Below are 65,835 nucleotides of genomic sequence, written 5' to 3'. Positions count from 1 at the left end.
GCCGTAACGACAGTGCGTTTGGAAAAATTTCGCAATCTTATATTAAGGTGTAGAATCGATTTTTTAGTACATATGCACTAAGCAATCGATACCAAGTTGCGTAAAAATATTAACTATATATATTTATGCTAATTAACCGTTTTGAGGTTATTGGAGATGTCATATAGCCGTAACGACAGTTCATTTGGAAAAATTTCACAATCTTATATTAAGGCGTAGAATCGATTTTTTAGTACATATGCACTAAGCAATCGATAACAAGTTGCGTAAAAATATGAACTATATATATTTATGCTAATTAACCGTTTTGAGGTTATTGGAGTTGTCATATAGCCATAACGACAGTGTATTTGGAAAAATTTCGCAATCTTATATTAAGGTGTAGAATCGATTTTTTAGTACATATGCACTAAGCAATCGATACCAAGTTGCGTAAAAATATTAACTATACATATTTATGCTAATTAACCGTTTTGAGGTTATTGGAGTTGTCATATAGCCATAACGACAGTGTATTTGGAAAAATTTCGCAATCTTATATTAAGGTGTAGAATCGATTTTTTAGTACATATGCACTAAGCACTCGATACCAAGTTGCGTAAAAATATGAACTATATATATTTATGCTAATTAACCGTTTTGAGGTTATTGGAGTTGTCATATAGCCATAACGACAGTGTATTTGGAAAAATTTCACAATCTTATATTAAGGTGTAGAATCGATTTTTTAGTACATATGCACTAAGCAATCGATACCAAGTTGCGTAAAAATATGAACTATACATATTTATGCTAATTAGCCGTTTTGAAGTTATTGGAGTTGTCATATAGCCATAACGACAGTGTATTTGGAAAAATTTCACAATCTTATATTAAGGCGTAGAATCGATTTTTTAGTACATATGCACTAAGCAATCGATACCAAGTTGCGTAAAAATATGAACTATACATATTTATGCTAATTAACCGTTTTGAGGTTATTGGAGTTGTCATATAGCCATAACGACAGTGCGTTTGGAAAAATTTCACAATCTTATATTAAGGTGTAGAATCGATTTTTTAGTACATATGCACTAAGCAATCGATACCAAGTTGCGTAAAAATATGAACTATACATATTTATGCTAATTAACCGTTTTGAGGTTATTGGAGATGTCATATAGCCGTAACGACAGTGTATTTGGAAAAATTTCACAATCTTATATTAAGGTGTAGAATCGATTTTGTAGTACATATGCACTAAGCAATCGATACCAAGTTGCGTAAAAATATGAACTATACATATTTATGCTAATTAACCGTTTTGAGGTTATTGGAGATGTCATATAGCCGTAACGACAGTGTATTTGGAAAAATTTCACAATCTTATATTAAGGTGTAGAATCGATTTTTTAGTACATATGCACTAAGCAATCGATACCAAGTTGCGTAAAAATATGAACTATACATATTTATGCTTATTAGCCGTTTTGAGGTTATTGGAGTTGTCATATAGCCATAACGACAGTGTATTTGGAAAAAATTTCACAATCTTATATTAAGGTGTAGAATCGATTTTTTAGTACATATGCACTAAGCAATCGATACCAAGTTGCGTAAAAATATGAACTATACATATTTATGCTAATTAACCGTTTTGAGGTTATTGGAGTTGTCATATAGCCATAACGACAGTGTATTTGGAAAAATTTCACAATCTTATATTAAGGTGTAGAATCGATTTTTTAGTACATATGCACTAAGCAATCGATACCAAGTTGCGTAAAAATATGAACTATACATATTTATGCTAATTAACCGTTTTGAGGTTATTGGAGTTGTCATATAGCCATAACGACAGTGTATTTGGAAAAATTTCACAATCTTATATTAAGATGTAGAATCGATTTTTTAGTACATATGCACTAAGTAACCGATACCAAGTTGCAGAAAAATATGAACTTTACATATTTATGCTAATTAGCTGTTTTGAGGTTTTTGGAGATGTCATATAGCCGTAACGACAGTGTATTTGGAAAAATTTCACAATCTTATATTAAGGTGTAGAATCGATTTTTTAGTACATATGCACTAAGCAATCGATACCAAGTTGCGTAAAAATATGAACTATACATATTTATGCTAATTAACCGTTTTGAGGTTATTGGAGATGTCATATAGCCGTAACGACAGTGTATTTGGAAAAATTTCACAATCTTATATTAAGGTGTAGAATCGATTTTTTAGTACATATACATTAAGCAATCGATACCAAGTTGCGTAAAAATATGAACTATACATATTTATGCTAATTAGCTGTTTTGAGGTTATTGGAGATGTCATATAGCCGTAACGACAGTGTATTTGGAAAAATTTCACAATCTTATATTAAGGTGTAGAATCGATTTTTTAGTACATATGCACTAAGCAATCGATACCAAGTTGCGTAAAAATATGAACTATACATATTTATGCTAATTAGCTGTTTTGAGGTTATTGGAGTTGTCATATAGCCATAACGACAGTGTATTTGGAAAAAATTTCACAATCTTATATTAAGGTGTAGAATCGATTTTTTAGTACACATGCACTAAGCAATCGATACCAAGTTGCGTAAAAATATGAACTATACATATTTATGCTAATTAACCGTTTTGAGGTTATTGGAGATGTCATATAGCCGTAACGACAGTGTATTTGGAAAAATTTCACAATCTTATATTAAGGTGTAGAATCCATTTTTTAGTACATATGCATTAAGCAATCGATACCAAGTTGCGTAAAAATATGAACTATACATATTTATGCTAATTAGCTGTTTTGAGGTTATTGGAGTTGTCATATAGCCATAACGACAGTGTATTTGGAAAAATTTCACAATCTTATATTAAGGTGTAGAATCGATTTTTTAGTACATATGCACTAAGCAATCGATACCAAGTTGCGTAAAAATATGAACTGTACATATTTATGCTAATTAGCTGTTTTGAGGTTATTGGAGATGTCATATAGCCATAACGACAGTGTATTTGGAAAAATTTCACAATCTTATATTAAGGTGTAGAATCGATTTTTTAGTACATATGCACTAAGCAATCGATACCAAGTTGCGTAAAAATATGAACTATACATATTTATGCTAATTAACCGTTTTGAGGTTATTGGAGTTGTCATATAGCCATAACGACAGTGTATTTGGAAAAATTTCACAATCTTATATTAAGGTGTAGAATCCATTTTTTAGTACATATGCACTAAGCAATCGATACCAAGTTGCGTAAAAATATGAACTATACATATTTATGCTAATTAGCCTTTTTGAGGTTATTGGAGTTGTCATATAGCCATAACGACAGTGTATTTGGAAAAATTTCACAATCTTATATTAAGGTGTAGAATCGATTTTTTAGTACATATGCACTAAGCACTCGATACCAAGTTGCGTAAAAATATGAACTATACATATTTATGCTAATTAGCTGTTTTGAGGTTATTGGAGATGTCATATAGCCATAACGACAGTAAATTTGGAAAAATTTCACAATCTTATATTAAGGTGTAGAATCGATTTTTTAGTACATATGCACTAAGCAATCGATACCAAGTTGCGTAAAAATATGAACTGTACATATTTATGCTAATTAGCCTTTTTGAGGTTATTGGAGTTGTCATATAGCCATAACGACAGTGTATTTGGAAAAAAGTTGCGTAAAAATATGAACTATACATATTTATGCTAATTAACCGTTTTGAGGTTACTGGAGTTGTCATACAGCCATAACGACAGTGTATTTGGAAAAATTTCGCAATCTTATATTAAGGTGTAGAATCGATTTTTTAGTACATATGCACTAAGCAATCGATACCAAGTTGCGTAAAAATATGAACTATACATATTTATGCTAATTAGGATTTTTGAAGTTATTGGAGTTGTCATATAGCCATAACGACAGTGTATTTGGAAAAAATTCACAATCTTATATTAAGGCGTAGAATCGATTTTTTAGTACATATGCACTAAGCAATCGATACCAAGTTGCGTAAAAATATGAACTATACATATTTATGCTAATTAACCGTTTTGAGGTTACTGGAGTTGTCATATAGCCATAACGACAGTGCGTTTGGAAAAATTTCACAATCTTATATTAAGGTGTAGAATCGATTTTTTAGTACATATGCACTAAGCAATCGATACCAAGTTGCGTAAAAATATGAACTATACATATTTATGCTAATTAACCGTTTTGAGGTTATTGGAGATGTCATATAGCCGTAACGACAGTGTATTTGGAAAAATTTCACAATCTTATATTAAGTTGTAGAATCGATTTTTTAGTACATATGCACTAAGCAATCGATACCAAGTTGCGTAAAAATATGAACTATACATATTTATGCTAATTAACCGTTTTGAGGTTATTGGAGATGTCATATAGCCGTAACGACAGTGTATTTGGAAAAATTTCACAATCTTATATTAAGGTGTAGAATCGATTTTTTAGTACATATGCACTTAGCAATCGATGTCAAGTTGCGTAAAAATATTAACTATACATATTTATGCTAATTAGCCTTTTTGAAGTTATTGAAGTTGTCATATAGCCATAACGACAGTGTATTTGGAAAAAATTCACAATCTTATATTAAGGCGTAGAATCGATTTTTTAGTACATATGCACCTAGCAATCGATACCAAGTTGCGTAAAAATATGAACTATACATATTTATGCTAATTAACCGTTTTGAGGTTACTGGAGTTGTCATATAGCCATAACGACAGTGCGTTTGGAAAAATTTCACAATCTTATATTAAGTTGTAGAATTGATTTTTTAGTACATATGCACTAAGCAATCTATACCAAGTTGCGTAAAAATATGAACTATACATATTTATGCTAATTAACCGTTTTGAGGTTATTGGAGTTGTCATATAGCCATAACGACAGTGTATTTGGAAAAATTTCACAATCTTCTTCTTCTTCACAATCGATTTTTTAGTACATATGCACTAAGTAACCGATACCAAGTTGCAGAAAAATATGAACTTTACAAATTTATACTAATTAGCCGTTTTGAGGTTATTGGAGTTGTCATATAGCCACAACAACAGTGCATTTGGAAAAATTTCACAATCTTATATTTAGGTGTAGAATCGATTTTTTAGTACATATGCACTTAGCAATCGATACCAAGTTGCGTAAAAATATGAACTATACATATTTATGCTAATTAACCGTTTTGAGGTTATTGGAGATGTCATATAGCCGTAACGACAGTTCATTTGGATAAATTTCACAATCTTATATTAAGGCGTAGAATCGATTTTTTAGTACATATACATTAAGCAATCGATACCAAGTTGCGTGAAAATATGCAATATACATATTTATGCTAATTAGCTGTTTTGAGGTTTTTGGAGATGTCATATAGCCGTAACGATAGTGTATTTGGAAAAATTTCACAATCTTATATTAAGGTGTAGAATCGATTTTTTAGTACATATGCTCTTAGCAATCGATACCAAATTGCGTAAAAATAATAACTATACATATTTATGCTAATTAGCTGTTTTGAGTTATTGGAGTTGTCATATAGCCATAACGACAGTGTATTTGGAAAAAATTCACAATCTTATATTAAGGCGTAGAATCGATTTTTTAGTACATATGCACTTAGCAATCGATACCAAGATGCGTAAAAATATTAACTATACATATTTATGCTAATTAACCGTTTTGAGGTTATTGGAGATGTCATATAGCCGTAACGACAGTGTATTTGGAAAAATTTCACAATCTTATATTAAGGTGTAGAATCCATTTTTTAGTACATATACATTAAGCACTCGATACCAAGTTGCGTAAAAATATGAACTGTACATATTTATGCTAATTAGCTGTTTTGAGGTTATTGGAGATGTCATATAGCCATAACGACAGTGTATTTGGAAAAATTTCACAATCTTATATTAAGGTGTAGAATCGATTTTTTAGTACATATGCACTAAGTAACCGATACCAAGTTGCGTAAAAATATGAACTATACATATTTATGCTAATTAACCGTTTTGAGGTTATTGGAGTTGTCATATAGCCATAACGACAGTGTATTTGGAAAAATTTCACAATCTTATATTAAGGTGTAGAATCGATTTTTTAGTACATATGCACTAAGCAATCTATACCAAGTTGCGTAAAAATATGAACTATACATATTTATGCTAATTAGCCGTTTTGAGGTTATTGGAGTTGTCATATAGCCATAACGACAGTGCATTTGGAAAAATTTCACAATCTTATATTAAGGTGTAGAATCGATTTTTTAGTACATATGCACTTAGCAATCGATACCAAGTTGCGTTAAAATATGAACTATACATATTTATGATAATTAGCAGTTTTAAGGTTATTGGAGTTATCATATAGCCATAACGACAGTGCGTTTGGAAAAATTTCACAATCTTATATTAAGGTGTAGAACCGATTTTTTAGTACATATGCACTAAGCAATCTATACTAAGTTGCGCAAAAATATGAACTATACATATTTATGCTAATTAGCCGTTTTGAGGTTATTGGAGTTGTCATATAGCCATAACGACAGTGTATTTGGAAAAATTTCACAATCTTATATTAAGGTGTGGAATCAATTTTTTAGTACATATGCACTAAGCACTCGATACCAAGTTGCGTAAAAATATGAACTGTACATATTTATGCTAATTAGCTGTTTTGAGGTTATTGGAGATGTCATATAGCCGTAACGACAGTGTATTTGGAAAAATTTCACAATCTTATATTAAGGTGTAGAATCGATTTTTTAGTACAGATGCACTAAGCACTCGATACCAAGTTGCGTAAAAATATGAACTTTACATATTTATACTAATTAGCTGTTTTGAGGTTATTGGAGTTGTCATATAGCCATAACGACAGTGCGTTTGGAAAAATTTCACAATCTTATATTAAGGTGTAGAATCGATTTTTTAGTACATATGCACTAAGTAATCGATCCCAAGTTGCGTAAAAATATGAACTATACATATTTATGCTAATTAACCGTTTTGAGGTTATTGGAGTTGTCATATAGCCATAACGACAGTGTATTTGGAAAAATTTCACAATCTTATATTAAGGTGTAGAATCCATTTTGTAGTACAGATGCACTAAGCAATCTATACCAAGCTGTGTAAAAATATGAACTGTACATATTTATGCTAATTAGCCTTTTTGAGGTTATTGGAGTTGTCATATAGCCATAACGACAGTGTATTTGGAAAAATTTCACAATCTTATATTAAGGTGTGGAATCGATTTTTTAGTACATATGCACTAAGCACTCGATACCAAGTTGCGTAAAAATATGAACTGTACATATTTATGCTAATTAGCTGTTTTGAGGTTTTTGGAGATGTCATATAGCCGTAACGACAGTGTATTTGGAAAAATTTCACAATCTTATATTAAGGTGTAGAATCGATTTTTTAGTACAGATGCACTAAGCAATCTATACCAAGCTGCGTAAAAATATGAACTATACATATTTATGCTAATTAGCCGTTTTAAGATTATTGGAGTTGTCATATAGCCATAACGACAGTGTATTTGGAAAAATTTCACAATCTTATATTAAGGTGTAGAATCCATTTTTTAGCACACATACATTAAGCACTCGATACCAAGTTGCGTAAAAATATGAACTATATATATTTATGCTAATTAACCGTTTTGAGGTTATTGGAGTTGTCATATAGCCGTAACGACAGTGTATTTGGAAAAATTTCATATACATATTTATGCTAATTAACCGTTTTGAGGTTATTGGAGTTGTCATATAGCCGTAACGACAGTGTATTTGGAAAAATTTCACAATCTTATATTAAGGTGTAGAATCGATTTTTTAGTACAGATGCACTAAGCAATCTATACCAAGCTGCGTAAAAATATGAACTATACATATTTATGCTAATTAGCTGTTTTGAGGTTATTGGAGATGTCATATAGCCATAACGACAGTGTATTTGGAAAAATTTCACAATCTTATATTTAGATGTAGAATCGATTTTTTAGTACAGATGCATTAAGCAATCGATACCAAGTTGCGTAAAAATATGAACTATATATATTTATGCTAATTAGCCGTTTTAAGGTTTTTGGAGTTGTCATATAGCCATAACGACAGTGTATTTGGCAAAATTTCACAATCTTATATTAAGGTGTAGAATCCATTTTTTAGTACAGATGCACTAAGCAATCTATACCAAGCTGCGTAAAAATATGAACTATACATATTTATGCTAATTAGCTGTTTTGAGGTTATTGGAGATGTCATATAGCCATAACGACAGAGTATTTGGAAAAATTTCACAATCTTATGTTTAGATGTAGAATCGATTTTTTAGTACAGATGCATTAAGCAATCGATACCAAGTTGCGTAAAAATATGAACTATATATATTTATGCTAATTAGCCGTTTTAAGGTTATTGGAGATGTCATATAGCCATAACGACAGTGCATTAGGAAAAATTTCACAATATTACATTAAGGCGTAGAATCGATTTTTTAGTACATATGCACTAAGTAATCGATACCAAGCTGCGTAAAAATATGAACTATACATATTTATGCTAATTAACCGTTTTGAGGTTATTGGAGTTGTCATATAGCCATAACGACAGTGCGTTTGGAAAAATTTCGCAATCTTATATTAAGGTGTAGAATCGATTTTGTATTACATATGCACTAAGTAATCGATACCAAGCTGCGTAAAAATATGAACTATACAAATTTATACTAATTAGCTGTTTTGAGGTTATTGGAGATGTCATATAGCCGTAACGATAGTGTATTTGGAAAAATTTCACAATCTTATATTAACCCTTCTGCACAAATTGGGTCAAAATGACCCAAATTTAAGAAACAAACGCGTATTACCATGCCTTAGGATGGCTAATTGCTTATAAAACCATTTTGATATCCTCAGTCTGAGTCTTATGGTGAGTTGTACGTACACATTTTTTTTCCAGGACGAGCCAGTTTTTTTACATAATTTTTTAAAAACTTTTCGTACGCGTATACAATTTGTGGGTCATTTTGACCACCAAGAAAATTTTTGCTCAAATGTGACTAAACAAAAAAAGCGTGCTAGTGCTCATTTGTGAATTTTGCGGTGCCTAGTGATAACGGTATTGAACTTTATTTTCTGATTTTTTTTTATGCTATGTATGTACGTATGTATATAGTTGGTGAATTTTGTTTTGCTCTGGGATAACTGTATTCTACTACATACAGCAAACATACGTACAAGCTTATGAAAATGTTGTTAGTTGTGTGATTTATTTGAACTGTGAAGACGCTCGTGTAGACAATTTTTTTGCTCAGTGATATGCGAATGTAAAAATCTGTGCCATTAAAATGCAGCGAAGAAACCAGGTAATAATTTAACTTTTTTATAATATGGCGATTCTCTTATTATATGTAGGTATGTATTCATATTTGTATAGATTCTATCACGGCAAAGAATTGAAGAAATTTTCAATGATGATGACGAGTCACTTGATGAAGCGTCTGATGAAGATCAAGATTTTCGATGTGATGAATCTGAAATAAATGAGTCTGATATATCTACAGATTCTTTTGATAGCGTTGAAAGTCTTAGCAGAGAAACACAAGGAAATAAGGAATGTTTTCCTGCAAAAGATGGTACGATTGTTTGGTATAAAGATCCTCAACAAATGCAATGCAGCAGAATGCGACAAGAATGCATTCTTTCAAATAAACCAGGCCCTTCACAACACGCACGTTCCTTGGTTGCTAGCATAAAAGGTGCTTTCGATTTATTCATTTCACTAGAACTGAAACAAATTATTGTTGAAATGACCAACCTCAAGGGCGTGCAGTTATATGAAAGTAAGTGGGAGATCATTGATATAATGGAACTGGAAGCATACTTTGGGCTGCAGATCATGGCTGGTGTTTCCAAGTCTAACGGGGAAAGCTTGAGATGCTTATGGGATGAAACAAATGGAAGACCCATATTCCGCGCTGTTATGCATATTGAAAGATTTATGCAAATTTCACGATGCCTCCGTTTTGATAGCCATGAAGATAGGGAAACCAGACGGTTACGTGATAAGCTAGCTCCAATAAGAAATATTTGGGACAAATGGAGCAAAAATCTTAAACTGATGTATAATCCAAATGAAAATGTGACCGTCGATGAGCAGCTGGTACCTTTTCGTGGAAGATGCTGTTTTAGACAGTACATACCTTCCAAACCTGCCAAATATGGCATAAAAATATGGGCTCTTTGCGATTCCAAGTCCAACTACGCATGGAATATGGATGTCTATCTAGGAAGGGGCAGAAATACTCAGCCAGAAAAGAATCAAGGTAAAAGCTATCAACATGAGAAAAATAGCAGTGAAACAAATAATACAAAAATATTTTCTTTAGGTGAAAATGTAGTTATAAATCTCACACGCAATTTGGGGAGAGGTTATACCGTCACGTGTGACAACTTTTTTACAACCTACAATTTGGCTGTCGAATTGCTACGACGTAAAATAACGGTAGTAGGAACAGTTAGAAAGAACAAGAAGTTTCTTCCCCTCCAAGCTATTGACGTCAGGAAAAAACCAGAGTATTATTCGGAATTCTTTTTCACACAAAATGTGACTGTTGTGACCTATATGCCAAAGAAATACAAATTCGTTGTTGCAGTGAGTACTCTTCATCATTCGGCAGAGACTAGGGCTGATCAGAAAAAGAAACCAGAAATAATACATCACTATAATGCGACTAAAGCAGGTGTTGATGCGCTGGACCAATTAGTAGCAACGTACACATGTAAACGCCAAACGAAACGATGGCCAGTTGCACTCTTTTCCAATATGGTCGATGTTTCGGGATATAACGCATATGTTATATGGACCGAACTTAATCCCGAATGGAACAGAAATAAAAACTTTAAGCGGGGATTATTTTTAGTAGACTTGGCCACATCTTTGGTAACTCCGCACATTGCACGCCGAAAGCGAATGCCCTATGGTCCTTCTGCAAAAAGAGTTGTGGAAAACATCCAGGAAGCAGTCGCAGCAGACACTCCCAGTTTATCCACGGTCGTGCAGCCTCAAGATTCTCCATTATGCTTCTTGGGTAAGAGGCAAAGGTGTTTTTATTGTCCACATACTAAAAACTCCAACAAGCATTCAGTTCGTTGCGATAAATGCTTGAAATTTATATGCAAACAACATAGTGTAAAGGCAGTTATATGTATAAATTGTCAGAATTGATGTATTTTTTACTGAGTCCTATTGAAAACAATTTTGAATTTGTTAATTTTATGTTTGAATAATAAAAAAAATGAGTTTGCCATTATAATTTTAACATACTGACGTGTTTTTGCTATTGGGTCATATTGACCCACAAATTGTTTATGAGGGGTACAATCTCAATTTGTGCAGAAGGGTTAAGGTGTAGAATCCATTTTTTTGTACATATTCATTAAGCAAGGAGGATGGAGTCATGTGTAGAAGTTCACGCAAGTGAGGAAAGTTCTCTGATCGCCATTCACTTGGGAGTGGCCAGAAACGATTCTTTTGCATATGTCTCAAGCAGCTCACGACTTCCGGTCTTTGACCAAGTATCCTCTGGGTAGCCTAAGAACATCCGTTTGAAGGCGAGCTAACGTGAGAAGGCGAAACATTCCCTGCATAGGGTTGTGCGCTGGGGTTGGGACCCGCCACGTAAAAAAACACCCCCAATGAAAAGGAACAACAAGCCTCGGATGAGTGACCCCCCTTTTGATGACGACCATGGCAAACGAAATAAGGACTACGAATTGAGGGCATGCACCTGGAATGTCCGGTCCCTTAATTGGGAATGTGCCGCTACCCAGCTGGTTGATGTCCTCGTGAAAATAAAGGCTGACATCACCGCCGTCCAAGAAATGCGATGGACGGGACAAGGACAGAGACAAGTAGGTCCTTGTGACATTTACTACAGTGGCCATATAAAGGAGCGCAAGTTTGGTGTGGGATTCGTGGTGGGAGAGAGACTCCGTCGCCGAGTACTATCATTCACTGCGGTGAATGAACGTCTAGCCACAATCCGCATCAAACCGAGGTTCTTCAACATATCGCTGATTTGCGCCCACGCCCCGACGGAAGAGAAGGAAGATGTGACCAAAGATGCCTTTTATGAGTGCTTGGAGCGCACTTATGAGAGATGCCCCCGCCACGATGTCAAAATCGTGCTTGGCGACTTTAACGCCAGGGTGGGCAAAGAAGGTATCTTTGGCACTACGGTCGGTAAATTCAGCCTCCACGACGAAACATCCCCAAATGGGTTGAGGCTGATCGACTTCGCCGGGGCCCGAAATATGGTTATCTGTAGTACTAGATTCCAGCATAAGAAGATATATCAAGCTACCTGGCTGTCTCCGGATCGAAAAACCACCAACCAGATCGATCATGTTGTGATAGACGGAAGACACGTCTCCAGTGTTTTAGATGTGCGTGCGCTCCGAGGTCCTAACATCGACTCGGACCACTATATTGTTGCAGCCAAAATTCGCACCCGCCTCTGTGCAGCATAAAACGCACGCCAACAAACACAAGGAAGGTTCGACGTCGAGAAGCTGCAATCACAACAAACAGCCGAACGTTTTTCTACTCGGCTTGCACTCCTGCTCTCTGAGACCACTAATCAACAATTCGGTATAAGGGAACTGTGGGACGGCATTTCAAACTCCTTACGTACAGCTGCAACCGAAACCATTGGTTTTCGGAAAGTGCAAAAGAACAGCTGGTACGACGAGGAGTGCCGTGTCGCAGTGGAGAGAAAACAGGCTGCCTACCTCGCAACGTTACGATCGACCACAACACGTGCGGGATGGGATAGATACCGAGAGTTGAAGAGGGAAGCGAGACGCATTTGCAGACAGAAGAAGAAAGAGGCCGAAATGCGTGAGTACGAACAGCTCGATAAGCTGGCCGACAGGGGTAATGCACGAAAATTCTACGAAAAGATGCGGCGGCTTACAGAAGGTTTCAAGACCGGAGCATACTCTTGTAGAACCCCCAAAGGTGATCTAGTTACTGATGCCCAGAGCATACTTAAATTATGGAGGGAACACTTCTCCAGCCTGCTGAATGGCAGTGAAAGAACAACACCGGGAGAAGGCGAACCCGATTCCCCAATCGATGACGATGGGCAGACGTTCCATTACCCGACCATGAAGAAGTTCGAATAGCAATCACCCGCCTGAAGAACAACAAAGCGGCAGGGGCCGATGGATTGCCGGCCGAGCTATTCAAACACGGCAGCGAAGAACTGATAAGGAGCATGCATCAGCTTCTTTGTAAAATATGGTCGGACGAAAGCATGCCCAACGACTGGAATTTAAGTGTGCTATGCCCAATCCATAAAAAAGGAGACCCCACAATCTGCGCCAACTACCGTGGGATTAGCCTCCTCAACATCGCATATAAGGTTCTATCGAGCGTATTGTGTGAAAGATTAAAGCCCACCGTCAACAAGCTGATTGGACCTTATCAGTGTGGCTTCAGACCTGGTAAATCAACAACCGACCAGATATTCACCATGCGCCAAATCTTGGAAAAGACCCGTGAAAGGAGAATCGACACACACCACCTCTTCGTCGATTTCAAAGCTGCTTTCGACAGCACGAAAAGGAGCTGCCTTTATGCCGCAATGTCTGAATTTGGTATCCCCGCAAAACTGATACGGCTGTGTAAACTGACGTTGAGCGGCACCAAAAGCTCCGTCAGGATCGGGAAGAACCTCTCCGAGCCGTTCGATACCAAACGAGGTTTCAGACAAGGCGACTCCCTATCGTGCGACTTTTTCAATCTGCTGCTGGAGAAAATAGTTCGAGCTGCAGAACTTAATCGAGCAGGTACAACCTTCTATAAGAGTGTACAGCTGCTGGCGTATGCCGATGATATTGATATCATCGGCCTCAACACCCGCGCCGTTAGTTCTGCTTTCTTCAGGCTGGACAAGGAAGCAAAACGAATGGGTCTGGCAGTGGACGAGGGCAAGACGAAATATCTCCTGTCATCAAACAAACAGTCGTCGCACTCGCAACTTGGCTCCCACGTCACTGTTGACAGTCATAACTTTGAAGTTGTAGATAATTTCGTCTATCTTGGAACCAGCGTAAACACCACCAACAATGTCAGCCTAGAAATCCAACGCAGGATAACTCTTGCCAACAGGTGCTACTTTGGACTGAGTAGGCAATTGAGAAGCAAACTCCTCTCTCGACGAACAAAAACCAAACTCTATAAGTCTCACATAATTCCCGTCCTGCTATATGGTGCAGAGGCTTAAACGATGTCAACAGCGGATGAGTCGACGTTGCGAGATTTCGAGAGAAAAATTCGGCGAAAGATTTATGGTCCTTTGCGCGTTGGCCACGGCGAATATCGCATTCGATGGAACGATAACCTGTACGAGATATACGACGACATTGACATAGTTCAGCGAATTAAAAGACAGCGGCTACGCTGGCTAGGTCATGTTGTCCGAATGAAGGAAAACACTCCAGCTCTGAAAGTATTCGACGCAGTACCCGCCGGGGGAAGCAGAGGAAGAGGAAGACCTCCACTCCGTTGGAAGGACCAAGTGGAGAAGGACCTGGCTTCGCTTGGAATATCCAATTGGCGCCACGTAGCGAAAAGAAGAAACGACTGGCGCGCGGTTGTTAACTCGGCTATAATCGCGAAAGCGGTGTCTACGCAAACTAAGAAGAAGAAGATACAATAAGCAATCGATACCAAGTTGCGTAAAAATATGAACTATACATATTTATGATAATTAACCGTTTCGAGGTTATTGGAGTTGTCACATAGCCGTAACGATAGTGTATTTGGAAAAATTTCACAATCTTTTATTAAGTTGTAGAATCGATTTTTTAGTACATATGCACCAAGCAATCTATACCAAAATGCGTAAAAATATGAACTATATATATTTATGCTAATTATCCGTTTTGAGGTTATTGGAGTTGTCATATAGCCATAACGACAGTGTATTTGGAAAAAATTCACAATCTTATAATAAGGCGTAGAATCGATTTTTTAGTACATATGCACTTAGCAATCGATACCAAGTTGCGTAAAAATATGAACTATACATATTTATGCTAATTAACCGTTTTGAGGTTATTGGAGTTGTCATATATCCATAACGACAGTACATTTGGAAAAATTTCACAAAATTTTCGCGAAAGCGGTGTCTACGCAAACTAAGAAAAAGAAGATACAATAAGCAATCGATACCAAGTTGCGTAAAAATATGAACTATACATATTTATGATAATTAACCGTTTCGAGGTTATTGGAGTTGTCACATAGCCGTAACGATAGTGTAATTGGAAAAACTTCACAATCTTATATTAAGCTGTAGAATCGATTTTTTAGTACATATGCACTAAGTAACCGATACCAAGTTGCATAAAAATATGAACTATACATATTTATGCTAATTAACCGCTTTGAGGTTATTGGAGATGTCATATAGCCGTAACGACAGTGTATTTGGAAAAATTTCACAATCTTATATTTTCATTTCATTTATTTTTCATTTCATTTATTTAACGCCAATCGGCACTATACATCTAATAACAATTATAATTATAAATAAGACAACAGGCTTAAACATATAAAATTAGAAATTAAACACGTAACCTAGTTCGTATGCTAGTATTTTAATAAAGCGTTTTTAACGATCCTTTTGAGGTTCTGTAGAGATCCGCTGAAGAAGTCGATGTCACCGTGCATATTAAGGTGTAGAATCGATTTTTTAGTACAGATGCACTAAGCAATCTATACCAAGTTGCGTCAAAATATGAACTATACATATTTATGCTAATTAGGTGTTTTGAGGTTATTGGAGATGTCATATAGCCGTAACGATAGTGTATTTGGAAAAATTTCACAATCTTATATTAAGGTGTAGAATCGATTTTTTAGTACATATACATTAAGCACTCGATACCAAGTTGCGTAAAAATATGAACTTTACATATTTATACTAATTAGCTGTATTGAGGTTATTGGAGTTGTCATATAGCCATAACGACAGTGCGTTTGGAAAAATTTCACAATCTTATATATATTTGGAAAAATTTCACAATCTTATATTAAGGAGTAGAATCGATTTTTTAGTACATATGCACTAAGCAATCGATACCAAGTTGCGTAAAAATATGAACTATACATATTTATGCTAATTAGCTGTTTTGAGGTTATTGGAGTTGTCATATAGCCATAACGACAGTGTATTTGGAAAAATTTCACAATCTTATATTAAGGTGTAGAATCGATTTTTTAGTACATATGCACTAAGTAACCGATACCAAGTTGCAGAAAAATATGAACTTTAAAATTTTATGCTAATTAACCGTTTTGAGGTTATTGGAGTTGTCATATAGCCATAACGACAGTGTATTTGGAAAAATTTCACAATCTTATATTAAGGAGTAGAATCGATTTTTTAGAACATATGCACTATGCAATCGATAAAAAGTTGCGTAAAAATATGAACTTTACATATTTATACTAATTAGCTGTATTGAGGTTATTGGAGTTGTCATATAGCCATAACGACAGTGTATTTGGAAAAATTTCACAATCTTATATTAAGGTGTAGAATCCATTTTTTAGTACATATCCATTAAGCACTCGATACCAAGTTGCATAAAAATACGAACTTTACATATTTATGCTAATTTGCTGTTTTGAGGTTATTGGAGTTGTCATATAGCCATAGCGACAGTGTATTTGGAAAAATTCCACAATCTTATATTAAGGCGTAGAATCGATTTTTTAGTACAGATGCACTAAGCAATCTATACCAAGATGCGTAAAAATATGAACTATACATATATATGCAAATTAGCCGTTTTAAGGTTATTGGAGTTGTCATATAGCCATAACGACAGTGTATTTGGAAAAATTTCACAATCTTATATTAAGGTGTAGAATCCATTTTTTAGTACACATGCACTACGCAATCGATACCAAGTTGCGTCAAAATATGAACTATACATATTTATGCTAATTAGCTGTTTTGAGGTTATTGGAGATGTCATATAGCCGTAACGACAGTGTATTTGGAAAAATTTCACAATCTTATATTAAGGTGTAGAATCGATTTTTTAGTACATATGCACTTAGCAATCGATACCAAGTTGCGTAAAAATATGAACTATACATATTTATGCTAATTAACCGTTTTGAGGTTATTGGAGATGTCATATAGCCGTAACGACAGTGTATTTGGAAAAATTTCACAATCTTATATTAAGAAGTAGAAACTGTTTTTTAGTACATATACATTAAGAAATCGATACCAAGTTGCGTAAAAATATGAACTATACATATTTATGCTAATTAACCGTTTTGAGGTCATTGGAGTTGTCATATAGCCATAACGACAGTGTATTTGGAAAAATTTCACAATCTTATATTAAGGTGTAGAATCCATTTTTTAGTACATATACATTAAGTAACCGATACCAAGTTGCAGAAAAATATGAACTTTACAAATTTATACTAATTAGCTGTTTTGAGGTTATTGGAGTTGTCATATAGCCATAACGACAGTAAATTTGGAAAAATTTCACAATCTTATATTAAGGTGTAGAATCCATTTTTTAGCACACATACATTAAGCACTCGATACCAAGTTGCGTAAAAATATGAACTATACATATTTATGCTAATTAGCTGTTTTGAGGTTATTGGAGATGTCATATAGCCGTAACGACAGTGTATTTGGAAAAATTTCACAATCTTATATTAAGGTGTAGAATCGATTTTGTAGTACATATGCACTAAGTAGCCGATACCAAGTTGCGTAAAAATATGAACTATACATATTTATGCTAATTAACCGTTTTGAGGTTATTGGAGATGTCATATAGCCGTAACGACAGTGTATTTGGAAAAATTTCACAATCTTATATTAAGGTGTAGAATCGATTTTTTAGTACACATGCACTAAGCAATCGATACCAAGTTGCGTAAAAATATGAACTATACATATTTATGCTAATTAACCGTTTTGAGGTTATTGGAGTTGTCATATAGCCATAACGACAGTGTATTTGGAAAAATTTCACAATCTTATATTAAGGTGTAGAATCCATTTTTTAGTACACATACATTAAGCACTCGATACCAAGTTGCGTAAAAATATGAACTATACATATTTATGCTAATTAGCTGTTTTGAGGTTATTGGAGATGTCATATAGCCGTAACGACAGTGTATTTGGAAAAATTTCACAATCTTATATTAAGGTGTAGAATCGATTTTTTAGTACATATGCACTAAGCAATCGATACCAAGTTGCGTAAAAATATGAACTATACATATTTATGCTAATTAACCGTTTTGAGGTTATTGGAGATGTCATATAGCCGTAACGACAGTGTATTTGGAAAAATTTCACAATTTTATATTAAGGTGTAGAATCTGTTTTTTAGTACATATACATTAAGCAATCGATACCAAGTTGCGTAAAAATATGAACTATACATATTTATGCTAATTAACCGTTTTGAGGTTATTGGAGTTGTCATATAGCCATAACGACAGTGTATTTGGAAAAATTTCACAATCTTATATTAAGGTGTAGAATCGATTTTTTAGTACACATGCACTAAGCAATCGATACCAAGTTGCGTAAAAATATGAACTATACATATTTATGCTAATTAACCGTTTTGAGGTTATTGGAGATGTCATATAGCCGTAACGACAGTGTATTTGGAAAAATTTCACAATCTTATATTAAGGTGTAGAATCGATTTTTTAGTACATATGCACTAAGCAATCGATACCAAGTTGCGTAAAAATATGAACTATACATATTTATGCTAATTAGCTGTTTTGAGGTTATTGGAGTTGTCATATAGCCATAACGACAGTGTATTTGGAAAAATTTCACAATCTTATATTAAGGTGTAGAATCGATTTTGTAGTACATATGCACTAAGCAATCGATACCAAGTTGCGTAAAAATATGAACTATACATATTTATGCTAATTAACCGTTTTGAGGTTATTGGAGATGTCATATAGCCGTAACGACAGTGTATTTGGAAAAATTTCACAATCTTATATTAAGGTGTAGAATCGATTTTTTAGTACATATGCACTAAGCAATCGATACCAAGTTGCGTAAAAATATGAACTATACATATTTATGCTAATTAGCCGTTTTGAGGTTATTGGAGTTGTCATATAGCCGTAACGACAGTGTATTTGGAAAAATTTCACAATCTTATATTAAGGTGTAGAATCGATTTTTTAGTACATATGCACTAAGTAATCGATACCAAGTTGCGTAAAAATATGAACTATACATATTTATGCTAATTAACCGTTTTGAGGTTATTGGAGATGTCATATAGCCGTAACGACAGTGTATTTGGAAAAATTTCACAATCTTATATTAAGGTGTAGAATCGATTTTTTAGTACATATGCACTAAGCAATCGATACCAAGTTGCGTAAAAATATGAACTATACATATTTATGCTAATTAGCTGTTTTGAGGTTATTGGAGATGTCATATAGCCGTAACGACAGTGTATTTGGAAAAATTTCACAATCTTATATTAAGGTGTAGAATCGATTTTTTAGTACATATGCACTAAGCAATCGATACCAAGTTGCGTAAAAATATGAACTATACATATTTATGCTAATTAGCCGTTTTGAGGTTATTGGAGATGTCATATAGCCGTAACGACAGTGTATTTGGAAAAATTTCACAATCTTATATTAAGGTGTAGAATCGATTTTTTAGTACATATGCACTAAGCAATCGATACCAAGTTGCGTAAAAATATGAACTATACATATTTATGCTAATTAGCCGTTTTGAGGTTATTGGAGTTGTCATATAGCCATAACGACAGTGTATTTGGAAAAATTTCACAATCTTATATTAAGGTGTAGAATCGATTTTTTAGTACATATGCACTAAGCAATCTATACCAAGTTGCGTAAAAATATGAACTATACATATTTATGCTAATTAGCTGTTTTGAGGTTATTGGAGTTGTCATATAGCCGTAACGACAGTGTATTTGGAAAAATTTCACAATCTTATATTAAGGTGTAGAATCGATTTTTTAGTACATATGCACTAAGCAATCGATACCAAGTTGCGTAAAAATATGAACTATACATATTTATGCTAATTAGCTGTTTTGAGGTTATTGGAGATGTCATATAGCCGTAACGACAGTGTATTTGGAAAAATTTCACAATCTTATATTAAGGTGTAGAATCGATTTTTTAGTACATATACATTAAGCACTCGATACCAAGTTGCGTAAAAATATGAACTATACATATTTATGCTAATTAGCTGTTTCGAGGTTATTGGAGATGTCATATAGCCGTAACGACAGTGTATTTGGAAAAATTTCACAATCTTATATTAAGGTGTAGAATCCATTTTTTAGTACATATGCACTAAGTAGCCGATACCAAGTTGCGTAAAAATATGAACTATACATATTTATGCTAATTAGCTGTTTTGAGGTTATTGGAGATGTCATATAGCCGTAACGACAGTTCATTTGGATAAATTTCACAATCTTATATTAAGGTGTAGAATCGATTTTTTAGTACATATACATTAAGCACTCGATACCAAGTTGCGTAAAAATATGAACTATACATATTTATGCTAATTAGCTGTTTCGAGGTTATTGGAGATGTCATATAGCCGTAACGACAGTGTATTTGGAAAAATTTCACAATCTTATATTAAGGTGTAGAATCGATTTTTTAGTACATATGCACTAAGTAGCCGATACCAAGTTGCGTAAAAATATAAACTATACATATATATGCTAATTAACCGTTTTGAGGTTATTGGAAATGTCATATAGCCATAACGACAGAGTATTTGGAAAAATTTCACAATCTTATATTAAGGTGTAGAATCGATTTTTTAAAACATATACATTAAGCAATCGATACCAAGTTGCGTAAAATTATGAACTATACATATTTATGCTAATTAACCGTTTTGAGGTTATTGGAGTTGTCATATAGCCATAACGACAGTGTATTTGGAAAAATTCCACAATCTTATATTAAGGTGTAGAATCCATTTTTTAGTACATATGCACTAAGTAACCGATACCAAGCTACGTAAAAATATGAACTATACATATTTATGCTAATTAGCTGTTTTGAGGTTATTGGAGTTGTCATATAGCCGTAACGACAGTGTATTTGGAAAAATTTCACAATCTTATATTAAGGTGTAGAATCGATTTTTTAGTACAGATGTATTAAGCAATCGATACCAAGTTGCGTAAAAATATGAACTATACATATTTATGCTAATTAGCTGTTTTGAGGTTATTGGAGTTGTCATATAGCCGTAACGATAGTGTATTTGGAAAAATTTCACAATCTTATAATAAGGTGTAGAATCGATTTTTTAGTACACATGCACTAAGCAATCTATACCAAGCTGCGTAAAAATATGAACTAGACATGTTTATGTTAATTAGCCTTTTTGAAGTTATTGGAGTTGTCATATAGCCATAACGACAGTGTATTTGGAAAAATTTCACAATCTTATATTAAGGTGTAGAATCGATTTTTTAGTACAGATGCACTAGGCAATCTATACCAAGTTGCGTAAAAATATGAACTATACATATTTATGCTAATTAACCGTTTTGAGGTTATTGGAGATGTCATATAGCCGTAACGACAGTGTATTTGGAAAAATTTCACAATCTTATATTAAGGTGTAGAATCGATTTTTTAGAACATATGCACTAAGTAACCGATACCAAGTTGCGTAAAAATATGAACTTTACAAATTTATACTAATTAGCTGTTTTGAGGTTATTGGAGTTGTCATATAGCCATAACGACAGTGTATTTGGAAAAATTTCACAATCTTATATTAAGGTGTAGAATCGATTTTGTAGTACATATGCACTAAGTAATCTATACCAAGTTGCGTAAAAATATGCAATATACATATTTATGCTAATTAGCTGTTTTGAGGTTATTGGAGATGTCATATAGCCGTAACGACAGTGTATTTGGAAAAATTTCACAATCTTATATTTAGGTGTAGAATCGATTTTTTAGTACATATGCACTTAGCAATCGATACCAAGTTGCGTAAAAATATGAACTATACATATTTTTGTTAGAGGTTTTTTGTAATTGAGGATCACCAAAAATAGCACAATGAAGAAAATTATTAGTTAGATACGTCTTTACAGTTTGGCTTTTATTTCACGATTGACTTATGCTTACATAGAATTCAAAATGGAAGGAGGACAATTATACAAAGTTGTAATATTTGTAGTACGATCTATTCGGGTTGTAATATATAGTAATCGAGTACTTTTTCATCACTCTTCCTCAACACGAGTAGATCGCTTAAATTATTGTTGTTCAAAACCTAAGAGTTTTACAAATTTTTCATGCTTAATTTTACATAGATTCTTAGTAAGTACATCAGCTATCATATCATTGGTACATATATATTTAACTTCAATTTGTTTCTTATTTATAGCTTCTCTTACGAAATGATACTTAATGTCTATGTGCTTGCTTCTTGAATGATAAACTGGATTCTTTGCTAACTGCTGTGCGCTTAAGTTGTCACCGTAAACTCTGATCGGGTCATCTGAGTTACGTACACCAATCTCTGCTATTAGGCGTCGTAGATATACCGCTTCTTTCGCAGCTGATGATAGTGCTATATATTCAGCCTCTGTGCTACTGAGGGCTACGCTGCTTTGTCGCTTACTTTCCCATGAAACTGCACTACCGCCCAAGAAAAATACATACCCAGTGTATGATTTACGGTCGAGACTGTTGCTGCCCCAATCGGCATCTGCAAACCCTTCTATTTGTTTGCCCGTACGACGATATACCAATTTATAATCTTCAGTCATTGATAGGTATCGTAAAATATGCTTAATACCTGATTCATGCTCTTTGTGAGGATTATGATTTCTTTGAGCCAATTTAGCGACTGAATGTAAAATATCCGGTCTCGTACAAATGGCTAAATACATTAATGCACCGATTGCTGACTGGTACTGTTTGACGTCAGCTTTACCACACGATTCGCTGGTGCATCCAATTTGAAAACCTATGTCTAATGGCGTTTTCGCTGGTCGACAGCTGGTCATATTATATTTTTCTAAGATCTCTTTAACATACAACGATTGACCAACTTCTATGCTGCCTGTTTCGCCGTCTCTACTGATTTCCATCCCCAAAAAATATGAGATTGAGCCTTTGTCGACACACTCGAAGCTATTTGCGATCTCTGCTTTGATTGTAAGAAGATCTTTCTTTGCTTGGCAACTTACGATCAAATCATCAACATATACAGCAATGAGACATAAATTACCTTTACTACCCATTCTGTACAAACAATGTTCGTTACTGCACGCCACGAAACCGATTCGCTTCAAAACTTCGTCCAACTTTTGGTTCCACTCTCTTCCAGATTGTTTCAACCCATATATAGCTTTATTGAGCTTCAGAACACGTTCTGGAAACCTTTTGTCGATGAAATTTTCTGGTTGCTGCATATACACTACATCGCTTAGCTCACTGTTAAGGTACGCGCTGCATACATCCATCTGATGTGTATACATTTTTAGTTCTGCTGCTAAGGCCAATACTATACGAATTGTAGCGTAACGCACCACTGGGGAAAATGTGTCAGTATAATTCACCCCAAATTTTTGACTACATCCTTTTGCAACTAAACGCGCCTTAAAACGATTTATTTCACCATTCTTGTCATGTTTTATGGTGAACACCCATTTGGAACCGATTGCTTTCTCGTTGCTTGGTAAGTCAACCAACTTCCATGTTTTATTTCGCACTAAAGCATCATATTCAAGTTTCATCGCTGTTGACCACTCGCTCGAATATTTACTGTCTTTAGCTTCGGCAACACTTTGAGAAATTTCGATTTCACATACATTTTGCATCATGTTTACTGTATTATACATTTTTCGTGGACGTCCTGGTTTTCCACTACGTACTAGCTTAGGCCTGCCTCGCCCTATTTGCGCAGGACACTCTTCCTGGATCGGAGATTCGCATAAACTTTCTTAATAATCGCTACCGGATTCACTAGATGCTTTCGCTTCTTCAAACTTGTCATCACTGTCGTCTGCTTCATCTGCTCTCAGGCCACCAGATGTTCCTTCTTCGATGATAGCTTTCACGTCCCCAAACGTGTCCGAAAAATCTACTGCTTCGTTTCTTTTCATTGGTAAAAACGTTACGTCTCGTTTCTCTACGACCATACGCTGATCAAGGTCGTATAAGCGGTACGCTTTCGATATAAGCGAATACCCTACCATGATATATTTTTTACCCTTTGGTTTAAACTTTGTATTATTCATTTTGTTTAATGCGATGGCTTCTGAGCCAAATGTTTTTAAAAAACTCACAATTGGTTTACGTCCTGACCATGCCTCGTAAGGCGTCACATTATTTAATGCTTTTGTGGGTGACCTATTGCGTAAGAACACTGCAGTAGCAACTGCCTCTGCCCATAAAAATTCATTAACTTCACTTTGCAATAACATGCTTCGTGCCATTTCCACTATTGTTCGATTTGCTCTTTCAGCAACTCCATTTTGCTGTGGAGTGTATGGCACTGTCAATTGTCTTTTTATACCCCACTCACTCAAAAAACTATCAAAATCTTTGTTTACAAATTCACGTCCATTGTCACTACGAATCATTTTAATCCGTTTCTCCGTTTGCCTTTCTACTAAGTTTTTAAACATTTTAAATTTATCCAAAACTTCTTCTTTAGATTTTAAAAAATACACAAACATTCTCCTTGTTTTATCGTCTATAAAATTTAAGAAATAACGAGCGCCTCCGAGAGACTTTGTTCGAAAAGGACCACACACATCTGTGTGCACTAGTCCTAAAATGTCTTTAGCACGATTCTCTGTATTTTTTGGAAATGACTTTACTTTTATTTTGCATCTCGCGCACACTTCACATACAATGTCTTTACTAAAAGTCACTTTTTCCATACCTCGAACCATGTCTTTATTCACTAATTCCAGCAGACTACCATAATTTAAATGTCCGTATCGTTCATGCCATGATACCGCTTTATCATTCGAAAAAGAAAAACACTTGTTATTTTCGCATTGAAACACGAAAAGTTTGTTTATTTTCTTTGCTTCTAATATTATTTCACTGTCCTTCATAACCTTTGCACAGTTTTTATCAAAAACTACTTTTAGTCCATTTTCTACGGCTCTCGCGACCGACATGAAATTACTGCACATATTTGGCACAAATAAAACATTCCGAAGAATAATGTCACTCTTATGTGAACTTATTCGCACATTTCCTACACCTTCAGCTGTAATGTATTTATTACCAGCCAAAGAGATTTTCTCTTTATGCTGTTCTAATGAAATAAACAAATTTCTATTGCTACACACATGCGATGTTGCACCGCTGTCAATAAGCCAGGTTGTGTTGTCGAACGCCTCTGCGTCCGCTGATGCTAACAACGTAAACGAATGTTCGTTTCTCTTTCTATGATCGAAATTGTCTCTCTTTACGTTACAGTTCGCGGCGATATGACCGCGCTGCCCGCACTTAAAACACTTGATGCTTTGCATCTTTTTGTTACGGTTATTAGAAGATTTTTCCCCTTTTTCAGCGTTCTTCGACCACACTGCAAACGCTTGCGATTCTAATTGGGATTCAACTGTACCGATTTTGCACTGCTTTTTTCTTTCTGATTCTTCTAGAAGCTTTACTTTCAAAATGGCTAACGGTGGTAACGCGTCTCTTGTTTCTATAGCAACAACAAAATGCTCGTACTGCTTCGGCAGACTTGAAAGAAGAATAATTGTCACTAACTCATCTTTAATTTCAATACCGACTTCTAATAATTTTTCAACAACCGATGTAAAATCATTTAAATATTTCGTCATACCTTCATTCTCACTTAATTTCATATTCAACAGTTTCTTGTACAACGACACTTTATGCACAGGCCCACTTGGCTGATGCAATTTTTCTAGCACTTTCCACGCTTCTGTCGACGACTTGCATTGCTTGATATGGCTAAGCTGCGACGCTTTCACTCTTAGGGTTATTGTAGCCAATGCTTTTTCATCGAGTGCTTCCCACTCACCCGCATTTTCTTCATTTTTTATCAAACGTTCACTCACTATATGCCACAGTCCACCATGTATTAGGACACTTTTCATTTGGACTTTCCACGAATCAAAATTTGTTTCATCCAATTTTTCGATATGATACAATGAATTCATTTTAAAGTCTTTTGACGCGACACACACGCTTTAGCACTTTAATAGAAAAAACTCGTTTAAACGCGACACACACGCTTTCGTAATTTTAACGTAAAAGCTCCTTTGAATGCGACACACGCACTTGCACAACGAAAACCATTGGAAAAACTATACTCTGTGAAAACTTCACTCTGGGAAAACTGTACTCGTACTCTGGGCAAAACAATACTCTGGGCCCATAACCTATGTTAGAGGTTTTTTGTAATTGAGGATCACCAAAAATAGCACAATGAAGAAAATGATTAGTTAGATACGTCTTTACAGTTTGGCTTTTATTTCACGAGTGACTTATGCTTACATAGAATTCAAAATGGAAGGATGACAATTATACAGAGTTGTATTATTTGGTAGTACGATCTATTCGGGTTGTAATATATAGTAATCGAGTACTTTTTCATCAGCGTAGAATCGATTTTTTAGTACATATGCACTGAGTAACCGATACCAAGTTGCGTAAAAATATTAACTATACATATTTATGCTAATTAACCGTTTTGAGGTTATTGGAAATGTCATATAGCCATAACGACAGTGTATTTGGAAAAATTTCACAATCTTATATTAAGGTGTAGAATCCATTTTTTAGTACATATACATTAAGCAATCGATACCAAGTTGCGTAAAAATATGAACTATACATATTTATGCTAATTAACCGTTTTGAGGTTATTGGAAATGTCATATAGCCATAACGACAGTGTATTTGGAAAAATTTCACAATCTTATATTAAGGTGTAGAATCCATTTTTTAGTACATATACATTAAGCAATCGATACCAAGTTGCGTAAAAATATGAACTATACATATTTATGATAATTAACCGTTTCAAGGTTATTGGAGATGTCATATAGCCGTAACGATAGTGTATTTGGAAAAACTTCACAATCTTATATTAAGGTGTAGAATCGATTTTTTGGTACATATGCACTAATTAACCGATATTAAGTTGCGTAAAAACATGAATTATACATATTTATGCTAATTAACCGTTTTGAGGTTATTGGAGTTGTCATATAGCCATAACGACAGTGTATTTGGAAAAATTTCACAATCTTATATTAAGGTGTAGAATCCATTTTTTAGTACATATACATTAAGCAATCGATACCAAGTTGCGTAAAAATATGAACTATACATATTTATGCTAATTAACCCTTTTGAGGTTATTGGAGTTGTCATATAGCCATAACGACAGTGTATTTGGAAAAATTTCACAATCTTATATTAAGGTGTAGAATCGATTTTGTAGTACATATGCACTAAGAAATCGATACCAAGTTGCGTAAAAATATGAACTATACATATTTATGCTAATTAACACTTTTGAGGTTATTGGAGTTGTCATATAGCATTAACAACAGTGCGTTTGGAAAAATTTCACAATCTTATATTAAGGTGTAGAATCGATTTTTTAGTACATATACATTAAGCACTCGATACCAATTTGCGTAAAAATATGAACTATACATATTTATGATAATTAGCTGTTTCGAGGTTATTGGAGATGTCATATAGCCGTAACGACAGTGTATTTGGAAAAATTTCACAATATTACATTAAGGCGTAGAATCGATTTTTTAGTACATATACATTAAGCAATCGATACCAAGTTGCGTAAAAATATTAACTATACATATTTATGCTAATTGACCGTTTTGAGGTTATTGGAGTTGTCATATAGCCATAACGACAGTGCGTTTGGAAAAATTTCACAATCTTATATTAAGGTGTAGAATCGATTTTTTAGTACATATACATTAAGCACACGATACCAAGTTGCGTAAAAATATGAACTATACATATTTATGCTAATTAGCTGTTTTGAGGTTATTGGAGATGTCATATAGCCATAACGACAGTGTATTTGGAAAAATTTCACAATCTTATATTAAGGTGTAGAATCCATTTTTTAGTACATATACATTAAGCAATCGATACCAAGTTGCGTAAAAATATGAACTATACATATTTATGCTAATTAACCGTTTTGAGGTTATTGGAGATGTCATATAGCCGTAACGACAGTGTATTTGGAAAAATTTCACAATCTTATATTAAGGTGTAGAATCGATTTTTTAGTACATATGCACTAATTAATCGATACCAAGTTGCGTAAAAATATGAACTATACATATTTATGCTAATTAACCGTTTTGAGGTTATTGGAGTTGTCATATAGCCATAACGACAGTGTATTTGGAAAAATTTCACAATCTTATATTAAGGTGTAGAATCGATTTTTTAGTACAGATGCACTAAGCAATCGATACCAAGTTGCGTAAAAATATGAACTATACATATTTATGCTTATTAGCCGTTTTGAGGTTATTGGAGTTGTCATATAGCCATAACGACAGTGTATTTGGAAAAATTTCACAATCTTATATTAAGGTGTAGAATCGATTTTTTAGTACAAATACAATAATCAGTCGATACCAAGTTTCGTAAACATATGAACTATACATATTTATGCTAATTAACCGTTTTGAGGTTATTGGAGTTGTCATATAGCCATAACGACAGTGTATTTGGAAAAATTTCACAATCTTATATTAAGGTGTAGAATCGATTTTTTAGTACATATGCACTAAGCAATCGATACCAAGTTGCGTAAAAATATGAACTATACATATTTATGCTAATTAACCGTTTTGAGGTTATTGGAGTTGTCATATAGCCATAACGACAGTGTATTTGGAAAAATTTCACAATCTTATATTAAGTTGTAGAATCGATTTTTTAGTACAGATGCACTAAGCAATCGATACCAAGTTGCGTAAAAATATGAACTATACATATTTATGCTAATTAACCGTTTTGAGGTTATTGGAGTTGTCATATAGCCATAACGACAGTGTATTTGGAAAAATTTCACAATCTTATATTAAGGTGTAGAATCGATTTTTTAGTACACATGCACTAAGCAATCGATACCAAGTTGCGTAAAAATATGAACTATGCATATTTATGCTTATTAGCCGTTTTGAGGTTATTGGAGTTGTCATATAGCCATAACGACAGTGTATTTGGAAAAATTTCACAATCTTATATTAAGGTGTAGAATCGATATTTTAGTACATATGCACTAAGCAATCGATACCAAGTTGCGTAAAAATATGAACTATACATATTTATGCTAATTAGCTGTTTTGAGGTTATTGGAGTTGTCATATAGCCATAACGACAGTGTATTTGGAAAAAATTCACAATCTTATATTAAGGTGTAGAATCGATTTTTTAGTACATATGCACTAAGCAATCGATACCAAGTTGCGTAAAAATATGAACTATACATATTTATGCTAATTAACCGTTTTGAGGTTATTGGAGATGTCATATAGCCATAACGACAGTGTATTTGGAAAAATTTCACAATCTTATATTAAGGTGTAGAATCGATTTTTTAGTACATATGCACTAAGCAATCTATACCAAGTTGCGTAAAAATATGAACTATACATATTTATGCTAATTAACCGTTTTGAGGTTATTGGAGATGTCATATAGCCATAACGACAGTGTATTTGGAAAAATTTCACAATCTTATATTAAGGTGTAGAATCGATTTTTTAGTACATATGCACTAAGTAGCCGATACCAAGTTGCGTAAAAATATGAACTATACATATTTATGCTAATTAGCTGTTTTGAGGTTATTGGAGATGTCATATAGCCGTAACGACAGTGTATTTGGAAAAATTTCACAATCTTATATTAAGGTGTAGAATCGATTTTTTAGTACACATACATTAAGCAATCGATACCAAGTTGCGTAAAAATATGAACTATACATATTTATGCTAATTAGCCTTTTTGAGGTTATTGGAGATGTCATATAGCCATAACGACAGTGTATTTGGAAAAATTTCACAATCTTATATTAAGGTGTAGAATCGATTTTTTAGTACATATACATTAAGCAATCGATACCAAGTTGCGTAAAAATATGAACTATACATATTTATGCTAATTAACCGTTTTGAGGTTATTGGAGTTGTCATATAGCCATAACGACAGTGTATTTGGAAAAATTTCACAATCTTATATTAAGGTGTAGAATCCATTTTTTAGTACATATACATTAAGCAGTCGATACCAAGTTGCGTAAAAATATGAACTATACATATTTATGCTAATTAACCGTTTTGAGGTTATTGGAGTTGTCATATAGCCATAACGACAGTGTATTTGGAAAAATTTCACAATCTTATATTAAGGTGTAGAATCGATTTTTTAGTACATATACATTAAGCAATCGATACCAAGTTGCGTAAAAATATGAACTATACATATTTATGCTAATTAACCGTTTTGAGGTTATTGGAAATGTCATATAGCCATAACGACAGTGTATTTGGAAAAATTTCACAATCTTATATTAAGGTGTAGAATCCATTTTTTAGTACATATACATTAAGCAATCGATACCAAGTTGCGTAAAAATATGAACTATACATATTTATGCTAATTAACCGTTTTGAGGTTATTGGAGATGTCATATAGCCGTAACGACAGTGTATTTGGAAAAATTTCACAATCTTATATTAAGGTGTAGAATCGATTTTTTAGTACATATGCACTAAGTAACCGATACCAAGTTGCGTAAAAATATGAACTATACATATTTATGCTAATTAACCGTTTTGAGGTTATTGGAGTTGTCATACAGCCATAACGACAGTGTATTTGGAAAAATTTCACAATCTTATATTAAGGTGTAGAATCCATTTTTTAGTACATATACATTAAGCAATCGATACCAAGTTGCGTAAAAATATGAACTATACATATTTATGCTAATTAACCGTTTTGAGGTTATTGGAGATGTCATATAGCCGTAACGACAGTGTATTTGGAAAAATTTCACAATCTTATATTAAGGTGTAGAATCGATTTTTTAGTACATATGCACTAATTAACCGATACCAAGTTGCGTAAAAATATGAACTATACATATTTATGCTAATTAACCGTTTTGAGGTTATTGGAGTTGTCATATAGCCATAACGACAGTGTATTTGGAAAAATTTCACAATCTTATATTAAGGTGTAGAATCGATTTTTTAGTACATATGCACTAAGAAATCGATACCAAGTTGCGTAAAAATATGAACTTTACATATTTATGCTAATTAACCGTTTTGAGGTTATTGGAGTTGTCATATAGCCATAACGACAGTGTATTTGGAAAAATTTCACAATCTTATATTAAGGTGTAGAATCCATTTTTTAGTACATATGCACTAAGAAATCGATACCAAGTTGCGTAAAAATATGAACAATACATATTTATGCTTATTAGCCGTTTTGAGGTTATTGGAGTTGTCATATAGCCATAACGACAGTGTATTTGGAAAAATTTCACAATCTTATATTAAGGTGTAGAATCGATTTTTTAGTACAGATGCACTAAGCAATCTATACCAAGCTGCGTAAAAATATGAACTATACATATTTATGCTAATAAGCCGTTTTGAGGTTATTGGAGTTGTCATATAGCCATAACGACAGTTTATTTGGAAAAAATTCACAATCTTATATTAAGGTGTAGAATCGATTTTTTAGTACATATGCACTAAGCAATCTATACCAAGTTGCGTAAAAATATGAACTATACATATTTATGCTAATTAACCGTTTTGAGGTTATTGGAGATGTCATATAGCCATAACGACAGTGTATTTGGAAAAATTTCACAATCTTATATTAAGGTGAAGAATCGATTTTTTAGTACATATGCACTAAGCAATCTATACCAAGTTGCGTAAAAATATGAACTATACATATTTATGCTAATTAACCGTTTTGAGGTTATTGGAGATGTCATATAGCCATAACGACAGTGTATTTGGAAAAATTTCACAATCTTATATTAAGGTGAAGAATCGATTTTGTAGTACATATGCACTAAGCAATCTATACCAAGTTGCGTAAAAATATGAACTATACATATTTATGCTAATTAACCGTTTTGAGGTTATTGGAGATGTCATATAGCCATAGCGATAGTGTATTTGGAAAAATTTCACAATCTTATATTAAGGTGTAGAATCGATTTTTTAGTACATATGCACTAAGTAACCGATACCAAGTTGCGTAAAAATATGAACTATACATATTTATGCTAATTAACCGTTTTGAGGTTATTGGAGATGTCATATAGCCATAACGATAGTGTATTTGGAAAAATTTCACAATCTTATATTAAGGTGTAGAATCGATTTTTTAGTACATATGCACTAAGTAGCCGATTTCAAGTTGCGTGAAAATATGCAATATACATATTTATGCTAATTAGCTGTTTTGAGGTTATTGGAGATGTCATATAGCCGTAACGACAGTGTATTGGGAAAAATTTCACAATCTTATATTAAGGTGCAGAATCGATTTTTTAGAACATATGTACTAAGTAACCGATACCAAGTTGCGTAAAAATATGAACTTTACATATTTATGCTAATTAACCGTTTTGAGGTTATTGGAGTTGCCATACAGCCGTAACGACAGTGTATTTGGAAAAATTTCACAATCTTATATTAAGGTGTAGAGTCGATTTTTTAGTACATATACATTAAGCAATCGATACCAAGTTGCAGAAAAATATGAACTATACATATGACAACTCCAATAACCTCAAAACGGTTAATTAGCATAAATATGTATAGTTCATATTTTTACGTAACTTGGTATAGATTGCTTAGTGCATATGTACTACAAAATCGATTCTACACCTTAATAAATTATTTATATTGTGAATTTTTTCCAAATACACTGTCGTTATGGCTATATGACAATTCCAATAACCTCAAAACTGTTAATTAGCATAAATATGTATAGTTCATATTTTTACGCATCTTGGTATAGATTGCTTAGTGCATCTGTACCAAAAAATTGATACTACACCTTATTATAAGATTGTGAAATTTTTCCAAATTTACTGTCGTTATGGCTATATGACAACTCCAATAACCTCAAAACGGCTAATAAGCATAAATATGTATTGTTCATATTTTTACGCAACTTGGTATCGGCTACTTAGTGCATATGTTCTAAAAAATGGATTATACACCTTAATATAAGATTGTGAAATTTTTCCAAATACACTATCGTTACGGCTATATGACATCTCCAATAACCTCGAAACGGTTAATTATCATAAATATGTATAGTTCATATTTTTACGCAACTTGGTATCGATTGCTAAGTGCATATGTACTAAAAAATCGATTCTACACCTTAATATAAGATTGTGAAATTTTTCCAAATACACTGTCGTTATGGCTATATGACAACTCCAATAACCTCAAAACGGTTAATTAGCATAAATATGTATAGTTCATATTTTTACGCAACTTGGTATCGATTGCTTAATGTATATGTACTAAAAAATCGATTCTACGCCTTAATGTAATATTGTGAAATTTTTCCAAACGCACTGTCGTTATGGCTATATGACATTTCCAATAACCTCAAAAGGGTTAATTAGCATAAATATGTATAGTTCATATTTTTACGCAACTTGGTATCGGTTACTTAGTGCATCTGTACTAAAAAATCGATTCTACACCTTAATATAAGATTGTGAAATTTTTCCAAATACACTGTCGTTACGGCTATATGACATCTCCAATAACCTCGAAACAGCTAATTAGCATAAATATGTACAGTTCATATTTTTACGCAACTTGGTATCGATTTCTTAGTGCATATGTACTAAAAAATGGATTCTACACTTTAATATAAGATTGTGTAATTTTTCCAAATACACTGTCGTTATGGCTATATGACAACTCCAATAACCTCAAAACAGCTAATTAGCATAAATATGTATAGTTCATATTTTTACGCAACTTGGTATCGATTGCTTAGTGCATCTGTACTAAAAAATGGATTCTACACCTTAATATAAGATTGTGAAATTTTTCCAAATACACTGTCGTTACGGCTATATGACATCTCCAATAACCTCGAAACAGCTAATTAGCATAAATATGTATAGTTCATATTTTTACGCAACTTGGTATCGGTTACTTAGTGCATATGTACTAAAAAATCGATTCTACACCTTAATATAAGATTGTGAAATTTTTCCAAATACACTGTCGTTACGGCTATATGACATCTCCAATAACCTCAAAACAGCTAATTAGCATAAATATGTATAGTTCATATTTTACGCAGCTTGGTATCGATTACTTAGTGCATATGTACTAAAAAATCGATTCTACACCTTAATATAAGATTGCGAAATTTTTCCAAATACACTGTCGTTACGGCTGTATGGCAACTCCAATAACCTCAAAACGGTTAATTAGCATAAATATGTATAGTTCATATTTTTACGCAACTTGGTATCGGTTACTTAGTGCATATGTACTAAAAAATCGATTCTACACCTTAATAACGGGTGATTTTTTTGAGGTTAGGATTTTCATGCATTAGTATTTGACAGATCACGTGGGATTTCAGACATGGTGTCAAAGAGAAAGATGCTCAGTATGCTTTGACATTTCATCATGAATAGACTTACTAACGAGCAACGCTTGCAAATCATTGAATTTTATTACCAAAATCAGTGTTCGGTTCGAAATGTGTTTATCGACAAATTTTGTTCAGCGATGAGGCTCATTTCTGGTTGAATGGCTACGTAAATAAGCAAAATTGCCGCATTTGGGGTGAAGAGCAACCAGAAGCCGTTCAAGAACTGCCCATGCATCCCGAAAAATGCACTGTTTGGTGTGGTTTGTACGCTGGTGGAATCATTGGACCGTATTTTTTCAAAGATGCTGTTGGACGCAACGTTACGGTGAATGGCGATCGCTATCGTTCGATGCTAACAAACTTTTTGTTGCCAAAAATGGAAGAACTGAACTTGGTTGACATGTGGTTTCAACAAGATGGCGCTACATGCCACACAGCTCGCGATTCTATGGCCATTTTGAGGGAAAACTTCGGACAACAATTCATCTCAAGAAATGGACCCGTAAGTTGGCCACCAAGATCATGCGATTTAACGCCTTTAGACTATTTTTTGTGGGGCTACGTCAAGTCTAAAGTCTACAGAAATAAGCCAGCAACTATTCCAGCTTTGGAAGACAACATTTCCGAAGAAATTCGGGCTATTCCGGCCGAAATGCTCGAAAAAGTTGCCCAAAATTGGACTTTCCGAATGGACCACCTAAGACGCAGCCGCGGTCAACATTTAAATAAAATTATCTTCAAAAAGTAAATGTCATGAACCAATCTAACGTTTCAAATAAAGAACCGATGAGATTTTGCAAATTTTATGCGTTTTTTTTTTTAAAAAAGTTATCAAGCTCTTAAAAAATCACCCTTTATAAGATTGTGAAATTTTTCCAAATACACTGTCGTTACGGCTATATGACATCTCCAATAACCTCAAAACAGCTAATTAGCATAAATATGTATAGTTCATATTTTACGCAGCTTGGTATCGATTGCTTAGTGCATCTGTACTAACAAAAGGATTCTACACCTTAATATAAGATTGTGAAATTTTTCCAAATACACTGTCGTTACGGCTATATGACATCTCCAATAACCTCGAAACAGCTAATTAGCATAAATATGTATAGTTCATATTTTTACGCAACTTGGTATCGGCTACTTAGTGCATATGTACTACAAAATCGATTCCACACCTTAATATAAGATTGTGAAATTTTTCCAAATACACTGTCGTTATGGCTATATGACAACTCCAATAACCTCAAAACGGTTAATTAGCATAAATATGTATAATTCATATTTTTAGGTAACTTGGTATCGGTTACTTAGTGCATCTGTACTAAAAAATCGATTCTACACCTTATTATAAGATTGTGAAATTTTTCCAAATACACTATCGTTACGGCTATATGACAACTCCAATAACCTCAAAACAGCTAATTAGCATAAATATGTATAGTTCATATTTTTACGCAACTTGGTATCGATTGCTTAATGTATATGTACTAAAAAATGGATTCTACACCTTAATATAAGATTGTGAAATTTTTCCAAATACACTGTCGTTACGGCTGTATGGCAACTAAAATAACCTCAAAACGGTTAATTAGCATAAATATGTAAAGTTCATATTTTTACGCAACTTGGTATCGGTTACTTAGTGCATATGTACTAAAAAATCGATTCTACACCTTAATATAAGATTGTGAAATTTTTCCAAATACACTGTCGTTACGGCTATATGACATCTCCAAAAACCTCAAAACGGTTAATTAGCATAAATATGTATAGTTCATATTCTACGCAGCTTGGTATCGATTTCTTAGTGCATATGTACTAAAAAAAGGGATTCTACACCTTAATATAAGATTGTGAAATTTTTCCAAATACACTGTCGTTATGGCTATATGACAACTCCAATAACCTCAAAACGGCTAATAAGCATAAATATGTAAAGTTCATATTTTTACGCAACTTGGTATCGATTTCTTAGTGCATATGTACTAAAAAATCGATTCTACACCTTAATATAATATTGTGAAATTTTTCCAAATACACTGTCGTTATGGCTATATGACAACTCCAATAACCTCAAAACGGCTAATAAGCATAAATATGTAAAGTTCATATTTTTACGCAACTTGGTATCGATTTCTTAGTGCATATGTACTAAAAAATCGATTCTACACCTTAATATAAGATTGTGAAATTTTTCCAAATACACTGTCGTTATGGCTATATGACAACTCCAATAACCTCAAAACGGTTAATTAGCATAAATATGTATAGTTCATATTTTTACGCAACTTAGTATCGGTTACTTAGTGCATCTGTACTAAAAAATCGATTCTACACCTTAATATAAGATTGTGAAATTTTTCCAAATACACTGTCGTTATGGCTATATGACAACTCCAATAACCTCAAAACGGCTAATAAGCATAAATATGTAAAGTTCATATTTTTACGCAACTTGGTATCGATTTCTTAGTGCATATGTACTAAAAAATCGATTCTACACCTTAATATAAAATTGTGAAATTTTTCCAAATACACTGTCGTTATGGCTATATGACATCTCCAATAACCTCAAAACGGCTAATAAGCATAAATATGTATAGTTCATATTTTTACGCAACTTGGTATCGATTGCTTAGTGCATGTATACTAAAAAATCGATTCTACACCTTAATATAAGATTGTGAATTTTTTCCAAATACACTGTCGTTATGGCTATATGACAACTCCAATAACCTCAAAACGGTTAATTAGCATAAATATGTATAGTTCATATTTTTACGCAACTTGGTATCGATTGCTAAGTGCATATGTACTAAAAAATCGATTCTACACCTTAATATAAGATTGTGAAATTTTTCCAAATACACTGTCGTTATGGCTATATGACAACTCCAATAACCTCAAAACGGCTAATTAGCATAAATATGTATAGTTCATATTTTTACGCAACTTGGTATCGAGTGCTTAGTGCATATGTACTAAAAAATCGATTCTACACCTTAATATAAGATTGTGAAATTTTTCCAAATACACTGTCGTTACGGCTATATGACATCTCCAATAACCTCAAAACGGTTAATTAGCATAAATATGTATAGTTCATATTTTTACGCAACTTGGTATCGATTGCTTAATGTATATGTACTAAAAAATCGATTCTACACCTTAATATAAGATTGTGAAATTTTTCCAAATACACTGTCGTTATGGCTATATGACATCTCCAATAACCTCAAAACAGCTAATTAGCATAAATATGTATAGTTCATATTTTTACGCAACTTGGTATCGATTGCTTAATGTATATGTACTAAAAAATCGATTCTACACCTTAATATAAGATTGTGAAATTTTTCCAAATACACTGTCGTTACGGCTATATGACATCTCCAATAACCTCAAAACAGCTAATTAGCATAAATATGTATAGTTCATATTTTTACGCAACTTGGTATCGATTTTTTAGTACATATGCACTTAGCAATCGATACCAAGTTGCGTAAAAATATGAACTATAAATATTTATGCTAATTAGCTGTTTTGAGGTTATTGGAGATGTCATATAGCCGTAACGACAGTTCATTTGGATAAATTTCACAATCTTATATTAAGGCGTAGAATCGATATTTTAGTACACATGCACTAAGCAATCGATACCAAGTTGCGTGAAAATATGCAATATACATATTTATGCTAATTAGCTGTTTTGAGGTTATTGGAGATGTCATATAGCCGTAACGACAGTGTATTTGGAAAAATTTCACAATCTTATATTTAGGTGTAGAATCGATTTTTTAGTACATATGCACTAAGTAACCGATACCAAGTTGCGTAAAAATATGAACTATACATATTTATGCTAATTAACCGTTTTGAGGTTATTGGAGATGTCATATAGCCATAACGACAGTGTATTTGGAAAAATTTCACAATCTTATAACGGGTGATTTTTTTGAGGTTAGGATTTTCATGCATTAGTATTTGACAGATCACGTGGGATTTCAGACATGGTGTCAAAGAGAAAGATGCTCAGTATGCTTTGACATTTCATCATGAATAGACTTACTAACGAGCAACGCTTGCAAATCATTGAATTTTATTACCAAAATCAGTGTTCGGTTCGAAATGTGTTTATCGACAAATTTTGTTCAGCGATGAGGCTCATTTCTGGTTGAATGGCTACGTAAATAAGCAAAATTGCCGCATTTGGGGTGAAGAGCAACCAGAAGCCGTTCAAGAACTGCCCATGCATCCCGAAAAATGCACTGTTTGGTGTGGTTTGTACGCTGGTGGAATCATTGGACCGTATTTTTTCAAAGATGCTGTTGAACGCAACGTTACGGTGAATGGCGATCGCTATCGTTCGATGCTAACAAACTTTTTGTTGCCAAAAATGGAAGAACTGAACTTGGTTGACATGTGGTTTCAACAAGATGGCGCTACATGCCACACAGCTCGCGATTCTATGGCCATTTTGAGGGAAAACTTCGGACAACAATTCATCTCAAGAAATGGACCCGTAAGTTGGCCACCAAGATCATGCGATTTAACGCCTTTAGACTATTTTTTGTGGGGCTACGTCAAGTCTAAAGTCTACAGAAATAAGCCAGCAACTATTCCAGCTTTGGAAGACAACATTTCCGAAGAAATTCGGGCTATTCCGGCCGAAATGCTCGAAAAAGTTGCCCAAAATTGGACTTTCCGAATGGACCACCTAAGACGCAGCCGCGGTCAACATTTAAATGAAATTATCTTCAAAAAGTAAATGTCATGAACCAATCTAACGTTTCAAATAAAGAACCGATGAGATTTTGCAAATTTTATGCGTTTTTTTTTTAAAAAAAGTTATCAAGCTCTTAAAAAATCACCCTTTATTAAGGTGTAGAATCGATTTTGTAGTACATATGCACTAAGTAGCCGATACCAAGTTGCGTAAAAATATGAACTATACATATTTATGCTAATTAGCTGTTTTGAGGTTATTGGAGATGTCATATAGCCGTAACGACAGTGTATTTGGAAAAATTTCACAATCTTATATTAAGGTGTAGAATCGATTTTTTAGTACATATGCACTAAGCAATCGATACCAAGTTGCGTAAAAATATGAACTATACATATTTATGCTAATTAACCGTTTTGAGGTTATTGGAGTTGTCATATAGCCATAACGACAGTGTATTTGGAAAAATTTCACAATCTTATATTAAGGTGTAGAATCGATTTTTTAGTACATATGCACTAAGTAATCGATACCAAGTTGCGTAAAAATATGAACTATACATATTTATGCTAATTAACCGTTTTGAGGTTATTGGAGATGTCATATAGCCATAACGACAGTGTATTTGGAAAAATTTCACAATCTTATATTAAGGTGTAGAATCGATTTTTTAGTACATATGCACTACGCAATAGATACCAAGTTGCGTAAAAATATGAACTATACATATTTATGCTAATTAACCGTTTTGAGGTTATTGGAGATGTCATATAGCCGTAACGACAGTGTATTTGGAAAAATTTCACAATCTTATATTAAGGTGTAGAATCCATTTTTTAGTACATATGCACTAAGCAATCGATACCAAGTTGCGTAAAAATATGAACTATACATATTTATGCTAATTAACCGTTTTGAGGTTATTGGAGTTGTCATATAGCCATAACGACAGTGTATTTGGAAAAATTTCACAATCTTATATTAAGGTGTAGAATCGATTTTTTAGTACATATGCACTAAGCAATCGATACCAAGTTGCGTAAAAATATGAACTATACATATTTATGCTAATTAACCGTTTTGAGGTTATTGGAGATGTCATATAGCCGTAACGACAGTGTATTTGGAAAAATTTCACAATCTTATATTAAGGTGTAGAATCGATTTTTTAGTACATATGCACTAAGTAATCGATACCAAGTTGCGTAAAAATATGAACTATACATATTTATGCTAATTAACCGTTTTGAGGTTATTGGAGTTGTCATATAGCCATAACGACAGTGTATTTGGAAAAATTTCACAATCTTATATTAAGGTGTAGAATCGATTTTTTAGTACATATGCACTAAGCAATCTATACCAAGTTGCGTAAAAATATGAACTATACATATTTATGCTAATTAACCGTTTTGAGGTTATTGGAGATGTCATATAGCCATAACGACAGTGTATTTGGAAAAATTTCACAATCTTATATTAGTACACATGCACTAAGCAATCGATACCAAGTTGCGTAAAAATATGAACTATACATATATATGCTAATTAACCGTTTTGAGGTTATTGGAGTTGTCATATAGCCATAACGACAGTGTATTTGGAAAAATTTCACAATCTTATATTAAGGTGTAGAACCGATTTTTTAGTACAGATGCACTAAGCAATCGATACCAAGTTGCGTAAAAATATGAACTATACATATTTATGCTAATTAACCGTTTTGAGGTTATTGGAGATGTCATATAGCCGTAACGACAGTGTATTTGGAAAAATTTCACAATCTTATATTAAGGTGTAGAATCGATTTTTTAGTACATATGCACTAAGCAATCGATACCAAGTTGCGTAAAAATATGAACTATACATATTTATGCTAATTAACCGTTTTGAGGTTTTTGGAGTTTTCATATAGCCATAACGACAGTGTATTTGGAAAAATTTCACAATCTTATATTAAGGTGTAGAATCGATTTTTTAGTACATATGCACTAAGCAATCTATACCAAGTTGCGTAAAAATATGAACTATACATATTTATGCTAATTAGCTGTTTTGAGGTTATTGGAGATGTCATATAGCCATAACGACAGTGTATTTGGAAAAATTTCACAATCTTATATTAAGGTGTAGAATCGATTTTTTGGTAGATATACATTAAGCACTCGATACCAAGTTGCGTAAAAATATGAACTATACATATTTATGCTAATTAACCGTTTTGAGGTTATTGGAGATGTCATATAGCCATAACGACAGTGTATTTGGAAAAATTTCACAATCTTATATTAAGGTGTAGAATCGATTTTTTAGTACATATGCACTAAGTAACCGATGCCAAGTTGCGTAAAAATATGAACTATACATATTTATGCTAATTAACCGCTTTGAGGTTATTGGAGTTGTCATATAGCCATAACGACAGTGTATTTGGAAAAATTTCACAATCTTATATTAAGGTGTAGAATCGATTTTTTAGTACATATGCACTAAGCAATCGATGCCAAGTTGCGTAAAAATATGAACTATACATATTTATGCTAATTAACCGTTTTGAGGTTATTGGAGTTGTCATATAGCCATAACGACAGTGTATTTGGAAAAATTTCACAATCTTATATTAAGGTGTAGAATCGATTTTTTAGTACATATGCACTAAGCAATCGATACCAAGTTGCGTAAAAATATGAACTATACATATTTATGCTAATTAACCGTTTTGAGGTTATTGGAGTTGTCATATAGCCATAACGACAGTGTATTTGGAAAAATTTCACAATCTTATATTAAGGTGTACAATCCATTTTTTAGTTCATATGCACTAAGCAATCGATACCAAGTTACGTAAAAATATGAACTATACATATTTATGCTAACTAACCGTTTTGAGGTTATTGGAGATGTCATATAGCCATAACGACAGTGTATTTGGAAAAATTTCACAATCTTATATTAAGGTGTAGAATCGATTTTTTAGTACATATGCACTAAGAAATCGATACCAAGTTGCGTAAAAATATGAACTATACATATTTATGCTAATTAACCGTTTTGAGGTTATTGGAGTTGTCATATAGCCATAACGACAGTGTATTTGGAAAAATTTCACAATCTTATATTAAGGTGTAGAATCGATGTTTTAGTACATATGCACTAAGTAACCGATACCAAGTTGCGTAAAAATATGAACTATACATATTTATGCTAATTAGCTGTTTTGAGGTTATTGGAGTTGTCATATAGCCATAACGACAGTGCATTTGGAAAAATTTCACAATCTTATATTAAGGTGTAGAATCGATTTTTTAGTACATATGCACTAAACAATCGATACCAAGTTGCGTAAAAATATGAACTATACATATTTATGCTAATTAACCGTTTTGAGGTTATTGGAGTTGTCATATAGCCATAACGACAGTGTATTTGGAAAAATTTCGCAATCTTATATTAAGGTGTAGAACCGATTTTTTAGAACATGTGCACTAAGCAATCTACACCAAGTTGCGTAAAAATATGAACTATACATATTTATGCTAATTAGCCGTTTTGAGGTTATTGGAGTTGTCATATAGCCATAACGGCAGTGTATTTGGAAAAATTTCACAGGTGTAGAATCGTTTTTTTAGTACATATGCACTAAGTAATCGATACCAAGCTGCGTAAAAATACGAACTATACATATTTATGCTAATTAACCGTTTTGAGGTTATTGGAGTTGTCATATAGCCATAACGACAGTGTATTTGGAAAAATTTCACAATCTTATATGTTTTTTAAGAGCTTGATAACTTTTTTAAAAAAAAAAACGCATAAAATTTGCAAAATCTCATCGGTTCTTTATTTGAAACGTTAGACATGACATTTACTTTTTGAAGATAATTTCGTCTTAGTCCATTCGGAAAGTCCAAAGCAGCAATTTCTTCGGAAATCAAAGCTGGAAGGCTTATTTCTGTAGACTTTAGACTTGACGTCCACAAAAAATAGTCTAAAGGCGTTAAGCATGAGCCAACTCCATTTCTTGAGATGAATTGTTGCCGAAGTCAAAATAGCCATAACGCGAGCTGGCTGAAACCAATGTCAACCAAGTTCTTCCATTTGCAACAAAAAGTTTGTTAGCATCGAACGATAGCGACCATTCACCGTAACGTCAACAGCATCTTTGAAAAAATGCTGTAGAATCGATTTTTTAGTACATATGCACTTAGCAATCGGAACCAAGTTGCGTAAAAATATGAACTATACATATTTATGCTAATTAACCGTTTTGAGGTTATTGGAGTTGCCATACAGCCATAACGACAGTGTATTTGGAAAAATTTCACAATCTTATATTAAGGTGTAGAATCGATTTTTTAGTACATATGCACTAAGCAATCGATACCAAGTTGCGTAAAAATATGAACTATACATATTTATGCTAATTAACCGTTTTGAGGTTATTGGAGTTGTCATATAGCCATAACGACAGTGTATTTGGAAAAATTTCACAATCTTATATTAAGGTGTAGAATCGATTTTTTAGTACATATGCACTAAGCAATCGATACCAAGTTGCGTAAAAATATGAACTATACATATTTATGCTAATTAACCGTTTTGAGGTTATTGGAGTTGTCATATAGCCATAACGACAGTGTATTTGGAAAAATTTCACAATCTTATATTAAGGTGTAGAATCGATTTTTTAGTACATATGCACTAAACAATCGATACCAAGTTGCGTAAAAATATGAACTATACATATTTATGCTAATTAACCGTTTTGAGGTTATTGGAGATGTCATATAGCCGTAACGACAGTGTATTTGGAAAAATTTCACAATCTTATATTAAGGTGTAGAATCGATTTTTTAGTCCATATGCACTAAGTAATCGATATCAAGTTGCGTAAAAATATGAACTATACATATTTATGCTAATTAACCGTTTTGAGGTTATTGGAGTTGTCATATAGCCATAACGACAGTGTATTTGGAAAAATTTCACAATCTTATATTAAGGTGTAGAATCGATTTTTTAGTACATATGCACTAAGCAATCGATACCAAGTTACGTAAAAATATGAACTATACATATTTATGCTAATTAGCTGTTTTGAGGTTATTGGAGTTGTCATATAGCCATAACGACAGTGTATTTGGAAAAATTTCACAATCTTATATTAAGGTGTAGAATCGATATTTTAGTACACATGCACTAAGCAATCGATACCAAGTTGCGTAAAAATATGAACTATACATATTTATGCTAATTAACCGTTTTGAGGTTATTGGAGTTGTCATATAGCCATAAAGACAGTGTATTTGGAAAAATTTCACAATCTTATATTAAGGTGTAGAATCGATTTTTTAGTACATATGCACTAAGCAATCGATACCAAGTTGCGTAAAAATATGAACTATACATATTTATGCTAATTAGCTGTTTTGAGGTTATTGGAGATGTCATATAGCCATAACGACAGTGTATTTGGAAAAATTTCACAATCTTATATTAAGGTGTAGAATCGATTTTTTAGTACATATGCACTAAGTAACCGATACCAAGTTGCGTAAAAATATGAACTATACATATTTATGCTAATTAGCTGTTTTGAGGTTATTGGAGTTGTCATATAGCCATAACGACAGTGTATTTGGAAAAATTTCACAATCTTATATTAAGGTGTAGAATCGATTTTTTAGTACATATGCACTAAGAAATCGATACCAAGTTGCGTAAAAATATGAACTATACATATTTATGCTAATTAACCCTTTTGAGGTTATTGGAGTTGTCATATAGCCATAACGACAGTGTATTTGGAAAAATTTCACAATCTTATATTAAGGTGTAGAATCGATTTTTTAGTACATATGCACTAAGCAATCGATACCAAGTTGCGTAAAAATATGAACTATACATATTTATGCTAATTAACCGTTTTGAGGTTATCGGAGTTGTCATATAGCCATAACGACAGTGTATTTGGAAAAATTTCACAATCTTATATTAAGGTGTAGAATCGATTCTTTAGTACATATGCACTAAGCACTCGATACAAAGTTGCGTAAAAATATGAACTATACATATTTATGCTAATTAACCGTTTTGAGGTTATTGGAGTTGTCATATAGCCATAACGACAGTGTATTTGGAAAAATTTCACAATCTTATATTAAGGTGTAGAATCGATTTGTTAGTACATATGCACTATGCAATCGATACCAAGTTGCGTAAAAATATGAACTATACATATTTATGCTTATTAGCCGTTTTGAGGTTATTGGAGATGTCATATAGCCATAACGACAGTGTATTTGGAAAAATTTCACAATCTTATATTAAGGTGTAGAATCGATTTTTTAGTACCTATTCACTAAGCAATAGATACCAAGTTTCGTAAAAATATGAACTATACATATTTATGCTAATTAGCTGTTTTGAGGTTATTGGAGTTGTCATATAGCCATAACGACAGTGTATTTGGAAAAATTTCACAATCTTATATTAAGGTGTAGAATCGATTTTTTAGTACATATGCACTAAGCACTCGATACCAAGTTGCGTAAAAATATGAACTGTACATATTTATGCTAATTAACCGTTTTGAGGTTATTGGAGTTGTCATATAGCCATAACGACAGTGTATTTGGAAAAACTTCACAATATTATATTAAGGCGTAGAATCGATTTTTTAGTACATATGCACTAAGCAATCGATACCAAGTTGCGTAAAAATGTGAACTATACATATTTATGCTAATTAACCGTTTTGAGGTTATTGGAGTTGTCATATAGCCATAACGACAGTGTATTTGGAAAAATTTCACAATCTTATATTAAGGTGTAGAATCCATTTTTTAGTACATATGCACTAAGCAATCGATACCAAGTTTCGCAAAAATATGAACTATACATATTTATGCTTATTAACCGTTTTGAGGTTATTGGAGTTGTCATATAGCCATAACGACAGTGTATTTGGAAAAATTTCACAATCTTATATTAAGGTGTAGAATCGATTTATTAGTACATATGCACTTAGCAATCGATACCAAGTTGCGTAAAAATATGAACTATACATATTTATGCTAATTAACCGTTTTGAGGTTATTGGAGTTGTCATATAGCCATAACGACAGTGTATTTGGAAAAATTTCACAATCTTATATTAAGGTGTAGAATCGATTTTTTAGTACACATGCACTAAGCAATCGATACCAAGTTGCGTAAAAATATGAACTATACATATTTATGCTAATTAGCTGTTTTGAGGTTATTGGAGATGTCATATAGCCGTAACGACAGTGTATTTGGAAAAATTTCACAATCTTATATTAAGGTGTAGAATCGATTTTTTAGTACACATGCACTAAGCAATCGATACCAAGTTGCGTGAAAATATGAAATATACATATTTATGCTAATTAACCGTTTTGAGGTTATTGGAGTTGTCATATAGCCATAACGACAGTGTATTTGGAAAAATTTCACAATCTTATATTAAGGTGTAGAATCGATTTTTTAGTACATATGCACTAAGCAATCGATACCAAGTTGCGTAAAAATATGAACTATACATATTTATGCTAATTAACCGTTTTGAGGTTATTGGAGTTGTCATATAGCCATAACGACAGTGTATTTGGAAAAATTTCACAATCTTATATTAAGGTGTAGAATCGATTTTTTAGTACATATGCACTAAGCAATCTATACCAAGTTGCGTAAAAATATGAACTATACATATTTATGCTAATTAACCGTTTTGAGGTTATTGGAGATGTCATATAGCCATAACGACAGTGTATTTGGAAAAATTTCACAATCTTATATTTAGATGTAGAATCGATTTTTTAGTACATATGCACCAAGCAATCTATACCAAGTTGCGTAAAAATATGAACTATACATATTTATGCTAATTAACCGTTTTGAGGTTATTGGAGATGTCATATAGCCGTAACGACAATGTATTTGGAAAATTTTCACAATCTTATATTAAAAGTTGCGTAAAAATATGAACTATACATATTTATGCTAATTAACCGTTTTGAAGTTATTGGAGTTGCCACATAACCATAATGACAGTGAATTTGGAAAAATTTCACAATCTTATATTAAGGTGTAGAATCGATTTTTTAGTACATATGCACTAAGCAATCGATACCAAGTTGCGTAAAAATATGAACTATACATATTTATGCTAATTAACCGTTTTGAGGTTATTGGAGATGTCATATAGCCATAACGACAGTGTATTTGGAAAAATTTCACAATCTTATATTAAGGTGTAGAATCGATTTTTTAGTACATATGCACTAAGCAAACGATACCAAGTTGCGTAAAAATATGAACTATACATATTTATGCTAATTAACCGTTTTGAGGTTATTGGAGTTGTCATATAGCCATAACGACAGTGTATTTGGAAAAATTTCACAATCTTATATTAAGGTGTAGAATCGATTTTTTACGTACATATGCACTAAGTAGCCGATACCAAGTTGCGTAAAAATAAGAACTATATATATTTATGCTAATTAACCGTTTTGAGGTTATTGGAGTTGTCACATAGCCATAACGACAGTGTATTTGGACAAATTTTACAATCTTATATTAAGGTGTAGAATCGATTTTTAAGTACATATGCACTAAGCAATCTATACCAAGTTGCGTAAAAATATGAACTATACATATTTATGCTAATTAACCGTTTTGAGGTTATTGGAGTTGTCATATAGCCATAACGACAGTGTATTTGGAAAAATTTCACAATCTTATATTAAGGTGTAGAATCGATTTTTTAGTACAGATGCACTACGCAATCGATACCAAGTTGCGTAAAAATATGAACTATACATATTTATGCTAATTAACCGTTTTGAGGTTATTGGAGTTGTCATATAGCCATAACGACAGTGTATTTGGAAAAATTTCACAATCTTATATTAAGGTGTAGAATCGATATTTTAGTACACATGCACTAAGCAATCGATACCAAGTTGCGTGAAAATATGAACTATACATATTTATGCTCATTAACCGTTTTGAGGTTATTGGAGTTGTCATATAGCCATAACGACAGTGTATTTGGAAAAATTTCACAATCTTATATTAAGGTGTAGAATCTGTTTTGTAGTACATATGCACTAAGCAATCGATACCAAGTTGCGTAAAAATATGAACTATACATATTTATGTTAATTAGCTGTTTTGAGGTTATTGGAGTTGTCATATAGCCATAACGACAGTGTATTTGGAAAAATTTCACAATCTTATATTAAGGTGTAGAATCGATTTTTTAGTACATATTCACTAAGCAATCTATACCAAGTTGCGTAAAAATATGAACTATACATATTTATGCTAATTAACCGTTTTGAGGTTATTGGAGTTGTCATATAGCCATAACGACAGTGTATTTGGAAAAATTTCACAATCTTATATTAAGGTGTAGAATCGATTTTTTAGTACAGATGCACTAAGCAATCGATACCAAGTTGCGTAAAAATATGAACTATATATATTTATGCTAATTAACCGTTTTGAGGTTATTGGAGTTGTCATATAGCCATAACGACAGTGTATTTGGAAAAATTTCACAATCTTATATTAAGGTGTAGAATCGATTTTTTAGTACATATGCACTAAGCAATCGATACCAAGTTGCGTAAATATATGAACTATACATATTTAGGCTAATTAACCGTTTTGAGGTTATTGGAGATGTCATATAGCCATAACGACAGTGTATTTGGAAAAATTTCACAATCTTATATTAAGGTGTAGAATCGATTTTTTAGTACATATGCACTAAGCAGTCGATACCAAGTTGCGTAAAAATATGAACTATACATATTTATGCTAATTAACCGTTTTGAGGTTATTGGAGATGTCATATAGCCATAACGACAGTGTATTTGGAAAAATTTCACAATCTTATATTAAGGTGTAGAATCGATTTTTTAGTACATATGCACTAAGCAATCGATACCAAGTTGCGTAAAAATATGAACTATACATATTTATGCTAATTAACCGTTTTGAGGTTATTGGAGTTGTCATATAGCCATAACGACAGTGTATTTGGAAAAATTTTACAATCTTATATTAAGGTGTAGAATCGATTTTTTAGTACATATGCAATAAGCAATCTATACCAAGTTGTGTAAAAATATGAACTATACATATTTATGCTAATTAACCGTTTTGAGGTTATTGGAGTTGTCATATAGCCATAACGACAGTGTATTTGGAAAAATTTCACAATCTTATATTAAGGTGTAGAATCGATTTTTTAGTACATATGCACTAAGCAATCGATACCAAGTTGCGTAAAAATATGAACTATACATATTTATGCTAATTAACCGTTTTGAGGTTATTGGAGTTGTCATATAGCCATAACGACAGTGTATTTGGAAAAATTTCACAATCTTATATTAAGGTGTAGAATCGATTTTTTAGTACATATGCACTAAGCAATCGATACCAAGTTGCGTAAAAATATGAACTATACATATTTATGCTAATTAACCGTTTTGAGGTTATTGGAGTTGTCATATAGCCATAACGACAGTGTATTTGGAAAAATTTCACAATCTTATATTAAGGTGTAGAATCGATTTTTTAGTACATATGCACTAAGCAATCGATACCAAGTTGCGTAAAAATATGAACTATACATATTTATGCTAATTAACCGTTTCGAGGTTATTGGAGTTGTCATATAGCCATAACGACAGTGCATTTGGAAAAATATCAATCTTATATTAAGGTGTAGAATCGATTTTTTAGTACATATACATTAAGCACTCGATACCAAGTTGCGTAAAAATATGCATTATACATATTTCTGCTAATTAACCGTTTTGAGGTTATTGGAGTTGTCATATAGCCATAACGCCAGTGTATTTGGAAAAATTTCACAATCTTATATTAAGGTGTAGAATCGATTTTTTAGTTCATATTCACTAAGCAATCGATACCAAGTTGCGTAAAAATATGAACTATACATATTTATGCTAATTAACCGTTTTGAGGTTATTGGAGTTGTCATATAGCCATAACGACAGTGTATTTGGAAAAATTTCACAATCTTATATTAAGGTGTAGAATCGATTTTTTAGTACATATGCACTAAGCAATCGATACCAAGTTGCGTAAAAATATGAACTATACATATTTATGCTAATTAACCGTTTTGAGGTTATTGGAGTTGTCATATAGCCATAACGACAGTGTATTTGGAAAAATTTCACAATCTTATATTTAGATGTAGAATCGATTTTTTAGTACAGATGCATTAAGCACACGATACCAAGTTGCGTAAAAATATGAACTATACATATTTATGCTAATTAGCTGTTTTGAGGTTATTGGAGTTGTCATATAGCCATAACGACAGTAAATTTGGAAAAATTTCACAATCTTATATTAAGGTGTAGAATCGATTTTTTAGTACATATGCACTAAGCAATCGATACCAAGTTGCGTAAAAATATGAACTATACATATTTATGCTAATTAACCGTTTTGAGGTTATTGGAGTTTTCATATAGCCATAACGACAGTGTATTGGAAAAAACTTCACAATCTTATATTAAGGTGTAGAATCGATTTTTTAGTACATATGCACTAAGTAATCGATACCAAGTTGCGTAAAAATATGAACTATACATATTTATGCTAATTAACCGTTTTGAGGTTATTGGAGTTGTCATATAGCCATAACGACAGTGTATTTGGAAAAATTTCACAATCTTATATTAAGGTGTAGAATCGATTTTGTAGTACATATGCACTAAGCAATCGATACCAAGTTGCGTAAAAATATGAACTATACATATTTATGCTAATTAACCGTTTTGAGGTTATTGGAGTTGTCATATAGCCATAACGACAGTGTATTTGGAAAAATTTCACAATCTTATATTAAGGTGTAGAATCGATTTTTTAGTACGTATGCACTAAGCAACCGATACTAAGTTGCGTAAAAATATGAACTATACATATTTATGCTAATTAGCTGTTTTGAGGTTATTGGAGTTGTCATATAGCCATAACGACAGTGTATTTGGAAAAATTTCACAATCTTATATTAAGGCGTAGAATCCATTTTTTAGTACATATGCACTAAGTTACCGATACCAAGTTGCGTAAAAATATGAACTATACATATTTATGCTAATTAACCGTTTTGAGGTTATTGGAGATGTCATACAGCCATAACGACAGTGAATTTGGAAAAATTTCACAATCTTATATTAAGGTGTAGAATCGATTTTTTAGTACATATCCACTACGCAAACGATACCAAGTTGCGTAAAAATATGAACTATATATATTTATGCTAATTAGCTGTTTTGAGGTTATTGGAGATGCCGTAACGACAGTGTATTTGGAAAAATTTCACAGTCTTATAATAAGGTGTAGAATCGATTTTTTAGTACATATGCACTACGCAAACGATACCAAGTTGCGTAAAAATATGAACTATACATATTTATGCTAATTAACCGTTTTGAGGTTATTGGAGTTGTCATATAGCCATAACGACAGCGTATTTGGAAAAATTTCACAATCTTATATTAAGGTGTACAATCGATTTTTTCGTACATATGCACTAAGCAATCGATACCAAGTTGCGTGAAAATATGAACTATACATATTTATGCTAATTAACCGTTTTGAGGTTATTGGAGTTGTCATATAGCCATAACGACAGTGTATTTGGAAAAATTTCACAATCTTATATTAAGGTGTAAAATCGATTTTTTCGTACATATGCACTAAGCAATCGATACCAAGTTGCGTAAAAATATGAACTATACATATTTATGCTAATTAACCGTTTTGAGGTTATTGGAGTTGTCATATAGCCATAACGACAGTGTATTTGGAAAAGTTTCACAATCTTATATTAAGGTGTAGAATCGATTTTGTATTACATATGCACTAAGCAATCGATACCAAGTTGCGTAAAAATATGAACTATACATATTTATGCTAATTAGCTGTTTTGAGGTTATTGGAGATGTCATATAGCCATAACGACAGTGCATTTGGAAAAATTTCACAATCTTATATTAAGGTGTAGAATCGATTTTTTAGTACATATGCACTAAGCAGTCGATACCAAGTTGCGTAAAAATATGAACTATACATATTTATGCTAATTAACCGTTTTGAGGTTATTGGAGTTGTCATATAGCCATAACGACAGTGTATTTGGAAAAATTTCACAATCTTATATTAAGGTGTAGAATCGATTTTTCAGTACAGATGCACTAAGCAATCGATACCAAGTTGCGTAAAAATATGAACTATATATATTTATGCTAATTAACCGTTTTGAGGTTATTGGAGATGTCATATAGCCATAACGACAGTGTATTTGGAAAAATTTCTCAATCTTATATTAAGGTGTAGAATCGATTTTGTAGTACATATGCACTAAGTAATCGATACCAAGTTGCGTAAAAATATGAACTATACATATTTATACTAATTAACCGTTTTGAGGTTATTGGAGTTGTCATATAGCCATAACGACAGTGTATTTGGAAAAATTTCACAATCTTATATTAAGGTGTAGAATCGATTTTTTAGTCCATATGCACTAAGCAATCGATACCAAGTTGCGTAAAAATATGAACTATACATATTTATGCTAATTAGCTGTTTTGAGGTTATTGGAGTTGTCATATAGCCATAACGACAGTGTATTTGGAAAAATTTCACAATCTTATATTAAGGTGTAGAATCGATTTTTTAGTACAGATGCACTAAGCAATCGATACCAAGTTGCGTAAAAATATGAACTATACATATTTATGCTAATTAGCTGTTTTGAGGTTATTGGAGTTGTCACATAGCCATAACGACAGTGTATTTGGAAAAATTTCACAATCTTATATTAAGGTGCAGAATCGATTTTTTAGTACATATGCACTTAGCAATCGATACCAAGTTGCGTAAAAATATGAACTATACATATCTATGCTAATTAACCGTTTTGAGGTTATTGGAGTTGTCATATAGCCATAACGACAGTGTATTTGGAAAAATTTCACAATCTTATATTAAGGTGTTGAATCCATTTTTTAAGTACATATGCACTAAGCAATCGATACCAAGTTGCGTAAAAATATGAACTATACATATTTATGCTAATTAACCGTTTTGAGGTTATTGGAGTTGTCATATAGCCATAACGACAGTGTATTTGGAAAAATTTCACAATCTTATATTAAGGTGTAGAATCGATTTTTTAGTACATATGCACTAAGCAATCGATACCAAGTTGCGTAAAAATATGAACTATACATATTTATGCTAATTAGCTGTTTTGAGGTTATTGGAGTTGTCATATAGCCATAACGACAGTGTATTTGGAAAAATTTCACAATCTTATATTAAGGTGTAGAATCGATTTTTTAGTACATATGCACTTAGCAATCGATACCAAGTTGCGTAAAAATATGAACTATACATATTTATGCTAATAAGCCGTTTTGAGGTTATTGGAGTTGTCATATAACCATAACGACAGTGTATTTGGAAAAATTTCACAATCTTATATTAAGGTGTAGAATCGATTTTTTAGTACATATGCACTTAGCAATCGATACCAAGTTGCGTAAAAATATGAACTATACATATTTATGCTAATAAGCCGTTTTGAGGTTATTGGAGTTGTCATATAACCATAACGACAGTGTATTTAGAAATATTTGACTATCTTATATTAAGGTGTAGAATCGATTTTTTAGTACATATGCACCAAGCAATCTATACCAAGTTGCGTAAAAATACGAACTATACATATTTATGCTAATTAACCGTTTTGAGGTTATTGGAGTTGTCATATAGCCATAACGACAGTGTATTTGGAAAAATTTCACAATCTTATATTAAGGTGTAGAATCGATTTTTTAGTACACATGCACTAAGCAATCGATACCAAGTTGCGTAAAAATATGAACTATACATATTTATGCTAATTAGCTGTTTTGAGGTTATTGGAGATGTCATATAGCCATAACGACAGTGTATTTGGAAAAATTTCACAATCTTATATTAAGGTGTAGAATCGATTTTTTAGTACATATGCACTTAGAAATCTATACCAAGTTGCGTAAAAATATGAACTATACATATTTATGCTAATTAACCGTTTTGAGGTTATTGGAGATGTCATATAGCCATAAAGACAGTGTATTTGGAAAAATTTCACAATCTTATGTTAAGGCGTAGAATCGATTTTTTAGTACATATGCACTAAGCAATCGATACCCAGTTTCGTAAAAATATGAACTATACATATTTATGCTAATTAACCGTTTTGAGGTTATTGGAGTTGTCATATAGCCATAACGACAGTGTATTTGGAAAAATTTCACAATCTTATATTAAGGTGTAGAATCGATTTTTTAGTACATATGCAACAAGCAATCTATACCAAGTTGCGTAAAAATATGAACTATACATATTTATGCTAATTAGCCGTTTTGAGGTTATTGGAGTTGTCATATAGCCATAACGACAGTGTATTTGGAAAAATTTCACAATCTTATATTAAGGTGTAGAATCGATTTTTTAGTACATATGCACTTAGCAATCGATACCAAGTTGCGTAAAAATATGAACTATACATATTTATGCTAATTAACCGTTTTGAGGTTATTGGAGTTGTCATATAGCCATAACGACAGTGTATTTGGAAAAATTTCACAATCTTATATTAAGGTGTAGAATCGATTTTTTAGTACATATGCACTACGCAATAGATTCCAAGTTGCGTAAAAATATGAACTATACATATTTATGCTAATTAGCTGTTTTGAGGTTATTGGAGTTGTCATATAGCCATAACGACAGTGCGTTTGGAAAAATTTCACAATCTTATATTAAGGTGTAGAATCGATTTTTTAGTACAGATGCACTAAGCACTCGATACCAAGTTGCGTAAAAATAGGAACTATACATATTTATGCTAATTAACCGTTTTGAGGTTATTGGAGTTGTCATATAGCCATAACGACAGTGTATTTGGAAAAATTTCACAATCTTATATTAAGGTGTAGAATCGATTTTTTAGTACATATGCACTAAGCAATCGATACCAAGTTGCGTAAAAATATGAACTATACATATTTATGCTAATTAACCGTTTTGAGGTTATTGGAGATGTCATATAGCCATAACGACAGTGTATTTGGAAAAATTACACAATCTTATATTAAGGTGTAGAATCGATTTTTTAGTACATATGCACTAAGCAATCTATACCAAGTTTCGTAAAAATATGAACTATACATATTTATGCTAATTAACCGTTTTGAGGTTATTGGAGTTGTCATATAGCCATAACGACAGTGTATTTGGAAAAATTTCACAATCTTATATTAAGGTGTAGAATCGATTTTTTAGTACATATGCACTAAGCAATCGATACCAAGTTGCGTAAAAATATGAACTATACATATTTATGCTAATTAACCGTTTTGAGGTTATTGGAGTTGTCATATAGCCATAACGACAGTGTATTTGGAAAAATTTCACAATCTTATATTAAGGCGGAGAATCGATATTTTAGTACATATGCACTAAGCAATCGATACCAAGTTGCGTAAAAATATGAACTATACATATTTATGCTAATTAGCCGTTTTGAGGTTATTGAAGATGTCATATAGTCATAACGACAGTGTATTTGGAAAAATTTCACAATCTTATATTAAGGTGTAGAATCCATTTTTTAGAACATATGCAATAAGCAATCGATACCAAGTTGCGTAAAAATATGAACTATACATATTTATGCTAATTAACCGTTTTGAGGTTATTGGAGTTGTCATATAGCCATAACGACAGTGTATTTGGAAAAATTTCACAATCTTATATTAAGGTGTAGAATCGATTTTTTAGTACATATGCACTAAGCAATCTATACCAAGTTGCGTAAAAATATGAACTATACATATTTATGCTAATTAGCTGTTTTGAGGTTATTGGAGTTGTCATATAGCCATAACGACAGTGTATTTGGAAAAATTTCACAATCTTATATTAAGGTGTAGAATCGATTTTGTAGTACATATGGAGTAAGGAATCGATACCAAGTTGCGTAAAAATATGAACTATACATATTTATGCTTATTAACCCTTTTGAGGTTATTGGAGTTGTCATATAGCCATAGCGACAGTTTATTTGGAAAAAATTCACAATCTTATATTAAGGTGTAGAATCGATTTTTTAGTACATATGCACTAAGCAATCTATACCAAGTTGCGTAAAAATATGAACTATACATATTTGTGCTTATTAGCCGTTTTGAGTTTATTGGAGTTGTCATATAGCCATAACGACAGTGTATTTGGAAAAATTTCACAATCTTATATTAAGGTGAAGAATGCATTGTTTAGTACATATACATTAAGCAATCGATACCAAGTTGCGTAAAAATATGAACTATACATATTTATGCTAATTAACCGTTTTGAGGTTATTGGAGTTGTCATATAGCCATAACGACAGTGTATTTGGAAAAATTTCACAATCTTATATTAAGGTGTAGAATCGATTTTTTAGTACATATGCACTGAGCAATCGATACCAATTTGCGCAAAAATATGAACTATACATATTTATGCTAATTATCCGTTTTGATGTTATTTGAGTTATCATATAGCCATAACGAGAGTGTATTTGGAAAAATTTCACAATCTTATATTAAGGTGTAGAATCGATTTTTTAGTACACATGCACTAAGCAATCGATACCAAGTTGCGTAAAAATATGAACTATACATATTTATGCTAATTAGCCGTTTTGAGGTTATTGGAGTTGTCATATAGCCATAACGAGAGTGTATTTGGAAAAATTTCACAATCTTATATTAAGGTGTAGAATCGATTTTTTAGTACACATGCACTAAGCAATCGATAGCAAGTTGCGTAAAAATATGAACTATACATATGCTAATTAGCTGTTTTGAGGTTATTGGAGATGTCATATAGCCATAACGACAATGTATTTGGGAAAATTTCACAATCTTATATTAAGTTGTAGAATCCATTTTTTAGTCCATATGCACTAAGTAATCGATACTGAGTTGCGTAAAAATATGAACTATACATATTTATGCTAATTAGCCGTTTTGAGGTTATTGGAGATGTCATATAGCCATAACGACAGTGTATTTGGAAAAAATTCACAATCTTATATTAAGGTGTAGAATCGATTTTTTTAGTACAGATTAACTAAGCAATCTATACAAAGTTGCGTAAAAATATGAACTATACATATTTATGCTAATTAACCGTTTTGAGGTTATTGGAGTTGTCATATAGCCATAACGACAGTGTATTTGGAAAAATTTCACAATCTTATATTAAGGTGTATTATCCATTTTTTAGTACATATACATTGAGCAATCGATACCAAGTTGCGTAAAAATATGAACTATACATATTTATGCTAATTAACCGTTTTGAGGTTATTAGAGTTATTGTTGAAAAATAAAAACATATGGCAACGCTTATGTATTGCTTGCACATAGAATTAAGCGCTTACACATTGTATTTCAGTCCAACATAGGTTATGGGCCCAGAGCCACGTGGATTTTAGACAAAAAGAATTCGCAAAGACACGTGCAGTTAAAGAATTGCTAAGAGACAAATGAGAGATCGGGGAACTAATCTAATATTTGATTTAAAACGACATATATAATTGCGATATAACTATAGTTAGTGAAAGTGAAAGACTTATTTTGTAAAGACAAAATTCAACATCAAGTAAAAATGAGTTCAGCGGCTCTGATGCAAATAGATAAGCTGGATGGCCATAACTACGACAGTTGGTGTACCCAAATGAAGAGCATCCTTATACACACGGAATTGTGGAAAATCGTCAGCGGAAAGTTCGTGCGAAATATAGCTGTTGCAGATAAGTGGGATGAGCTTGACGAGAAGGCTCTAGCTACCATTACACTTGGCGTAAAGACGTCGCAGCTTATGCATATAAGGAAATGCAAATCGTCGTTGGAGGCATGGAAAGCACTGGAGACTTTGTACAAAGCTACTGGTCCCGTACGTAAGGTGTCATTATATAGAAAGCTGATCAACATGAAAATGGAGGAAAATGATGATATTTTGAAGTACCTGAATGATTTTAGCAACGTAGCAGACAAGCTCGCTGAGATGGATATAGCATTACCTGATGAGGTGTTGGTAATTATGTTATTGTCAAATTTGCCTAAAAGTTTTGATAATTTCGTAGTAGCTATGGAAACTAGAGACAATTTACCATCATTCAGTTTTGTGAACTCTAAAATCATAGAAGAAGGTGAACGTAAGCGAGGCGAATCAGGCGAGTCAAGCGGTATCCATGTATATGCACAGGTGAATGCAAGCAGAAACAACAACAACAGCAAAGGCAACAGAGAGTTGAAATGTTATGCATGTGGGCGACCAGGGCATTTTGCATCAAAGTGCAAAGCAAAGAAGAAACACGGTGATAGAGAACAGAAATCATATACCATGTTAGCAGCAACAAATATATCGTTCTTCAATTCCTCTGAGTGGTGCGTGGACAGTGGAGCTACAGCGCACATGTGCAGCGATCGTAAGATGTTTACGAAATTCCAGGAGCGCAGAGAGAGAGTTACACTCGCTGGAAGTAATTATATGTATGCTGAAGGAATAGGCGAAGTGTTGTTAACGACAAATGAAGGTGATGTATTACTGACCGATGCTTTATATGTACCTGAGCTAGGTGGAAATTTTATATCAGTTAGCAAAATCATACAGCGAGGTTTTGTTGTAAAGTTTGCGCATGAACATGCTATCGTATGCGATAATATCGGAAGAATTATATTAAAAGCGAAACAAAGTGGTGGTTTATTTGTTACTAGTAAAGCGAACAATAAATGCTTTTATATAAATGGAGATAATTGTGAGAAGTGGCATGCAAGATACGGTCACTTGAATTATGGAAGTTTACAAGAACTTGCTTCCAAAAAAATGGTTCATGGTTTGGAAGATGTTAGATTTCCAAAATTTATGAATTGCACAACATGTATGAAGTGTAAAATCTACACACAGTCGTTCCCACAGAAAGTTAGTGAGCGGGCAAAAGGTTTACTTGATGTGATTCACACAGACGTTTGTGGTCCATTTAGAACAACTTCACTAGGCGGTGCGAAATACTATATAAGTTTTATTGATGATAAATCTCGCCGTGTATTTATATACTTTATTAAAAGCAAAGACGAAGCTTTCGATAAATTTGTAACATTTAAGAACCTAGTTGAAAGACAGACAGAAAGAAAAATTAAATGCATGAGAAGTGACAACGGGCTTGAGTTTGTCAATAAGAGGTTTGATAATTTGTTTAAAGAGTGTGGTATAAAGAGACAACTCACTGTTCCGTACTCCCCGCAACAAAACGGAGTAGCGGAGCGCATGAATAGAACGATCGTGGAGATGGCGAGAACAATGATGGCATATGCGAATATTTCTGAAATGCTGTGGGCAGAGGCGATTGCTACAGCTGTGTATATAAGAAATAGATCGCCAACAAAAGCATTAACTGGTATGACTCCCTATGAAGTGTGGACAGGCCGTAAGCCGTCGATTAAACACTTACGCGTATTCGGATCGATAGCGGTGTGTTTAGATAAAACTCAGAGCAATAAATTACAAGCAAAAGGTAAAGAGCTTAAGATGGTTGGTTACTCACTTACCTCAAAGGCATATCGACTTTACGACCCGGATTGCCGAAGGGTTATTGAGGCACGAGATGTTATGTTTTCTGAGATAGTTAAAGGCGAAGAGAATTCTGTTAGAGATTTAGTAAACTATACTCAAAAAAGTTTCATATTTGACCAGTCATTAGATGAACGTGATGCTAAAGAAGACGTTGTAAGCAATCAAAAACGTAATCGTGAAGACGATGATACTGACGATGATTATGTTGGTAATGAAGCCGAGTTTGAGGAGGAGGAGCAGGTGCGTTTCGGTCGTGGCAGACCAAGGTTTGTACGAACTGGTATGCGAGGTAGGCCGAAGAAAGCTCGACATTTATTAAACGTAATTGAAAGCTCAACAAATATTGACATTCCTCAAACGGTTGCAGAAGCATTAAATTGTAGATACGCTAAAGAGTGGGAAAATGCAATCAGAGAAGAGCATGCAGCTTTAATTAAAAATAAAACCTGGAGCCTTGAGAATTTGCCAGAAGGGCAACGCGCGATCGGATGTAGATGGGTGTTTAGTGTAAAACGCCAAGTTGATGGGGCTATAGAACGGTTTAAATGCAGATTAGTTGCTAAAGGTTGTAATCAGCAATTAGGCGTAAATTATAAAGAAACATTTTCACCTGTAATTCGCTACTCGTCGATTCGTATGGTTTTAGCGTTAGCAGTTGAATGGAAACTATATGTGCACCAAATGGATGTGTGTACTGCTTACCTTAATAGCGATCTACACGACATAGTGTACATGAAACAGCCGGAAGGGTTCATCGACGAGCGACACCCAAATAAAGTATTACGGTTAAATAAAGCGATTTACGGATTGAAGCAGTCAGGCAAAGAGTGGAACGAAAAGTTAGACAATGTGCTGAAATCGATTGGCTATGTTCCATGCGTAAATGAACCATGTTTGTATAAGAGAAAACTAGAAGGTAATATTTCTCTTATTGCTGTATACGTCGATGATATGATTATTGCATGTAAAACGAAAAAAGAGATAGAGAAAGTTAAAGCTCAGATATCGAATATTTTTGACTGCGTTGACAAAGGACAGCTACGGTATTTTTTGGGCATTAAAGTTGAACGTAATGGAGAACTTGGTGCGATACATATTAGCCAATCTCAGTACATAAAAGATATTTTGCAGAGGCATAGTATGACACAATGTAGAACAGCCGCAACACCATTGGATGCAGGCTTTACAATAGGTTGTAAAAATACCACATGCAAAAGAGTCGAAATCAGCGAATATCAGTCTTTAATTGGTGAATTAATGTATTTGTCTGTTTGTACTCGTCCAGATATAATGCATTCGGTGAGTAAGTTGGCGCAGCGCAATGCAGACCCTCATACGGAACATGTAGCTGGTGTAAAACATATTTTAAGATATTTGGCATCCACAGCTGATTTGAAGTTACGTTATAGCGCTTGTGGAAAACCCGTGCAAGGGTTCGTGGATGCAGATTGGGGTAATGATATGATGGATCGAAAATCCTTTTCAGGATATGCGTTCGTTCTCAGTGGCAGTGCAATCACATGGCAGTCGAAAAAACAACAAACTGTGGCCTTGAGCAGCACTGAGGCCGAATATGTTGCTCTTGCGGAGGGAGTTAAAGAAGCGTTGTTCCTACGTAATCTATTAAACGAGATTGGGTGTGAGCAGCAAGAACCAACAATTATCTATGGTGATAACTTAAGTGCGCAACATTTGTCTAAAAATCAAATGTTTCATGGTAGAAGTAAGCATATCGATATCAAGCACCACTTTATTAGGGATGTAATAAAAGATGGCAAAATTGAAATCAGATATATTCCAACTAATGAAATGGTTGCTGATATTTTGACAAAAAATTTAAGTAAAGAAAAACATACGAAGTTCACAGAGTGTTTAGGCTTAGAATAAAAGTAAGCAAAACATTTGCGTTGAGGAGGAGTGTTGAAAAATAAAAACATATGGCAACGCTTATGTATTGCTTGCACATAGAATTAAGCGCTTACACATTGTATTTCAGTCCAACAGTTATCATATAGCCATAACGACAGTGTATTTGGAAAAACTTCACAATCTTATATTAAGGTGTAGAATCGATTTTTTAGTACATATGCACTAAGTAGCCGATACCAAGTTGCGTAAAAATATGAACAATACATATTTATGCTTATTAGCCGTTTTGAGGTTATTGGAGTTGTCATATAGCCATAACGACAGTAAATTTGGAAAAATTTCACAATCTTATAATAAGGTGTAGTATCAATTTTTTGGTACAGATGCACTAAGCAATCTATACCAAGATGCGTAAAAATATGAACTATACATATTTATGCTAATTAACAGTTTTGAGGTTATTGGAATTGTCATATAGCCATAACGACAGTGTATTTGGAAAAAATTCACAATCTTATATTAAGGTGTAGAATCGATTTTTTAGTACATATGCACTAAGCAATCTATACCAAGTTGCGTAAAAATATGAACTATACATATTTATGCTAATTAACCGTTTTGAGGTTGTTGGAGATGTCATATAGCCATAACGACAGTGTATTTGGAAAAATTTCACAATCTTATATTAAGGTGTAGAATCGATTTTTTAGTACATATGCACTAAGCAATCTATACCAAGTTACGTAAAAATATGAACTATACATATTTATGCTAATTAACCGTTTTGAGGTTATTGGAGTTGTCATATAGCCATAACGACAGTGTATTTGGAAAAATTTCACAATCTTATATTAAGGTGTAGAATCGATTTTTTAGTACATATGCACTAAGTAGCCGATACCAAGTTGCGTAAAAATATGAACTATACATATTTATACTAATTAGCTGTTTTGAGGTTTTTGGAGATGTCATATAGCCATAACGACAGTGTATTTGGAAAAATTTCACAATCTTATATTAAGGTGTAGGATCCATTTTTTAGCACACATACATTAAGCACTCGATACCAAGTTGCGTAAAAATATGAACTATACATATTTATGCTAATTAACCCTTTTGAGGTTATTGGAAATGTCATATAGCCATAACGACAGTGCATTAGGAAAAATTTCGCAATCTTATATTAAGGTGTAGAATCGATTTTTTAGTACATATGCACTAAGTAATCGATACCAAGCTGCGTAAAAATATGAACTATACATATTTATGCTAGTTAACCGTTTTGAGGTTTTTGGAGATGTCATATAGCCGTAACGACAGTGTATTTGGAAAAATTTCACAATCTTATATTAAGGTGTAGAATCGATTTTTTAGAACATATGCACTAAGTAACCGATACCAAGTTGCGTAAAAATATGAACTTTACATATTTATGCTGATTAACCGTTTTGAGGTTATTGGAGTTGCCATACAGCCGTAACGACAGTGTATTTGGAAAAATTTCACAATCTTATATTAAGGTGTAGAATCGATATTTTAGTACACATGCACTAAGCAATCTATACCAAGTTGCGTAAAAATATGAACTATACATATTTATGCTAGTTAGCTGTTTTGAGGTTATTGGAGTTGTCATATAGCCGTAACGATAGTGTATTTGGAAAACTTTCACAATCTTATATTAAGGTGTAGAATCGATTTTTTAGTACAGATGCACTAAGTAACCGATACCAAGTTACGTAAAAATATGAATTATACATATTTATGCTAATTAACCGTTTTGAGGTTATTGGAGTTGTCATATAGCCATAACGACAGTGTATTTGGAAAAATTTCACAATCTTATATTAAGGTGTGGAATCGATTTTTTAGTACAGATGCACTAAGTAACCGATACCAAGTTACGTAAAAATATGAATTATACATATTTATGCTAATTAACCGTTTTGAGGTTATTGGAGTTGTCATATAGCCATAACGACAGTGTATTTGGAAAAATTTCACAATCTTATATTAAGGTGTGGAATCGATTTTGTAGTACATATGCACTAAGTAGCCGATACCAAGTTGCGTAAAAATATGAACTATACATATTTATGCTAATTAGCTGTTTCGAGGTTATTGGAGATGTCATATAGCCGTAACGACAGTGTATTTGGAAAAATTTCACATCTTATATTAAGGTGTAGAATCCATTTTTTAGTACAGATGCACTAAGCAATCGATACCAAGTTGCGTAAAAATATGAACTATACATATTTATGCTAATTAGCTGTTTTGAGGTTATTGGAGTTGTCATGTAGCCATAACGACAGTGTATTTGGAAAAATTACACAATCTTATATTAAAGTGTATGAAAATTCTCAAGCGTTTTTGAGAAATAAACTTGTTTAAATTGTTTTGGGATGCGTGTATGTTGAATACTTTTTTGTTTTTAAAGAACATTCACTTTTCACAATTCAGCCAATTGCCTGGTACCGGACACTAGAACTTACGGATATTGCGACGAAAAATTTGCGATAAAAAGGGAAACGCGTGCGTTCTCTATTGCGGTCAAATAACAATTCAGTTCTTTATTTTAGCAACTAAATGACTTAGCCTAAATCTTAAAGCTAACGGGAAAAAACAGTTGGAATGGAAGTATACAGGTATGTACAAAAAGAGGTGAGTAGTTCATTTTGTTAACTTATAGTAATAGATTAAGGTAAGTATACATATATAACATTATTAGGGTAAGTATACAATACTAATTTAATTCAATATTTATAATTTTTTATAATTCATTTCTCTTAATTTTAGTTTTAGGTTTAAATTATATTTTGTCGCTTGACGCAACACCGGCCACCTTGACAGGATCAGATTCCTTCAATATCCAGTGGAAGGACAGCCAGTTTGTGGATGGGGCGCTTAATCGTGCCCGTCTTGGTTGCGACTTCCGCGACTCGCACGTTGCCGTCTTGCCCTTCGACGGCGGCGACGACGCGTCCGAGTACCCACTGCTGTGGCGGCACGTTGTCCTCGTGGACGAGGACGAGATCGCCTGGCTGCAGGTTGCGTTTGGGGTGCAGCCATTTGTTGCGTTCCTGAAGGCCCGTCATGTAGGTTTTGGACCACTGTCGCCAAAACTGTTGCTTGAGACAGCAAACAAGTTGACATCTCTCGCAGCAACGAATTGGGTCCGCTGGGGGGACGAGAGTTCAAAATGGCGTCCACTTCGGCCAGTAGTGTTGATAGCTCCTCCGTCGTGAGTAGAGCGTTGCCGAGTGCGCGGACGAGCAGATGCTTGGCGGACTTCACGGCCGCCTCCCATAATCCGCCGAAGTGCGGCGCCCTGGGTGGTATAAAGCCGAAGCTGAATCCTTCTTCGGCTGCGAACCCCATTAGTTCTGGCGCTTGCGCTAGGAACGCCTCCTTCAGCTCGCGCAGCTTGCGGTCGGCGCCGACAAAGTTGGTTGCGTTGTCGCTGAATACTTTCTGTGGCATCCCTCGGCGACCAATGAACCTTTTAAGGGCGAAAATGAAAGAATTAGTAGACAGGTCCGAGACTAGTTCTAAATGTACTGCTTTTGAAGTGAAGCAAACGAAAACTG

General features: G+C 33.2%; 2 protein-coding genes across 2 annotated transcripts in view; one reads left to right on the top strand and one right to left on the bottom strand.

Moving 5' to 3' along the window:
• The first annotated feature begins 8,847 nt into the window (after positions 1 to 8,847).
• LOC125780031 (piggyBac transposable element-derived protein 4-like) lies at positions 8,848 to 11,432 on the top strand. Its single transcript, XM_049461529.1, has 2 exons — positions 8,848 to 9,415; positions 9,487 to 11,432. Exons 1-2 carry the CDS (start codon positions 9,398 to 9,400, stop codon positions 11,275 to 11,277), a joined length of 1,809 nt encoding a protein of 602 aa, XP_049317486.1. The 5' UTR covers positions 8,848 to 9,397; the 3' UTR covers positions 11,278 to 11,432.
• Positions 11,433 to 64,981: 53,549 nt separating this feature from the next.
• LOC125780032 (uncharacterized) overlaps positions 64,982 to 65,835 on the bottom strand; it is a 5,934-nt gene continuing 5,080 nt past the window's right edge. The window contains exon 2 of the mRNA XM_049461530.1: positions 64,982 to 65,747. Within this exon, the coding sequence (XP_049317487.1) occupies positions 65,153 to 65,728 (576 nt within the window). The 5' untranslated portion in view covers positions 65,729 to 65,747 and the 3' untranslated portion in view covers positions 64,982 to 65,152. The remainder of the gene's footprint in view (positions 65,748 to 65,835) is intronic.

This window comes from Bactrocera dorsalis, unplaced genomic scaffold (assembly GCF_023373825.1).
Source record: "Bactrocera dorsalis isolate Fly_Bdor unplaced genomic scaffold, ASM2337382v1 BdCtg054, whole genome shotgun sequence".
Taxonomy (NCBI): domain Eukaryota; kingdom Metazoa; phylum Arthropoda; class Insecta; order Diptera; family Tephritidae; genus Bactrocera; species Bactrocera dorsalis.
The sequence above is the reverse complement of the archived record's forward strand: the minus strand, read 5'-3'. Positions and strand labels throughout refer to the sequence as shown.